General features: G+C 43.2%; 1 protein-coding gene across 1 annotated transcript; it reads left to right on the top strand.

The window, feature by feature from the left end:
- Positions 1–644: 644 nt before the first annotated feature.
- On the top strand, positions 645–44,564 carry pgpep1 (pyroglutamyl-peptidase I). Its single transcript, XM_060846547.1, has 5 exons — positions 645–752; positions 14,527–14,579; positions 28,296–28,412; positions 31,159–31,391; positions 32,708–44,564. The coding sequence occupies exons 1-5, from the start codon at positions 716–718 to the stop codon at positions 32,898–32,900; spliced, it is 633 nt and encodes a 210-aa protein (XP_060702530.1). The 5' UTR covers positions 645–715; the 3' UTR covers positions 32,901–44,564.
- The last annotated feature ends 27,525 nt before the right edge of the window (positions 44,565–72,089 follow it).

The raw sequence follows: 72,089 nt of genomic DNA on the forward strand, positions 1-72,089 counted from the left end.
TTCCCCCACAACATCTCTAAACACCACCACCTGCAGAAACTACATTTCTAAACTCCCACAATGTGGACTCTACTGTGGAGGGGAAGAAGGCTGAGAGTTAAATAGGGGAGTGGGGGTGGTTTGGGGGGAAGAGGCAGGTGGGATGGCGATGATTTAGAGGCAAGGCTGGATGCCCAGAGATATGGAAGCTGTAATAGTCAGAGATTGGCCCAGAGCTCTTGTGATAATAGCTCTACCTCTGGACCAGTGGGCCAGGATTCAAATCCCACCTGTAGCAGAAATTTTAAAGGGACCGTGGTAATGCCCCTAACTCTGGAACAGGAGACCTGGCTCCAATTGGAACCCTGCTCCAAAGCTTGGGCAGCTCAATCAGAAAGTCCCTCTGGTCAGAACATCCTGAGATGACACGTGCTCCAGCCTTTCCCGCGCTCCCTGGAAAAGGATACAGAGGGGTGGGCGGGGCTTGATGACGCAAAACGCACCCAGTCTCTCTGCTTACGTGTTGACGTATGGTCCCAGCGTGCGTGCGTGACGGAGTGACGTAATGGTGGGTCCATTGAGTTGGCCAGAGTCAGAGAGAGTGTGAGAGGAGAGGTGGGAGAGAGAGAGAAGGAGGAGGGAGGTAGGGGGTGGGGAGGGAGGAGGGAAAGGGAGAAAAGAGAAAGCCAGGAGCAGGAGGAAAGAGTTGAGAAGAGGCTGCACTCAGCTGGAGGAGATGGAGAGGAACAGCAACAGGACGGTGGTGGTTACAGGTAAGTGGGATTGTAGCTAATTTGTATCCTTGCACTTTGTTACAGTCACTGCGCTCTGGCAACACCTCAGCCTGAGGCAGCTTCAGCGTCTGTTACTCACATTGACAGTGCTTCCTCCACCCCTAAACTCCACAACCTCCCTCTTCCCCCAAACTCCACAACCTCCCTCTCCCCCCAAACTCCACAACCTCCCTCTCCCCCCAAACTCCACAACCTCCCTCTTCCCCCAAACTCCACAACCTCCCTCTCCCCCCAAACTCCACAACCTCCCTCTCCCCCCAAACTCCACAACCTCCCTCTCCCCCCAAACTCCACAACCTCCCTCTCCCCCTAAACTCCACAACCTCCCTCTCCCCCTAAACTCCACAACCTCCCTCTCCCCCCAAACTCCACAACCTCCCTCTCCCCCCAAACTCCACAACCTCCCTCTCCCCCTAAACTCCACAACCTCCCTCTCCCCCTAAACTCCACAACCTCCCCCTCCCCCCAAACTCCACAACCTCCCTCTCCCCCCAAACTCCACAACCTCCCTCTCCCCCCAAACTCCACAACCTCCCTCTCCCCCCAAACTCCACAACCTCCCTCTCCCCCCAAACTCCACAACCTCCCTCTCCCCACACAATTCTTCCCTCTGCCCCCTTTCACTCTCGAGTTCTCGACAGGATCGCCTTTATGTTTACCTGTCTCTTTTTTTGTGTGTGATCTCCACAGCGTTTCCTTTAAAGTGCTGCTACTCGCCTCTGCAAAGTTTTTTTTTGTTCAGCACAACTTCTTGTAAGTGAGATTCTTGTACTTTTAAAGTATAAACACCTGTTGATAAGCGAGTTAGAGAAAATAGTGTCGTTACAAATTACAATTTTTGTCAACAACAGTGAAGTTTGAAAGTGATATATGCACTGTTGTAAATTGTCATTTTCTATTGTTGTAGCTTTCTGTTTGGACTAATCTGAAAGGGACCCAGACATTTAAAAAAATCACAGTGGGGCAAGACAGGGAAAAGGACTGTTTTAGTTTTTTTTTGCTGTGTTGGGCACAGTTGGGGAGCCATTATACTAACTCTGCTGTGCTGCGTGTGATACAGAGTTGTACTAGACAAAGAAAGGGACAAGGGAGTTGGTCAGACAGGGGCAGAGTCTGGGCCAGACAGTAAAATTCAGCAGAGGAGACCATGCATGAAAGGCTTGGGATTGTTGTGTGTCTGCAGAAGGAGTGACGTGACTTGGGAGTGTTGTGACGACTTGCCCGACTGCAAATAGCTGGGGTCTTTAACTGAGATTAATGCTTATGAAGTTTAAATTTAGAGAGATTGCAACTAGTTTCCAGAATTTTTTTCTTTTGAAACTGTTATGTCTAAATAGTGACAGTGATTGTCAAGTTCATTGTTTACACCAAAGTCTTTGATTAGTGTCATATTTGGAGTGTTTGATTTCACTTTCTATTTCTGTTTTTGCATGAATTGTGTGCAATTTTGAGAGAGACTAATGGGAGATTGGGAAAGAGGAATTCTGATGATAAGTGAAAGGCAGACAGTATTCATGTGGGGCGTGTTATTAGCACTGACAATATTTATTTTGTCTGACTCATTAGAATCATTATGGAAAAGATTGATATTTTTGGCATTGTCTTAGTACAGCCTCCTAATAGTAAGAAAACAATGGATTTGCATAGTGCCTATCATGACCTCGGAATGCCCTGAAATGCTTTAAAGCCATTGTTGCAACGTAGGTAATGTGGCAAACAATTTACTGCACAAGAAGCGCCTATAAGTAGCAACGTGATAATGACCAGATATTCTGCAAAGACTCTTTTTGTCAGTTGAGAGATAAATATTGGCCGTAACATCTTAGGAGAATTCTGATGCTTTCCTACTATAGGAACTCTTGTATCTATCTGAGAGGGTGCACGGGACCTCTGTTTAACAACTGATGAGAGGACCTCTGACACTGCAGCTTTCTGTGTGGGGAGTTATCAACTTTGTTTTGCTGAAGTCTGATGGAAAAAGACTAGGTGAGAGTGAGGACTGCAGATTAGAGTTGAGACAGTGGTGCTGGAAAAGCACAGCAGGTCAAGCAGCATCCAAGGAGCAGGAAAACCGGGAAGGGCTTTTGCCCGAAACACCGATTTTCCTGCTCCTCAGATGCTGCCTGACCTGCTGCAAAAAGACTGTTCACTAACTATTAAAAGCACTCAGATAAGAAAAGACCCGTCCTGCCCCCATACTATCCTTCGCCTCAATGAAGACATGCACTATCCTGTCACGTGCTGAGCCGTACAGACCAAAAGCTCTTTGCTATATCCACAATATAGCTGTGTAGCTGGAGGTTTGGTGTTTTAACTTAAGGATCCATAAACTGTGCAGAGGGGAATTAGTCAGATGTGCTGTTAGTGATAACAATCCATCTGCTGAGCTGAATGCTTTCAGGATGCCAGGGGTCTGCTAAACTCTTATGCTCCCCCTTAAGTAGCATTGGTACTCTGAATAGGAGGAATTCATTCATACCCTTGATCTTGTTCTGCTAATCAATTTGATTACAACTGTTTTCTATTTACATTTCATGTATTCACCTTTTGTGGTGCAGTGGTAATGCCCCTTGCCCTGGACCAGGAGGCCTGGATTCAAATCCCACCTGCTGCAGAGGTGTGTAATAACATATCTGAACAGATCGTTTGGGAAAAACAGATTAACTTTAAAAAAAAATCACCTTGACATGGGACTCTCGTGGTGCAGTGGTAGTGTCCCAACTTTTGAGCCAGTGCATCTGGGCTCAATTCTCATCAGCTCCAGAAGATATGGGCGGCACAGTGGTTAGCACTGCTGCCTCACAGCGCCAGAGACCTGGGTTCAATTCCCGCCTCAGGCGACTGACTGTGTGGAGTTTGCACGTTCTCCCTGTGTCTGCGTGGGTTTCCTCCGGGTGCTCCGGTTTCCTCCCACAATCCAAAGATGTGCGGGTCAGGTGAATTGGCCATGCTAAATTGCCCGTAGTGTTAGGTAAGGGATAAATGTAGGGGTATGGGTGGGTTGCGCTTCGGCGGGTCAGTGTGGACTTGTTGGGCCGAAGGGCCTGTTTCCATACTGTAAGTAATCTAATCTAATCTATGCAATAATGTCTCTGAACAGGTTGATCAGGTCACGGGTAATTTAATGTTGTAGTGGAGTTCTGATTTATCTAGGGGCTTGTGTGCAATGGTAATATCTCTACCTCCTGAGTTATAAGGTCTTATCATAGATATTTCTGAACAAAAATACCTTCACATTAGTCTATCGCTCACATTATGCTGGATTCTTGCCTGATGGATGTTTCTTGTCTCTAGAAGTGGACTCGGGAGGGAGAGCAGCAGCTGCTATCTGGAGATGACCCTAGTTGACAGTGAAACAATGAAGGAATGTCACATACGTTCCACTTCCCAATCTCCAATTTGACTTAATATATTCTTCAGTAGAGTTAAGTCAACAACAGAGTTTTATAGTGCAGTTAATACAGCAAATCTGCCACAGGACGTTTCACAGGATTGTCAGCAAGCAAAATTTGTTATTGGGCTACACAGATATTTGGATAAATGGTCAAACAGCTAAGTTTTAACGAAGGTCTGAAAGGAAGAGAGTGGGGTAGGAATTCCAGAGCTTAGAGCTTTGAAACTACTGTCCCACTGTCAATTATGGAGCAATTTTAAATAGAGAATGTGCAAACGACTAGAACTGAAGGAACATTGATCTCAGTTGGTAGGACGTAGCACTGGCGATAGGGGTCATCATTGCCAGATCATGGGGCTATTTGGAAACAAAACTGAGGATCATAAAATCCAATAATTGTTGCTCGAGAGCTGAGGGAGGTCAGTGGATATGGGTGATATGTAAGTAGAACCTGGCATGGTGAGGAGTTTGGACTTTACTAAACTGTACTGCATCTGACCTGGAGGAGATCGAGACCACTCGACACCCAAATTGACCAGTGTCCTGTTTCTTATCACCCGGAGCAAAAAAAAACATGTAATTCTTTACCGCACAACACTTACCCTATTGCAAGGCATCGTTGGTGAGCTGCTATTGTTGTAATTTGTGCCTAATCTGTACAGTATTGTTTAATAAAGTTTTGAAAAGAAAATATGCAATTGTTGATGTGAAGATAAGTGTGCATTAAATTAAAACTGTAACAGGTGAATGTAACCGTATATCTTTCACATGTTTCAAATAAATACTTAATGAGTAACTTAGTTACAAAGTTCCGTTTCAAATCAAGTTGACAGAACGGGTGTAGCCTGTGGGTGTAACAGAAGTCTCCTGTGTTACTGTATAAACTGGCTGTACTGTAAGATTTGAACTTTGCACACTTCATCGCCAGGGTGTCATGCCCAACAGACAAACAGCAGGAATGTCTCATTGTCACTGTATCCTTTATGCTTTATCATTCAATTAGGAACAAATACAAACTATTGGGAAACTTGGCAGATCTGGCAGTATCTTTGGCGAGAAAATAATTGATGTTTTGAGTCTGGTAACTTGTCAGCTTCAGGATTTGAGTTATTGCTGACTCAGTGTAAGGACAGAAACCTCGTCATCACTCGACATTGCACCTGTGCTTCTAACTTCAGGTTGGCAACGCAGAGCAAAGATGACAGCAGTAGTGGGTAACTGTGATCGGGGCTGCCCTTCTCTCTTCTCGCAATGACTTAATTATATATCGCAAAACCTGACGAAGGAGCAGCGCTCCAAAGGCTTGTATATTCAACTAAACCTGTTGGACTATAACATGGTGTTGTGTGATTTTCAACTTTGTCCACCTCACCCAACACTGGCACCTCCACATCAGTGACTTAAGAAATGGTCATGTGAAAGGAAGGGTGTAAGAGCATGTATTTTTATAGCATCTTTCACAATCTCTGGATGTCTGAAAGTGCTTTAAAGCCAGTGACACTGTAGTTGCTGATGTAATATAGGAAACTGAACAGCCAATATGTGCACAGCAAGGTCACACAATATCAAGGTGTGGTTTTTTTTGTTGGTCAGAGGTTAAATGTTGAGCCAGAATATAAGGGAAAACTCTTAGCTATTCTTCCAAATATGTCACTTTTGTTTTTTCTTTGTCATCCCCAGAGAACATACAAATTTTCCCTTTTTAATGTCTCATTGAAAGCTGTTCTCTCTGCCAGTGCAGCATTCACTCAGTACTGCAGTGAGAGCTGGGATTGTGAGAGGAGATCTCTGGATTGGGATTCATTGCAGGCTCAGGTTATGGTGAGCCACAGTGAAGGATGATCAAAACTGAAGCTGCTGGCTAAAGTTTGAGCTTAATGATCCCATTCATGTTCCTGTGACTGTAAGTTTTATTTTACTGTAAAATAGCTTCTATTTCTCCTCCCAGTTAATGTTCTGTTGTTTGAGTACAAGTCCTTTCAGCATCAATTGTGTGATCAGGGTTTTAATGAGTTTTTTTTAGCAGTCTGCTCTGTATCCCAGCTAAAGAGCAGGAATAGATGATTTAGATTAGATTAGATTAGATTAGATTAAATTAGATTACTTAGTGTGGAAACAGGCCCTTCGGCCCAACAAGTCCACACCGACCCACCGAAGCGCAACCGACCCACCGAAGCGCAACCCACCCAGACCCATTCCCCTACATTTATCCCTTTGCCTAACACTACGGGCAATTTAGCATGGCCAATTCACCTAACCTGCACATTTTTGGACTGTGGGAGGAAACCGGAGTACCCGGAGGAAACCCACGCAGACACGGGGAGAATGCGCAAACGCCACACAGACAGTTGCCTGATTTGTTATACCTTAATTTGCAGGATGAACCTATCTGGACAATTCTGCAATGTAAAACTGAATAAGGATGGAAGATGGCTCTTAAATCTGTATCAGTTAGGTCAAATGGTCATTTCTCTACTTATATGTAACTTTAACTATTCTGTTTCATCTCCGTAATGGGATGAAGTGCTACTGACTTGTGCTACTGTGGCTAATCCTTTCTGCTAAACTATTATGGACATCTTGTTTGCAAAAGGAATCATACCTTCCTGAAGTCGTGGTTAATACCTTCTGAACCTGGTTTCCACAATGAACAATAATACATGAAGCAACTTAATTCACCACAGCATCCTTTGTCGAGCATTGACAGAATTTTTTTCATGTCTATCTTACACGTGACACCAGTCACGTCATTTAAAAAGCATTGTCCTCCTCAACAGATTGGTCCAAAGATTCTAGCAGGGTGACGAATTGATTCTGGAGCCAATCATGGTAACAGCCAAGTGCTTTTTTTTCATTGCTTCAAACACCTTGTATGATAGTTATTTCTAATCAACCATGTTCAGACACCTTACAACACACCTCCTGTGCAGATGGGACTTGAGCGTGCATTTCCTGAAAATTAGAGCAGTAAATTAACACCACAAATGTAAGCATTTCAAATCAAAATGTTCAGACATATTTCTGGCACACCTGGGACTTGAACCCAGACTTGCTGGTCTCAGAAGCAGGGACAATAATGCTGCACCCCAATCCCTATGATCGGGCTCTACATTTAATGAACTAAGGATGACCATAGTCTCAGGCTTTTGTATCCTCCAGTTCAATGCAAATGATGCCATGATAGATTAGACATGTTTTCAGCAATTACCATGTAAACAATGAGATGTGTTGAAAATGTGTTGCTGGTTAAAGCACAGCAGGTTAGGCAGCATCCAAGGAATAGGAAATTCGACGTTTCGGGCATAAGCCTTTCATCAGGAATGAGATGTGTTGTCAAGGGTTTTTGACTTGCATCGTCAGGATAAGAATGCCAACTTTCAAAGGGGCGATACAAATTATGCTGCATGAATAAAGTAATTGGTTAGCTCTGATTGGAGGAAAAAGTGAGATCTGCAGTTGCTGGAGATCAGAGCTGAAAATGTGTTGCTGGTTAAAGTGCAGCAGGTCAGGCAGCATCCAAGGAACAGGAAATTCGATGTTTCGGGCATAAGCCCTTCAGGAATGGCATTCCTGATGAAGGGCTTATGCCCGAAACATTGAATTTCCTGTTCCTTGGATGCTGCCTGACCTGCTGCACTTTAACCAGCAACACATTTTCAGCGAGTTAGCTCTGATTGGTCAAGGTGTTCCCATTGAGAATGCAAGTTGAAAAGCTTCAACAGAATGTCTTTTTCTCTCACCAATACTAAACAAATGTTTTATACCACCAAGCAAATATTTGTTCAGGTGACTTTGTTTTCCCCTGCTTGTAATGACTATAACAGATTATCTCATCATTTATCTTGTACTTGGCTTCTTGTTTGCAAAATAACAACCAAATCTCTGACTCTACAACATTGCTATGATTTTTATAATGACTTATTTCGCTGTGAAGTGCTGTGGGACTTGGAGATTGTGGAAGCTGTTATACAAATACATCTTTTGATCTTTGAAACAGCAAAATCTTAGTCTTTCAAATGTTGAGGTTAGATTCTTGTTTAACCCTTTTTTTTGTATTTTCTATTGTTGTTTGGCATCTGCTATTCTTTGTGCAGAGTTTGATAATTTTGTTCTTCCTGCTCTATAATGTTCTCCGTGCCTACAGCCCCATGAGATCGCTGTGCTCCTCCTAATTCTGGCCTCATCTGCATTTATAATTTTCATCATTCCAGTCTTGATGGGCTTGCTTTCAGCTGTCAGGGCCCTATGTGCTGGAATTACCTCCCTATGTATCTCCTTCCATCTCCTTCTCCTTTCATTCACTTTACAATCGCAAGTTACGATTATCGATACAACCAAATGCAGTTCAATATATATCCACCTCTGAAATCAAGAACATCTGACAGTCCTTTCTGCATTTCGATTTGTACTAATCGTTTTACTTTACAGGTACCCACTGGAGCGACTTTAATGTGGGGTCACTTGCTTTGGTCAGAAAATGCTACTGTTTCACATCAATTGTTTTCAGAAAGTTACTTCCCAGTCAAGCAACTAGTGTTCCTCTGTCTCATAGTTGAAAATGTGTTGCTGGTTAAAGCACAGCAGGTTAGGCAGCATCCAAGGAATAGGAAATTCGACGTTTCGGGCATAAGCCCTTCATCATAAGCCATTCATTCCTGATGAAGGGCTTATGCCCGAAACGTTGAATTTCCTATTCCTTGGATGCTGCCTAACCTGCTGTGCTTTAACCAGCAACACATTTTCAACTGTGATCTCCAGCATCTGCAGACCTCACTTTTTTTATTCCTCTGTCTCATAACCATGCAACTTTTTTTTGGTTTCATAAAGCCAATTATTGAACTTGAGCCTGAAATGTTCATGCAGCTTTTGTTCAATGATGTTCCTTTAACAAAGGTTTGCATCATATTGTTCTCCAATTACTCACTGTCCAGAGGTTGTGCCTGTAAAGAGACTCAACTTGCAGGTAGAAAGAATGGTGAAGAAGGCGTTTCATATGTTAACTTTCATTGGTCAGATTACAGAGTACTGGAGTTGAGACATTATGTTGTGGCTAGAGAGGACATCAGTGAGGCTACTTTGACCCAGTGCCAGTGAAGGAAAAGCAATATATTTCCAAGTCAGGATGGTGAGACATATAAGGTTATGAAAGGATTGGACACTCTGGCAGCAGGAAACATGTTTCTGCTGATGGGTGAGTGCCGAACCAGAGGACACAGCTTAAAAATACGGGGTAGACCATTTAGGACAGAGTTGAGGAGAAACTTCTTCACCCAGAGAGTGGTGGCTGTGTGGAATGCTCTGCCCCAGAGGACAGTGGAGGCCCAGTCTCTGGATTCATTTAAGAAAGCATTGGATAGAGCTCTCAAAGATAGTGGAATCAAGAGTTATGGAGATAAGGCAGGAAGAGGATACTAATTAGGAATGATCAGCCATGATCATATTGAATGGCGGGGCAGGCTCGAAGGGGTGAATGGCCTACTCCTGCACCTGTTGTGAGTGGCTTGCAGGGGTGACGGTCTCATGTATCTGCTGTCCTTTTTCTTTCAGGTGTTCGTGTTTGTGGGTTTAGAAAGTGCTAACTAGAGATCTTTGGTGAATATTTGCAGTGTATCTTGTGGGTAGTACATAGTTACACACTGCCACTGAGCTTCGATGGTGAAGGGAGTGAATGTTTGTCGATGTGGTGCCCATCAAGTGGGGGTTGCTTTGTCCTGGAAGGTGTCAAGCTTCTTGAATGTTGTTGGAGCTGCACCCATCCAGATAAGTGGGGAGTAATCCATCGCACTCCTGACTTGTGCCTTGGCTTTGGGGTATCAGGAGGTGAGTTATTCACTGCAGGATTCCTAGTCGCTGATCTGTTCTGGTAGGCATTGTATTTAAATGGCTGGTCCATTTCCATTTCTGTTCAATGGTAACCAAAGTGCATTGGACTCTTCTTAACGTCTATCCCCATCTACTTTTTGCACACACTGTAATGGGTTGAATTGCAGCAATTCACCACCTGGACAGCAGTTCCTGTAACCTCCACCACTTAGGGTAAGGGCAGCAAAGGGATAAGAGTAACATCACTTCCAGGTCAAATGCATTGGACATATGTCAGTTGCTCCTTCTTTATCACTGAGTCCAAATCTTGGAGCTCTCTCCATTATAGCACTGTACAACTAAGACCACTGCAACTAAGAAGGTGACCACCTTGAGTTGTTAGGCATGGGTACCAACTACCAGCCTTGCCCACAGTGCTGACATCCCAAGAATGTGATTTGACAAAATTCTTAACAATTTTCAAGCCCCAGTAGGTCATGGCAAGGACAAATGTGGGAAGCTGTGGTCTAAAGGAGCTGACCAGCGAAGACTACTTTTTGTCAACATAGTCCGCACGCTGAGAAATAAATCTCATTTGAGCAAAGTTTCTTGAAACAGGAAGAGGACATTCGGTCCCTCAAGTTTAGTTCTGCAAATCAGTGAGATGATGGATCTATTCAGTCGCCTTCATTCCATAAGTCTCAATCTTCCTTACCTGAGAGCCATTCCTGAAGAAGGGCTTATGCACGAAACGTCGAATTCCCTATTCCTGAGATGTTGCCTAACCTGCTGTGCTTTAACCAGCAACACATTTTCAGCTGTGATCTCCAGCATCTGCAGACCTCATTTTTTACTTGAACAATTGCTTGGTATCAGTTTTGGAACCTTCACTTGATCCCAGCTATTATTTAGAGGAAAGTTTGCAGATTTCCTTTTATATGAGGAATTGTTAATAACTGATGTAACCTCAAAATCTGAGCAAGTTGTCTCAGAGTTGATGTCCCCCAGCTCTGGGTTTCCCCCACCATGCCTGGACCTTAATCAACTCCTTTAATTACCTTAAACCCCTCCATTAGATATCTCCTAAAAGGTGTGAAAGCCTTGTCTGTATAAACTGGCCTCATAATTTACCCCTTAGCTCTTGTATTGTTCTGCCTGTTAATCTGGGCTTTCTCTGATTCTGTTATTTTCTACTGAGATGTGATGTCCAGGACTAAACTTCTCACTGATGTCCAGCATAGAAGATGGGAGGAGGCCATTCAGCCCTTCGAGCCTGTTCCACTATTCACCACGATCATGACTGATTGTCCAACTCAATAGCCTCATTCTGCTTTCTCCCTGTAAGCTTTGACCCCATTCGCCCCCAAGTTCAATATCAAGCTGCCTCTTGAATATATTCAAAGTTTCAATGTGTTCATCTGAACTCCAGCAAAAACCATCCTAACCTAGTCCATCTCTCCTCATATGTAAGTCTTGCTGTCCCCGGAGTCAGCCTCGAGAAGATTCACTGCACTCTCTCATGAGCTAGAGCATCCTTTCTCAGAAAAGGAGACCAAACCCCACACAATATTCTAGGTGTGGCTTCACTAAGGTGTAACCAGAATGTTTCACACTTGCATTGTTTTTATTACTTTGTAATCTTCATCATAACCTTAGATCACAGTTCTGTGATGTTCGTGAAGGTTTTTACTTTGGTTTGATTTATTATTGTCTTGTGTACCTAGGTGTAATGATACATTTTGAGTACAGTGTACTCACCTTTGGCTACATGGTAATTGGCATAAGTTGGATATGTGATGCGGAATGTTGCCCAGCTTGGGAGACAGAGGGATGGGCCTGGGTAGATTTGGGGTAAAATAACTTTCACTGGCTGAAATCTGCTTTGATTCGACGTCAGAGTTTTACAGATGTAGATCTGACCCTAGCAACACCACCCACTCCAATCTCTCACATCTATACAGTAAAACTTTTGATGCTCGTGTTAATTTTCTGTAGTCTGCTCAAGGTGACCTTGCATTGTGAGGCTATGGCTGACTTCCTGCAGTGAGAAGCTTGTTTTCCTGAAGGAAAATAAATCCTGTGGCTGCAAGAGTGGCACTGATGCGAGTGATTCTGTGGCAAATAACTCACTTCCTGTCTCCCGAATCTATCCACTATCTACAAGGCATGTCAGGAGTGCAACATAAACTGCGCACATAAACCATGCACACACAGTGTAGTTCCAAAACGCTCAATAGCATTCAGGATGCGGGGGATACAGAGGCCTATCTGGTTGGCACACTCTCCAACATTGACTCCCTCCACCACCAAAATATATTGGCAGCAGCGTGCACCATTTCATAGGGTCATAGAGATGTCCAACCTGTCCATGCTGACCATATATCCTGACCTAATCTAGTCCCATTTGCCAGCACTTGACCCATTTCCCTCTAAACCCTTCCTATTCATGTACCCATTTTAAGATGCCTTTTAAATGTTGAAATTGGCAAACAGCAAAAGCAGTAACTGCAGTTTCACTGCGTGTCAGTTTTCTTTCTCTCGATCTCTCTACCTCACTGAACGTACGCTGCCTGTTGTCTGTCTTCTCCCTTTTAAAAGTGCCGTTGTACTGAATGTATTTAATGCAATTGAGATTGGTTGGAGTTCATTGCCTGTAAGTTCCTCTTGAAGTCTCACATCATTCTAACTTGGAAATGTATCACTTTTCCTTCAGTGTCACAAGGTTAAAATCCTGGAATTCCCTCCACAGAGGCATTGTGGGCATCCCCACATCTAAGGACTCCATTGGTTCAAGAAGTTAGCTCACCCACAACCTTCTGAAAGGCAATTAGGAACAGGCAATAAATGCTGACCAGGCCTCTAATGCCCAAATCCCATGATCAAATACATGCAAAGACCCAGTCTGTGTAATCTGTCCTTATAAGTAATCCTCTCGATCCTTTTATTATTCTTAGGTATGGGATATAAAAATTAAAACATTAGTTGACACTTATGTCATGTTAGAAAGACCATAATGGCTTTATTCATGCACCGTGATTTCTCCCATGAACAGCAGTGAGACATTAAATCCCATCATTTAGTGCATTATGAGAAATGGCAGATGGACTTCAATCTGGACAAATGCGAGGCGATACATTTTGGAAATTGTAATTCCAGAGTGAACAATACAGTAAATGGAAAAGTCCTGGAGAAAATTGATGTGCAGAGAGATCTGGGTGTTCAGGTCCATTGTTCCGTGAAGGTGGTAACGCAGGTCGATAGAGTGGTCAAGAAGGCATTCAGCATACCTTCCTTCATCAGATGGGGTATTGAGTACAAGAGTTGGCAGGTCATCTTACAGTTGTATAAGACTTTGGTTCGGTCACATTTGGAATACTGTGTACGGTTCTGGTTGCCACGTTACCAGAAGGATGTGGATGCTTTTGAGAGGATGCAGAGAAGGTTCCCTAGGATGTTGTCTGGTATGGAGGGTGTTAGCTATGAAGAGAGGTTGAGTAGATTAGGATTGTTTTCATTGGAAAGGAGGAGGTTAAGTGGAGGTCTACAAAATTGAGGAGAGGTGTAGACAGGGTGAATAGCAAGAAACTTTTTCCCAGGGGTCATAAGTTCAAAGTGATAGGGGGGATATGCGTGGAAAGATTAGATTAGGTTACTTACAGTGTGGAAACAGGCCCTTTGGCCCAACAAGTCCACACCGACCCGCTGAAGCGCAACCCACCCATACCCCTGCATTTACCCCTTACCTAACACTATGGGCAATTCAGCATGGCCAATTCACCTGACCCGCACATCTTTGGACTGTGGGAGGAAACCGGAGCACCCGGAGGAAACCCACGCAGACATGGGGAGAACGTGCAAACTCCACACAGTCAGTCACCTGAGTCGGGAATTGAACCCCGGTCTCAGGCGCTGTGAGGCAGCAGTGCTAACCACTGTGCCACCGTGCCGCCCACTTCATGCAGACGGTGATGGGACATGTTGCCAATGGGGGTGGTAGGGGCAGGAATGATGGCATCATTTAAGCTGTATCTAGACAGATACATGAATGGGCAGGGAGCAAAGGTATACAGATCCTTAGAAAATAGGCTGCAGATTGCGAGGAGCTGGATTGGTGCAAGCTTGGAGGGCTGAAGGGCCTGTTCCTGTGCTGTTCCTTCTTTGTTCTAGTGTGGGTGGTTGAAGAAGAAATAATGCTCCTGGATGCAAGGACCCTTGTTCTTTGAAGTAATATTGTGAGATGTCGTGCACACACCTGAGAGGTGGACAGGGCCTTAGGTTAAGACTGTCTGTGAGTCTGCATCTCTGACAGAGCAGCATCCCACTGCACTGTGAGTATTAACCTGGATAAAGTCAGTCAGCCTCTGGAGTGGGTCTTGAACTCCCACATTTGGCGCTGAAGCTAATACCTAAAGTGGGTTAACACTTGGCTCAAAAAACTGCACAAAAGATTGTCGTACATGTTTATTGCTAATATTTGAGTAGCTTGAATCTGAAGCATAAAGTTTTTGCTTTTTATTTCCTGGTGTTGTAATGTTGAAACACTTTGATTTTTTTTAGGATTTGGTCCCTTTGGAGAACACACGACCAATGCCAGCTGGGCTGCTGTGCAGGTAAGCTGACTGTTGATGTTTGGTAGTTATAAAAGTGAAATGTTAGTGTAGTGGTTAGCTTACTGATTTCACACCTCCCCTCCTCTTGTCTCCACCCACACCCTCCTCCCCAATCTCTAATCTCTGCCACCTCCAACCCTCGGATCGCTCTGCTTTAATTCTGACCTGAGCACCCCCAACTTTAATTACTCCATCAATTGCACCTTTATCTAACCCTGAGCTCAGAATCCTGTCTGTCTGAACCTTTCTTTTAAATTCATTTTCCGCCTTCATAATGCCTCTGTAAACCTAACTGTGTGACTAAGCTTGTGACCGTCCATCCTAGTGATTGTCTGTTGGGTCTCTGTCTAATTTTTTTACTATAGTACTCCTGCAAAGTGCCTTAAGACATTTAATTGCATTAAGGATGCTACATAAATGCAAGGAGTTGTTCACAAGTAATCCAGAGGCCAGAATGAACTTCTAACGATGTCAGTCCATATCTCATCAATGGCTGTTTGAGAGTTTGAACTCTAAAATCTCAAAATGAGTGTTGCAGACATTTCATCCCCTGTCTAGATGACATCCTCAGTGCTTGGAACCCTCCTGTGAAGCGCTTCTGTGATCTTTCCTCCGGCATTTGTAGTGGTTTGAATCTGCCGCTTCCGGTTGTCAGTTCCAGCTGTCCGTTGCAGTGGTCGGTATATTGAGTCCAGGTCGATGTGCGTATTGATTGAATCTGTGGATGAGTGCCATGCCTCCAGGAATTCCCTGGCTGTTCTCTGTTTGGCTTGTCCGATAGTAGTAGTGTTTTCCCAGTTGAATTCATGTTGCTTGTCATCTGCGTGTGTGGCTACTAAGGATAGCTGGTCGTGTCGTTTCGTGACTAGTTGGTGTTCATGGATGCGGATCGTTAGCTGTCTTCTTGTTTGTCCTATGTAGTATTTTGTGCAGTCCTTGCATGGGATTTTGTACACTACATTGGTTTTGCTCATGCTGGGTATCGGGTCCTTCGTCCCGGTGAGTTGTTGGCTGAGAGTGGCTGTTGGTTTGTGTGCTGTTATGAGTTCTAGTGGTCGCAGTAGTCTGGCTGTCAGTTTGGAAATGGTATTGATGTATGGGAGTGTGGCTAGTCCTTTGGGTTGTGGCATGTCCTCGTTCCGTTATCTTTCCCTTAGGCATCTGTTGATGAAATTGTGCGAGTATCCGTTTTTTGGCGAATGCATTGTATAGATGTTCTTCTCTTTTTTTTGCAGTTCTGGTGTACTGCAGTGTGTTGTGGCCCTTTTGAACAGTGTCTTGATGCAACTTCTTTTGTGTGTGTTGGGGTGGTTGCTTTCATAGTTCAGGACTTGGTCTGTGTGTGTGGGGCTTTCCTGTATACCTTCGTGGTGAATTCTCCGTTCGGTGTTCTCTGTACCATCACGTCTAGGAATGGGAGTTGGTTTTCCTTTACTTCCTCTCTCATGAATCAGATTCCTGTGAGTGTGGCGTTGATGATCCAGTGTGTCTTCTCTATTTCTGTGTTTTTAATGATTACAAAAGTGTCATCCACATATCTGACCCAGAGTTTGGGTTGAATTTGCAGTAAAACTGTTTGTTCTAATCTTTGCATTACCGCTTCTGCTATGAGTCCAGAGATGGGTGTGCCGTTGATATTGTTCAAATATATGAACCAATCAATGGCACACCCATGGGCTCACCCATCTCTGGACTCATAGCAGAAGCGGTAATGCAAAGATTAGAACAAATAGTCTTACCGCAAAAAAGAGGAAGAAGAACATCTATACAATGTATTCGCCAAAAAACGGATACCCGCGCAATTCCATCAACAGATGCCGAAGGGAAAGACAATGGAACGAGGACATGTCACAACCCAAAGGACTAGCCACACTACCATACATCAGGAGCATTTCCGAACTGACAGCCAGACTACTGCGACCACTAGGACTCATAACAGCACACAAACCAACAGCCACTCTCAGCCAACAACTCACCGGGACGAAGGACCCGATACCCAGCAGGAGCAAAACCAATGTAGTGTACAAAGTCCCATGCAAGGACTGCGCAAAACACTACATAGGACAAACAGGAAGACCGCTAATGATCCGCATCCATGAACACCAACTAGTCACGAAACGACACGACCAGCTATCCTTAGAAGCCACACACGCAGATGCCAAGCAACATGAATTCGACTGGGACAACACTACTATTTTAGGACAAGCCAAACAGAGAACAGCCGGGGAATTCCTGGAGGCATGGCACTCATCCACAGATTCAATCAATACGCACATCGACCTGGACCCAATATACCGACCACTGCAACGGACAACTGGAACTGACAACCGGAAGCGGCAGATTCAAACCACTATAAATGCCGGAGGAAAGATCACAGAAGCGCTTCACAGGAGGCTCCCAAGCACTGAGGATGTCACCTAGACAGGGGACGAAACGTCTGCAACACAAATTCCCAGCTCGGCGAACAGAACCACAACAACGAGCACCCGAGCTACTAATCTTCTCCCAAACTTTGAATCTCGAAATAAAGTCAGTAAACTTGACCATGAAACTGTTGGCTTGTCTAAGAGACAAAATACATATCAATTAGTTTGGTTTCTACAAAGGGTCAAAACTGCAGTGGTTCAAGAATGTGTCTTCTCATTGCCTTCTCTCCCAGAAGATGCCTATTATTGGTGAAAAGATGAAAATTGAAGTGTTTCTTTCTCCCCCGTCAGCTTTAAGTATTCAGCCGAAAGGTATTGTTTCTGATAATAGTGAAGTCCAGGATTTGGAGTTTGATGCACAACTTTTGACCCAGATCTGAGCAGAAGAACAAGTTAACAAATAGTGGACAGTCAAAGAGCCTTTTAGACAGGAGGAACAGGAGTAGACCATTCAGCCCCAAACATGTTTTGCCCTCTAATTAGAATTTGACTAGTCTTTGTCTGCTATAGGAAAGATGTTGTGAAACTTGAGAGGGTTCAAAAAAGATTTACATGGATATTCCCAGAGTTGGAGGGTTTGCCCTATAGGGAGAGGTGGAATAGGCTGGGGCTATTTTCCTGGAGTGTTGGAGGCTGAAGGGTGACCTTACAGAATTTGATAAAATCATGGATGGGGTGAATAGATGAGGTCTTTTCTCTGGAGTAGGGAAGTCCACAGCCAGAGAGCATAGGTTTAGGGTGGGAGGGGAAAGATATAACGGGGGCCGAATTGGCAACCTTTTCACACAGAGGGTGGCACGTGTATGGAATGAGCTGCCCAGGAGATTAGATTAGATTAATTACAGTGTGGAAGCAATGGTGGAGGATGGTACAATTACAGTATTTAAAAGGCATCTGATGGGTACACAAATAGGAGGGGTTTAGGGGAATATTGGCCAAATACTGGCAAATGGGACTAGATTAATTTAGGACATCTGGTCAGCGTGGGTGAGTTGGACCAAAGAGTCTGTTTATGTGCTGTACAACTCTATGATGTACCTTGATTCCATAACCCTTCAATACCATTACCTAACAGAAAAGATATCAAACTTGGCTTTGAAATTTTCACTTGAATTTGATCCTTAATAATTCTGATTATGGAGGGATAGTACCCTGTTTAGATCAGCCTGATTTGAAGAGACCGGGGTCCCATGTATTCTTGACCCCTCCATTAGCTTGGTGTACTGAGTATTTTCGATACACATTATAAGGTGCCTCAGCACAAGCTTCTCGCAGAGTTTAGACACTGGGCAACAAATTCTGCTCAAGCCAGCGATACCCACATTCCCTGAATGAATTAAAATAAAACATTAGCGTCGTGGCTGTAATCTTTAGAGTGAAGAAAGCCAGGCTTTTTAAGATTGAGGCAATTAAATGATAATCCTGATTTACAGACCAGGTGGGGAGATGCTTTTAAGAGTGCAGATCTTTTTACAGAGCCCTTTGGCCACTTCCTGGTTGTATTATGGTTTCATGCATGAGCTCAATATCGACTTCTAATTGTGTTCCTTTCCTTGCCCTCCACCCCACCCCCACCCCACGCACCCGACATCGACCCTAAACACACTCACGAGCTTTGTACTATTTATTAGCACTGATCCAGACAGCAGGCAGTGGGAATGAGCCAGCACAAAGGCAAATCGACCAGACGTCTGTTCCCTAGGCAACAGGATCTGCATTTTCATCAGAGAGGCATCAATCAGAAATGTTTAACGTTGGTCAGTCGTCTGTGTGATGGTGGCAGGTCTGCGTTTTCCATACCTTGAATGACTCCCAAGATTTGCACCAAAGAAGCTTTCACTTGTTGAAAATCACTTGTGGTCTGAGCTGTACACAGACATGTATTTAAAACAAAAAGTAGTAACCTACTCACAGAATATAAATTTCCTGAAAAGTTTCATGCCAATAGATATAAAAGAAATACAATCACTTTCTGTTAGAGTTGCCAATCTTCCAAATATGCCTGGATATTCCCGAAATTGGAAAATTTAATCTCCCAGACACCACTGTGTGCAAGAAAAATTCTGGAGGCAATACATATTTTAAATTTCTTCAACATTTTATTGGTTAAAAAAACAAAGTTGGAGACTGAGGTCTGTAAAAGGGCTGTTGGACTGGGACGTCATATAATGCGACTTCTAGGAATATTGTCCAACCAGATTTGGCAACCTCATCAACTCTGTCATCTTCAGTTTGTGTCTAATTGTGTCTCTTTTCCTTTTTCACGTGGTAGTTTTACTCTAGAGGATTGGAGCTGGCCATTGGCAGCCTGGATCTCTGACACACAGTGGAACAGCACCATTTCGGCCCTGGCTTTCTAGGTAGCAGTTTCCTTTCTGAGTCAAAAGGTCATGTGTTCGAGCCCTGCTCCAGGCACCTAATTGTGTAATCCAGGTTAGCATTCCCAGTACTGAGCGAGAACTGCACTGCCTTTTCAGTGGCTCCTAACTGAGTTTCTGTCTGCCTCCACAGCTGAATATGAAAAATCCCAGGGGTCCCTTTCTCTCCAGTGTCCTGTTTTGAGACATATCCCTCAACCACCAAAGAACATTATTTGGTTATTATCACATTGTTTGCGGGATTATACTGAGCACAAACGTGACTACGTTCTGACAGTATTTGTTAGTTGAGCACTTTGTGGTGTCCTGAGGCCATGAAAAGTGCGATACAAATGCAAGGCATTTTTTGAACCAGTCAAATGCATTTGAGACACCATATTAGGTTGGACACATCAGTGGCTGAGAACTCCTGGTTAACTGGGTCATTGATTGTTTATGTAATTTCTGTTTTGAGGTTGTTATAAAACAGCTATCAATTTGTATGCATTGCAAGGCATCATTGCTGCAAATAGCTCCCCTCAAAAGCCTGCTCTCCTAACTTGATGCAGTTTCAAAACTTTTGTTCCTGTACCTTTTGGATTTGTGAGAGGATTTCAAACCACGAGCATTGGTCTGATCAGTCACAGACTTTGAAACTTTGGATTCAGTCTCTTCTCCTAAATCCCTGCACGTTGATAATTAAAACCACTCGCATAAATACTTGTCAGTCATGTTTTCTCTTTCCTACCAGTCTCTCTGCAATTGATTCCATTAGAGAAGGTATTTACTCCATTCCAGTGATTAACTATAATAAACCTTCTCCTCTACATCAACTGTTATTGACCTGGATCCTAAAGGTCCATACAGTAGGCTTCTGTTCCTAACAGCTGAAAGGGTTAATGGGAACTTTGAACAATGATGTCTGTGGGAGGTGAGGGATATACAGATTCTAAGTATGCTAAAGAAAAATCCCCTAGTCTTTGACCTTTACAGTCAAAGGACAGAAGTGCTGACTCTACTGTTAAGTTTGGTTTGTTATCTCCCTAATCGATTCAAGGGTAGCCTGCTCCTTGTTAAAAGGTAATGAACATGTGTGAGAGAACTCTTTGAACTCTCCAAGCAGGAGGAATCAGCAGACTGTCGATTCAGACTTGGGTAAAAGTTTACGGATTTGGAACTTTGGTCAAATATAAACTGAAGTTACGAGCTCCACCAGTCTCTGAACTGAGAAGTAATTTTTTTGGTGGTGGATCTTTCTCATAAAAAGAAACGTAAAGACATTTTTCCAGCATAAAAGTGGGATTGTGGAATTTTCTTGCTGTGTCTGAACTAGACTACAGAAGTAACCAACCATTAATCTATAAATCCTGACCTTGCAAACCTGGGCTGTCAATAGAGAGAGCATACTAAGGTTAGCAAAACAGTACCAGCAGGACCAGGTCTGTCACTGTATACAGCTGGGGTACAGTACTGGGGTATATCTATCACTGATGTTTCGATATATCAGTTAGCAAATATTTAAGTTAGAAGAAATTGGGGCCAGTGTAGACTAGTTGACTCTTTAAGCCATCCTGCCATTCAGTGAAATTCTAGCTGATCTTCAAATGCAATTCTGTTTTTCCGTTGTAACCCTGTATCCTGTAATTCCCTTGGTAATGAAAAATCTATTAATCTCAATCATGAACATACTCAATGTCTGAGAGTTTGTGCTCTGTAAGGAAAGGATATTTACAAAGATTCATAATCTGTATGATTCAGATATTTCTTCTTAATCACTCCTGATATCATTCTGAGATAGTAACCTTCTGAAATAGACTTTCTTTACAGTTATTAATAGAATAATCCATTACGCAAGGATGATTATTTCAGTTTTGCATCAGGTGATATGAGTAAATAATGCAGGCTCTTGCATTTCTGAAGATAATATTCTGAGAGACAAAAGCATTAAACTGAGATCCTCCTAACAATTTCCAATTCCAATAGATGAAGTTCCCAGTGCCTTGACCAATATTCCTCCTTTGAACAAAGCCACTATTATTCTCTCATCTCTAGACACCGAAGCAATATGTGTCTGCAGCATTCACCGCATTTGAGAATTTGTTTTGAATCATTTTTAGGATTGCTTAGATTAGAACATAGAACATTACTGCGCAGTACAGGCCCTTCAGCCCTCGATGTTGCGCTGACCTGTGAAACTGATCTGAAGCTCACTAACCTATATGATTCTACTCTTGTCCATATGCCTATCCAATGACCTTTTAAATGCCCTTAAAGTTGTTGGGTCTACTACTGTTGCAGGCAGTGTGTTCCACGCCACTACTACTCTGAGTAAAGAAACTATCTCTGACGTCTGTCCTGTGTCTACACCCCCCAATTTAAAGCTATGTCCCCTCATGCTAGCCATCACCATCCAAGGGCAAAGGCTCTCACTGTCCAACCTATCTAACCCTCTGATTATCTTTTATGTCTCAATTATGTCACCTCTCAACTTTCTTATCTCTAACAAAAACAGCCTCAAGTCCCTCAACCTTTCCTCCTAAGACCTTCCCTCCATACCAGGCAACATTCTCGTAAATCTCCTCTGAACACTTTCCAAAGCTTCCACATCCTTCCTGTAATGCGGTGATCAGAACTGTACACAATACTCAAAATGTGGCCTCACCAGAGTTTTGTACAGCTGCAGCATGACCTCATGGTTCCAAAACTCAATCCCTCTACCAATAAAAGCTAACACACCATATGCCTTCTTTAACAATCCTGGCTGGCAACTTTGAAGGATCTGTGCACCTGGACACAGATCTCTCTGCTCATCCACCCCATCAAGATTCTTACCATTAGCCCAGTACTCTGTATTCCTGTTACTTCTTCCAAAATGAATCACCTCACACTTTTCCACATTAAACTCCATTTGCCACCTCTCAGCCCAGCTCTGCAGCTTATCTATTTCCCTCTGTAACCTACATCTTTCGTCACTGTCCATAACTCCACTGACCTTTAATGTCATCCGTAAATTTACTAATCCATCCTTCTATGTCCACATCCAAGTCATTTGTGAAAATGGCAAACAACAATGGACCCAAAACTGATCCTTGCGGTGCACCACCAGTAACTGCACCTCAGGACGAATATTTCCCATCAACCACCACCTTTCTTCTTTCAGCTAGCCAATTTCTGATCCATGGTGAAAGTGAGGACTGCAGATGCTGAGATCAGAGTCCAGATTTCTGATCCATGCCAATTTCTGATCCAAATTGCTAAATTCTAATGCCTCAGTATTTTGTGCAATAGCCTACCGTGGAGAACCTTATCAAATGCCTTACTGCAATCCATATCCACCGCATCAACCGCTTTACCCTCATCTACCTGTTTGGTCACCTTCTCCAAGAACTCAACAAGGTTTGTGAGGCGTGACAAGCCCTTCACAAAACCGTGTTGACTATCCCTAATCAACTTATAATCATCTAGAGAGGAATAGCTCCTATCTCTTATAACCCTTTCCAATACTTTGCCCACAACTGAAGTAAGGCTCACAGGTCTGTAATTTTCAGGGTTGTCTCTACTCCCCTTCTTGAACAAGGGAGCAACATTTGCTATCCTCCAGACTTCTGCCACTATTCCAGTAGACAATGATAGAATCATGAAAATTTACAGCTCAGGAATTTACAGCCCTTCGGCCCTCCAAGCTGAGCCTATCCAAATCCACTGTCTAAACCTGTTGCCCAATTCCTAAGCATCTGTATCCCTCTGCTCCCCACCGACTCATGCATCTGTCCAGACGCATCTTAAATGAATCTACTGTGCCTGCCTTTACCACCTCTGCTGGCAATGCGTTCCAAATGCCCACCACCCTCTGTGTGAAGTACTTGCTGCGCGTATCCCCCTTAAACTTTCCACCTCTCACCTTGAAAGTGTGACCTCTTGTTATTGAATCCTTCCCCCTGGGAAAAAGCTTGTTTCTATCCACCCTGTCTATACCCTTCATGATTTTGTAAACCTCAATCAGATCCCCCCTCAATCTCCTTTTTTCTAATGAAAATAAACCTAACCTACTCAACCTCTCTTCATAGCTAGCACCTTCCATACCAGGCAGCCATGATGGGCATAAAGTTCAAAGCCAAAGACTCACCAATCTCCTCCCTGGCTTCCCAGAGAATCCAGAGGATAAATCCCATCCAGCCCAGGGGGCTTATCTATTTTTACACTTTCCAAAATTGCTAACACCATCACTTTGTGAACCTCAATCCCATCTAGACTAGGAAGTTATCTAAATTAAAAATCTCGCAACACTAGGTTATAGTCCAACACGTTTATTTAGTGGCACTAACATTTGAAGCGCTGCATCTTCAGGTGGTTGTGAAGCACGACCATAAGATTACTGTCGTGCAGCTGAAATGATAAACTTAGACTAATTCTTTCATCTTTTAGATGCTATACATTGTGTCTTATGATCCTGCTTCACAATCACCTGATGAAGAAGCAGCACTTCAAATGTTAGTGGCTTCAAATAAACCTGTTGGACTGTAAGCTGGTGTTGTGTAATTTTTAACTTTGTCCACTCCAGTCCAATACTGGTTCCTCCAAATTTAGATATCTATGTTTTTTGTTTTGAATGTAACCTTTTTCATCTAACCACAATCTTATGGCTTGGAAAGTACCCAACATTGTCCATTCTACCTCTGTTGGAAAGAGTTCGCTGCTTAATTACCATTCTTGTTGTGTTTTGTCTTGCGGTCAGTGCACCATTCAAGAGGCATGCTTTTGATATTATCACTGCTTCATAGTATGTGATGTTTAGGGTTTTCAGGTTTTAGATTGCTTCTTAGCTTACATCACTTGAAGCATGACATGTTTGGGTCGCTGACAGTATAGAATGGAAGTGAATGGTGAGAAAATGAAGCTGACTGTCACTGGAATTAGTTGAGATGAATAAAATTAGTATATTTCATGGGGAGCTGCATAACACATGATTGGAATAGAAAAAGAGGTATGCTCTGGTTGAGATGAAATTAGTTGAGCATGCAAATAAATAGCTCACCTCTTTGCTGTACATTCAGTGCAAATCATGACACTTTTTTTGAAGTGAATTGTTAGGTAAAATGTGATGTTTCTTACATAATTCCCAGCAACCCAGAAAGATGAATGTCCAGTTAATGTGTTTTAAAAACCCTACATTAAATAAGGAGATAATGTGCTCAGATCATAGTTGAACACCCTGGTTCTTATGTAATAGCACAAGATATTTAGCATTCAACACAAGTGTGCACCATATTCCAAATGTCGTCGCACTCTATGTCCTGCATAAATATAGGAGCATCTCCCTAGTTTCATATTCCATTCCCATGTAATAATTTTCAACATTCTACTTGCCTTTCAAGCCACTTGCTGGACTTGTATTCGAGCATTTTGTGACTCCATTAACCAGGTCACCCAGATCCCTCTACATTGCAAAGTTCTGCAACCTCATTCTCTACTCTAGTAATGTGCTGCATTTCTATTCTTCATGCTGCAGTGACGAGTTTGCCTTTTTTTTTGTATGTTACCTATCACAGTTCACTTTACCTACATCTGACATTGTATTTTCATTTCCTTTTCACAGCTTACCGCTGTCTTATTTTATTTGTTCTTGGGTTGTGGGTGTCAATAGTTGTGTCATCCCTAGTTGCTGTTGAGAAGGTGGCAAATTTAGCAAGTAAAAATTTGGTCTGTTCATCCATCTGGGTGGCACGGTGGCTAAGTGGTTAGCACTGCTGCCTCTCAGTGCCAGGAACCCAGGTTCGATTCTTCCCTTGGGTGACTTAACTGTGTGTGGAATTTGCACATTCTCCCTGCATCAGCGTGGGTTTCCTCTGGGTGCTCCGGTTTCCTCCCACAATCCAAAGATGTGCCGGTCAGGTGAATTGACTATGCTAAATTGCCCATAGTGTTCATCCGTTAGTCGGGGTAAATGTAGGAGAATGGGTCTGGGTGGGCTACTCTCAGGAGGGTCTGTGTGGACTTGTTGGGCTGAAGGGCCTGTTTCCATACTGTAGTGAATCTAATCTCATGGATAAAGGTTGCAAATAATTGAAGTTCCCACACTGGTCCCTTTGCTATTCCGCCGTAGAACTTGCCAAACTGAAAATGACCCCTTTATACTTCTGTATTTCCCGATTGCTCACTAGTCCCCTCCATGCTATTGTTGTCCCTATCACCATAAGCTTTGTGCAATGTTTGAAACATCTAAACCAGTGCCTTTTGGATTATCATTTGCACTACATCAACCAATTCCCCTCCATCCATATTGGTCAGTACTTCTCTGGAGACACCTTTATGAATTAGTCAAGCATTAGTTTTATCAAACCAAAGGCTCTTAGTAATGGTTAGTCCAGTCATTGTGGGAGGAGCAAATTAAATTTTAGAATTGGCAACACCATTTTGTCAACCAATCTGCACAGGTCTATAATCCACATGGTTCTTGTCCATGGTCAGATCACAGTCAAATCTAACAGTGCTGCTTAAAAATAAACTTAATTCACTTTCATAGCATCATGTGTTAAATGCTATGAAATGCTAACAGTTCTGAAGAAGGCCATTCAGTCCACCATTTGTACTGGCTCTCTTGGTGGCATTTCACCAAGTCTGCTCCCCTGCCTTTACAGTGTAGCCTTTCAGATTCCTCATCTTTAAATAATTATCCAATTCTTGTTCAAAAGCCACAAGCTCTACCTCCCCTGTCCTGTCAGGCTCTTCACCCAAGAGAGTTTCTCTAGGGCAAATTCTTAAATTAGGGAATAAAGAATGGGATTAACACAATTCACAGATGTTAAGGTAATATTTGAACCAATAACCTGTTACTTTCATTTGGAACCAGTTTTGGGTAAATAGGAACGATGTCTTGGGATCAATATCTTCCCGTCTAATATCCTCTAACTTCACATGATCCTTTTTTAAAATCTCCTTGTACTGGTGAATTTGGGCTTCTGTTCCAGTTCTCTGGGGCTGTTCCCTTATGGCTCTGGTACAATCTGAAGTCTACCCCCCGGCTGGCTGAGCAGGTCTGAATGCCAAGTGTTATCTTCTTCGTCCTATACATAGAACCTGTACGACTCCTTGAGAATTAAACTAGCTTCTCCATGATTCCGAAGCAAGCATTAGTTCTTCATTTTATTTTATTGTTTTGCTTATGCTTGTTTCTTCAGTTGGCTCTAAAATATTACAAGGAAATGGCCTTTTTTGGACCACATTTCTTCCAAGTCAAGCCATCTCTATAGTAGCAGATTAGAATCTTTGTATTCAGAACCCCGTCTTAACATATTATTGTGCTCTGTTGTGGGGACAAAACAGATTAGTGTGCTTTATTTTATTTTTAAGTTGTATATGTTTCTGTCCCTGCTGACTCTAGCAATATGTTAGTTTATTTTAGTTTAGTTCAGAAGAAAGGTCATTGGATGCGAAACATTAACTCCACTTTCTCTCCACAGGTGCTGCTGGCCCTGCTGTGTTTTTCCAGCAATTTCTGTTTTTGTTTCCAATTCATTTTATTTGCTAATGGGGGGTGGGTATCATTGTCTAGACTAACCCTGGCCTTAATTGCCGAGAGGGCAGTTCAGATTCAACCACATGAGAATTTTTTGTTTGGTTTGTATTTTCCTGTGTTTGTTTTGTGCATGTACCTTTATGTTGTTTTTCTTAAAATAGCTTGACACTTTGAGGATTTTCCATCTAACTGGGAGGGAGAGATGTTTTCAAGTGCATCTTGAGCTTTATCAACATTGCTTGGGTAGAGGATTGGGAAAGACTGTTGTTCCTGGTATGACAGAAAATGGCACAATTCACATCTTGGCCAGATTGACTGAGAAGCAACAAAGACTTTCATTGTTCCGAACCATTTCATGATTCCACATTTTATTAGAGGCTGAGTTTAAGTTGGCCAGAGTACACAAGTTGTTCTTTGTAAATGCTGTCACGTAGACTGTCCTTTCTGTGTGAATTTAGGTGGCATGTTGGTGCACGCATGCGCATTTTTAAGTTGTCCCAATGATTGATGCAGTAGTTATGCTTCAAGGTTTGACTTGGCAACCCCCCCAGTCCATTATTACACTCTGGGCTTTTATCTGGCACAGCTTAACTGGATGGGCCTCTGATTTAAAAGTTTTACAAAGGCCCAAATCTACATAATCTGGCCGTTTTATTTCTTAATCTGCATGTTTTCTTAATGTACCTTTGGTTTAATTAATCTTTGCATAAATGCTGCCATATGATTTGACATTTTGTCATTCTTTAAAACTGTTGCCAAATCAGTGATGAAAATTGCGATTAGCAAGCATGCCTACCACAGAAGTCTCTGGAAACCACGTCACTGAATACGTTGATGAAAGAGACTTTATTTCAGATTTAAAAGGCACCAAGGGTTATGGGGAGAAAACTGGAAGATGGCATTGAGATACAGGGTTAGCCATGATCATTGAATGCTGCCACAAACTCAAAGGGCTGAATGGTCTACTGTTTGTTCCTAGCTGCTACCTTTCTATGTTTGAATATTACATTCTGTGCAATTAACTCTATTAAAAAAAACATGTAGAGTAGAGTGTGGCGTGGTGGGGGAATTGGTGATAATTGAGGGTAACCAAGAGGAGAGAGTTGGGGCACAAAGATCTGAGAGTGTAATAGGGCTGAAGGAGGTTACAGCGATAGAGGGGAGATGAGGCCCTGTAGGAAGAAGATCATTTGCCAATCCTCCAGGGCAGAATTCAAACAGAGCAAACCAATGCAGATGGGGCTGGTTTGGCCTTGCAGGATGCTTTTAGCAGAATTTTGTGTTGCATGTAACCCATAGATTATCATTTAGACATCAATTCTGAAGATGCTTTTATCTCTGTGAGATTCCAAGGTCAAATGATATCTATTAATCAGTGTTTCCTCTGCCACTATCATGTATCTTCTGACTATTTCAGGAATTACAGAAGCTTGGCTTAGGTGAAGAAGTGGATCTGTATGTGTATGAGATTCCAGTGGACTATCAGAAGGTCCAGGATTTGATTCCTTCTCTGTGGAAGCATCATAACCCTCAGGTTAGACCTTGTTCTCCTCTCAGAGAATATAATCCTGAGGAAACTCTTCCTTGAGCTGTGAACAGTAACCACAAGCCCTGTCCAACATCGTGATTGAATGATTTTCTTGTCAATTAGGTTTGGAAATTGCACTGTTGCACATGACTGGTTGATTATTGGTGCATAATTTGTTTCCTGCAACAATTCTCCAATGGACTGTTGACCTTTACTTCAAACGAACTGAAGCATAAAACTAGGGAGCTCTTGCTAAAACTATACAAGGCATTAGTTAGACCACCGTGGGACACTGAATAGGTTTATGGCCCCTCTTCTGTAAAAACCTACTGTCATTAGAGGTAGCCCACAATAGGTTCACTAGGTTGATTCTGGGTTTGGAGAGGCTGAGTAGGTTGGGCCTGTAACTCATTGGAGTTTAGAGGAATGAGAGGTAACCTGACTGAAACACCAGATTCTGAGGGTGGTTGACAGGGTAGATGTGGAAAGGTTGTTTCCCCTTGTGGGAGAGTCAAGGGCCAGAGGGTGGTATCTCTGAACAAGGGGTCACGTATTTAAGACAGACAAGGGTTTGTTTTCCTCTCAGGCATTAGGGAATCTGTGGGAAGCTTTACTGCAGAGAGCTGTTGAGGGTGGGTGATTAAATTATGTTCCATGCTGAGTTTGACAGATTTTTTTACTGAATAAAGGAATCAGGGGGGTTATGGGGAAAAGGAAGGACAGTGGTGTTGATGATTATCAGATCAACCATGATCTCATCGAATGGCAGAATAAACTCAAGGGGCTGAATGCCCAAAATCTGTTCCTACATCTTTCGGTCTCCACTTGGTTTAGCTCACTCGCAAAAAAAAAAGCCTACTTCTACTTAAAGACTGTGTGCAATTCTGTTTGCTGTGATTTGAGTCCCACTGTAGTCCTCCCCACCTTTAGCTATATTAGGTGGCAAACTGTATCAATGCTGCTTATATTGTTCTCCTGACTACCCATGTCAAATTTTGGGTTTGAAGTTTTAAGTAGGAACTTGTTATCTACTACAGTATTCTCCTTGGTCCAGGGAGTCGCACTATTAGTACAGACATTTTCATCTGCATTTGACTGGTTCCTATTACGATGTGATTGAAAATTTAGTCTAAACTTGAACATTAATTCAACTTTTCAACATAAAAGGGGAAATAAATTTTCAACAGCTGTTTGTCCTGTCATACTGATCTAATTGATCTGTAGTTCTTAACTCCTGGTGTGGGGCATTTCAAGACTGGGAAATTGTTTTTAAGGTGAGAGGAAAAAGATCTTTTAAAAAAGACATGAGAGGCAATATTTTTGCACAGAGGGTGGTTCGTGTGAGGAATGAACTTCCAGAGAAAGTGTTGGATGCACGTACAGCTACAATGTTTAAAAGACGTTTGAATAAGTACATGAGTATGAAAGGTTTGGAGGGAGATGGGCCAAGAGTAGGCAGATGGGACTGGTTTAGTTTGGCATGGACTGGTTAGACCAAAAGGTCTGTTTCCATGCTGTCTCTCTGATTCTATCCTTGGTTATCACATTTTTAATGGGGACCAGTTTTCCCCCGTCATCTTTATCATTTTGTAGCTATTTCCAAATCTGTATTCACATTTAAAGAACTGGTCTGAAGGAGTTACGTTAACTTTTTCATTAGTTTCACCTGTTGGTGCACATGGATAGAAGTGAAGAGTTGCCCCCAAGTTTTCAGAGGGATTAGATGGATCTGTCACTTTAGATTCCCAGTAGTTTCCAACCAAATTAGATTAGATTACTTACAGTGTGGAAACAGGCCCTTCGGCCCAACAAGTCCACACCGACCCGCCGAGGCGCAACCCACCCATACCCCTACATTTACCCCTTACCTAACACTACAGGCAATTTAGCATGGCCAATTCACCAGACCTGCACATCTTCAGACTGTGGGATGAAACCGGAGCACCCGGAGGAAACCCACGCAGACACGGGGAGAATGTGCAAACTCCACACAGTCTGTCGCCTGAGTCGGGAATTGAACCCAGGTCTCTGGCACTGTGAGGCATGCTAAAATGCAAAAACCCTTCTCAACAAACAGCGCCTCCTGTGTAGATACTGTACTGTGAATAGTGGGCTATTCTCTAACAGTAATCACTAGACAGACCCAAGATGATATAAGGGACATCAGTGGCAGAAAACTCAAATAACACTTACCCGGTACCATGTATGGTAGGGGTGGTAAGTACAAAAGTTACCAGGAGTGGTCATCTGGCAAAGGACCTCAAGAACTGGCTCACAATATAAATCTCCAGGGTCGAACCCATGGGATTCTGGGTGTAGTGTAGGTTTCTATTATCTATCATATACAGAACTTCTCCTTCCTATTGTCCTTTTAACACTTATCCTTGGGATGGGAAGCTAAGAGTATCTGATAGGCTTGTGCAGTATGCTTTGTTTTCAGATTGTCATCAGAAGCAAAGGCAAGTATGAGTTGAATAGTAAGGTTGGAGGTCATTTAAAAATCCCTCAAATTCTGGCAAATCCTAGCAAGTGTGCTGAGGGTGGGTCGATTAGAGGTTTTGGCAAAAGCTTCCTCTGCAGTTTCCTGGTAATAGTGGAAAGGCTCTGGGAGGTGGCTGGGAAGGAGGGAATGGGGTAGAAATTGGGTCAAAGATGGTGAGGGGTGTGGCAAAGACTTCAGCATATGTGATGGCCAAGATTAGCTGACCTTATCCTATATCAGTTTCTGACACGTGTTTGTGAATTTTCTTAGTTGTTTATCCATGTTGGAGTTTCGGGAATGGCCACCACAGTGACACTGGAAAAATGTGGACACAACCGGGGATACATGGGACTGGATAATCGATGTTACTGTCCAGACAATCACTGCTGTGTCCAGGGAGGACCGGACTGCCTCGAGTCTGTCATTGACATGGATGTCGTGTGTAATAAAATCACTGGCCCACAACCGGATGTGGTCATTTCTGTCTCACAGGATGCTGGAAGGTAAGGGGTGGGGTCACCATTTCTCAATGGGGTCCTCTGAAGAGCATCTTCCCTGGCTTTCCCTGACTGCTGTAGCTCATATCATTTGCAAACATCAGCTGCTTGCTAGAAGCAGAGTGAGAACCTGGTGAGCTGTGGAATCAATGGATTTTCTCCAAAGCCAATTAACATTAAGGGTAGGGATGGAAGCTGAACAACCACCTAGAGATGAGTGAATTATTAATTGTGTGCAGGAAGAGAGAGCATGAGGAAATCTTTTTTTTAAAAAAATCTATAAATGAGATTCCTTCAGTCTCTCTGGGTCAGAATCCTGGAGCTCCCTCCCTAAGAGCATTGTGGGTCTACCTACAGCACATGGACTGCAGTGATTCAAGAAGGCAGCTCACCCCCACCTTCTCAAGGGGCAACTAGGGACAGGCAATAAATGCCAGTAATGCCCATGTCCCACAAGTGAATTAAGGAGGAGATGGGGAACGGTTTGTGTCTCAATGGATTCGTTAAAAACTCGCAGGAGATGATTGAATGATTTTGAAGAGTTGGACTTTAAGGAGGTTTTTGAACATGTAAAGGGCTAATGTGTGGGGGGTTGGTTGGAGTTCAGAGTGGAAGGAGGTCAATTTTAATCATTCAAAACCCATTCACTTCAAGAGAACCTCAGCCTGAGCTACAAATCTTTTCAAAACACGCTAAGAGTTCTAGTGACTAATTGAAACAAACAGACAGAACTGGGCACGTCTGGCAGCATCTCTGAAGAGAGAAACCATTAATCTTTTGAGTCCAGTGACTTTACTTCAGAGTATTTTTTCTGATGCTGGCTCAGTGGACCTGAAACATTAACTCAATTTCTCTCCACAGATGCTGACAGACCTGCTGAGTTTCTCCACCATTTTCTGTTTTTGTTTAAGAAAACAGCTAAATTTGATTTGACTAAATATTTGAGTCCTGGGAGGAGTCTTGCTGAAAGTGTTCAAAATTATGATGGGTTTTGATAGTGTCAGCAAGGAAATAAATAAGCTGCTTTTCAGTAATCAAGAAGACTCATTTTTAGATAATTGATCAAAGAGCCAGTGGGGCAGTGGGATGAGGAGTTATATTAATGCAGCAGGTTGTGATCTCAAAGTCTGAAAGAGTGATGGCAGCAGATTAAGTCATTCTTTAATAAAAAGGCAATCCAATAAATGTTAAAAGTTGAAGGAATATGAGGCCATTTCAGGAGAATGGTGATCAGAAGTTTTGATAGAACAAGTGCAGGCACATGGGCTGAATGGTTCAATTCTTAATTCTAACGTTTTGTCTCCCTTTATCTCTCCATCCAGATACCTCTGTGATTTTACCTATTATACCTCTCTGTACCTGAGCCACGGCAAATCCGCTTTCATTCACGTGCCTCCTCTTGGGAAACCGTATACCGCTGAGCAGCTGGGGCGGGCTCTCCAGACCATTATCGGAGTGATGCTGGGTGTGCTGGAGCATCCCAATGCTAAGATGAACTGCCAGATGGCACACTGAGCTCTCAGGAGTGGGCATTAGGGCAAGCAGATCTGAGATCAAATTGTTTTCCACTTTCTAAACAGTTATGGGATGCAACCCTGGTTGTAGCTGCCATTATAAAATTCACATGTGGGAGGGGGCAAATGAGAGAGTCTGGAACCTCAATAACTGAAGTGTATTTTCTTTGGGGGTGGGTGGTACTCATGCATTGTATTTAAAGTTCAGCTCCCGAAGACGCTGAGATGATATGAAGTCAAGAACATCTCACCTTGAGCTGATGTATTGAGTGCACGTACACACTGTGATATATAACTCTGCATTCGTTTTTTAGTAATGTTTTAAAATGAGCCATTTCTTACTGAGCATTTTTAAATCTGAGCCTGTAACAATGGCTATATTTTTGATCTTTTTAGGTTTTTCAATAAGTCTGTCACAAATTTGCCCCTCTGTTCTCCTACCTTTTATCTCATTCACTTTGTCCTTGGTATAGACTTCTGCCTCTTGCCTTTGTTTTGTATATGCTTTCGCTTTCTTTCTCCCATTCACCCTCTTCAAGGTTTTCCTTTTTTTCTTTAGGGCTGTCACCTTCTTTTCTGCTTGCTCCCCTGCTATTCGTTTCTGTTTCCCTCTTGCCCGCTCTCCAGTTCCTCGCGCATTCTCTCTTTATCTTTCTGAAGCAGATCAATTTATGTTCAAGTCTGCGTGAATGGAAATGACAGACAGTCACAGAAGTTCGATTTTGAATGTTCTGTTAAACTTTACCCCGAAGGCTAAAAAGCCACAGCTCCAGAGGCTGGATGCACTTAGGCACTTAGATGTTGTCAGTACTCGAAGAGAACACATGCTCACAGCATGCATATGCAATGTTTGCTTTGTACTTAAGTCAGTTTTGACTAGATTTTGTATTTCTTTAAAGTTTGGGCTAAACTAACCATAGCTTAGATGGTTTTAATTAGTTTAAGATAATACAAGAAATTAGTTAATAAGTTAATGTCACTGTTTTTAAGACCTTAGTTACTTTGGCCGTCCAAGATTAAGTCCAATGTTCCTATCTCTCTTTGTGACCCTGTTGACATTCGATCATTGTTGGGTTTCAGTACTATTCTGCTGTCTCTCGGTTTCCTGTGGGATTTTGGCACAGGCCTGTTTTTCAAATGAATCCAGGGGAACTTGGCGACATACCATCTTAGCAGGACTTATACACTTAATGGTAAGGTCCTAGGGAGTGTTGCTGAACAAGGAGACCTTGGAGTGCAGGTTCATAGCTCCTTGAAAGTGGAGTCGCAGGTAGATAGGATAGTGAAGAAGGCATTTGGTATGCTTTCCTTTGTTGGTCAGAGTATTGAGTACAGGAGTCGGGAGGTCATGTTGCAGCTTTATAGGACATTGGTGAGGCCACTGTTGGAATATTGCATGCAATTCTGGTCTCCTTCCTATCGGAAAGATGTTGTGAAACTTGAAAGAGTTCAGAAAAGATTTACAAAGATGTTGCCAGGATTGGAGGATCTGAGCTACAGAGAGAAGCTGAACAGGCTGGGGCTGTTTTCCCTGAGCGTTGGAGGCTGAGGGGTGACCTTATAGAGGTTTACAAAATTATGAGGGGCATGGATAGGATAAATAGGCAAAGTCTTTTCCCTGGGGTCAAGCTTACCTGTGCCTTGGTTAGTGTGTCCCATCGCTCACTTGGCGAATATTTGTTCAAATTACACTACATGGCTCCATACTGGAGGTGTTTGTGCTCTGCATCTTCTCTCACTGGTTTGTGGATGAGGATGTCTTTTGCTTGGAAACATGAAAACAAAGAGTAGTATTAGATTTCTCACGGAGGGTGAGAGAATTGTGGAGTAAGTCGTGGAGAAGGAGCGAATGGGGATCAATTTGATTGAACTTTCAAACAGCTGACACAGACATAATGGACCAAAGGGCCTCCCCCTTTACCATAATATTCAACAATTCTCCAGCATCATCCTGGAAAGCCATGTGACTGGGCAGGAGGCAGTCCGATGAGTTTCTGCACCAGGCATTGAAAGACACGGCGAAAAGTTAGCTTTAGATATTTACAGAAGGAAGGTATCTCGTTAGATTAGTCTCCCAAACCCTGAAAGCCAAGTTAACAAATCAATTCTTCTAACATAAATTTTCCTGGATGAGTCTTGATAATTGGAGTTTAAATTATAAACTATGGATATTGAAAGCACAACCCACTGGTCAGTAAACCTAGTGTGCAGTGAAAATGCCTCTCAAGTCCATCGGGTTTAAAAGCAAGGTTGTGTGTAGATTTAATTGTAGCTGAGAGATTGTGAGGCAAGTTTCTAACATTAGACAATGTAAATACTGTACTGTAGGAGTGTATATATCATTAAAGGGCAGCATTTAACCTTCGTGCACAACTTGGACTTTTGTAGCTCCTTTAAATAGAGTAAGATTACAATGTGTTTCATGAGAGCACTTCAGACAAAATATAACATTTAAGCTGCATAAAGAGTTGTTAGTAAGTCCTAGGTTTTAAGGGGCGTCTTAAAGGAGGGAGAGTTGACGAGGTTTTGCAAGGGTTTGCTAAAGTTTGGAGGTTAGGCAACTTTAGAAATGGTTGTCAAATCGAGGCAAAAAACATTTGGGGCACGCGAGAGCTTGGAAGAATGCAGCCATTCCAATCCAGTGGAGGCTGGTTGTCTGGCTGAGGAGGTTAAGGAGAGGGTTTTTGTATCAAAAAAAACTTCAGGACTGCTGGAGAGATGGCATTTCTCAGTTGTGCACAGAACTCTGATCTTGGAAGCAGCGGGTGACTCCTACTGGCTTTCAGATTTAAGATGCAAGAGTCTTTTAAAAATGAGCTCCACCTGATTTCTAGGTTGATTTAATTATTGTGATTATGACGATATATGTCTTCCATTATCCACTCCCTGATCCCACAGTCACGCTTGTGCTGTGATTGGATGTGTTCATATTCATATGCAAGTGTCTTAAATCTCTCCTGTTAAGTCCGAAGGAGGAAGGTATGAGGCAATATATAAAGGGTGGTGATGGATGATCATTCTGTATGTGGAGAAGAAAAATATTGAATCTGTAATTTGCTGATTTTGGACATTTAAGGTACTGCACTGTTTGTGGATTTGTCAATTTAATAACTGGTATTTTAGTTGGAATGTGGGGGAGACACGTCACAGTGACAGAGACGCTGTCCTGAGGCACGTCACAGTGACAGAGACGCTGTCCTGGAGACACGTCACAGTGACAGAGACGCTGTCCTGGAGACACGTCACAGTGACAGAGACGCTGTCCTGGAGACACGTCACAGTGACAGAGACGCTGTCCTGGAGACACGTCACAGTGACAGAGACGCTGTCCTGGAGACACGTCACAGTGACAGAGACGCTGTCCTGGAGACACGTCACAGTGACAGAGACGCTGTCCTGGAGACACGTCACAGTGACAGAGACGCTGTCCTGGAGACACGTCACAGTGACAGAGACGCTGTCCTGGAGACACGTCACAGTGACAGAGACGCTGTCCTGACTGTAGCTTTCTGCATCCTGTAGCCTGCCCTTTTTTTTTTAAAAAGGATCATGGGAATTATTTGAGAAATAAAGACTAAGATGCATCTCGTTCAATATAATAAGAGTTGCATGATAAACAATAATGGAATCATGTACAAACCATAGCCTTTGATTTCTGTCGTTTAGCTCGATCCAGACTGCACTGTCTGAGAGATTGGTGGAAGTAGATTCAGTTGTCACTTACAACAGCATTTGATATGTTCTTATCAACCAAAAAGAAACTTCAATGCCACAGGGAGAGTGAGACTAAATTGGTAACTCTTTCATGAAGTAGCAAGGGTGCAATGGACCAACTGAGTATCCGTCCTTTTTGATTCAATGTTTCCACTGAGTCCAAAAAGATCCAGGCACGAGATGAGGCAAAAGCATCTGTTCCTCCCGAGCATGTCTCATTTCGTGAAAGAAATTCAACTTGTGCTTAAAATGATCAATACAAGTGGCTTGCATCATCTCCTCAGGGATTTATTCCACAGATTAATCCCTCTCTCCCACCCCTCCTTCCCCCTCTCACGCTCTCATTTACTCAGGGCCTTGGAAGGTTTTCTGTGGTGTCACTGATATGCAATTCTACAGGAGAGTTCTTGTAAGTTAGAGCTATTCCTTCAACAGAAACTCATCGTTTGGATGTTGTCAATAATATTTCAACATTAGGAAGGACCTATCACCTTACTCTACTCAACACTAATGAGGAGGTATTATTGAGGTGAAGACTCAGCGTTTGGCCAGTTTGAACACAGCAAGATCCCAAAGACAACATTTTGGATGTTGCTTAGGCAATAGGAATTGGGTAGGCCACTGTGAAATTCTCTCCTGCATTTCCTCTAATTATATTGAAGAGTCCTTCTACCTTCAGCTAGGAGAGCACTGCAGGGAAGTGTGAGCTGTGATTATGTCCTTGAAGCTCTGGATTGGGGCTTGAACCGTAGTCTAACTCGAGGCAAAAGCCAGTACTGAGTGGGTTGATTGTGCATCAGCTGGGCTCCGTGGTGATCCTCAGATGGTTTGAGTTCCAGAGCTCTTGAACACAGCCTCAGTTGACCTTGTACAGTACTCGGGAAGCATGGAGTTTGAGATATGGAGCTGTCACCCTTGCTGTCCATTCCAGTGACTCAAGGAGATGCTAAAGATCCTGTGGCCCTATTCAGAAAGACCGTATGCTCCCAGTACCCTGACCAATTTTTTTCAATCATTGCTACCAGCCAGTCTTGTTCCGTGTGCCTTATGGGGCCTATGCTTGAATGAAATAGCAGTAGCCACTGGTTATGGCTTAGCTTCAAGTAGTTTTTCCTACTCAATGTGTGTGCGAATCTAGTGTTGTATAAATCCAAGTTGTATTTCTTACCAGTTTCAGGCAGTTTTATGTCAGTTAATTGTTGCTAGCTGTTGGGTCAAGACTCTACATGAATTGCACTTTTCTTGCTGGTGGCACCAAGCAGCAGTAAGCCATCCATTTGGACCACATTCAATCCCCTGTTCCCAAGGTGAAAGGAACCCCATCTCTTCGTCACCCCTCAACTTGATATCAAGTCACCTTAAATAAGTGACACATGGGTGGATTATTCACGGTTTGAGCAGTGCATTGAACATTGTTCATCTCCTGCTGAACTGGCAGTCAAATCCAACTCATGAACAATGAGACAAAGTCATTCCGCTGCATATAAGCATCGTATCTCTTGGGAGTCTTAACCTGGTATCTCCGGCTCTGAGGGGAGTAACTGGTTGTAACGACTTTAATTGGCAGTCCTGGTCTCAAAGGAGCAGGAAGTGGAAGTGTCCCTGCTACAGGAACTGGTGGAAGCAAGAAATTGATCAGATGGTGGAACACTTATTCTGCCTCTAATGTCATGATGTACCCCTTCGGTGTGTTTGGGGGTAGTTTGGAGAGATTTGCTCTATCTAACCCCTGGCTGTACCAGCCTGGGAGTGTTTGATGGGAACAGTATCAAGGGAGCTTTACTGTATGTCTAATCCTGTTTTGGATATCAAAACAGCAGGTGTCCAAGATTCACCTCAACAATCACAGAAAGACAGAGCTTAACACAGGAGTAAATAAAGCTAATTTAACATAAACTGGATTGGAGATCAGTGGGATGTACTTAAACCATTTTCCAAAATGGTGACACTGCAGTCCTCTGAGAACCTACACCTGCAGAACGTCAGCAGGAATCGTTACATCCGCTACTATTATTCAATGATCCTTTTTAAATATTAAGTCAGGGATCCATAGTTTCCCTTCAGTATCCTTGATTCTAGGTTCGACGAAAGTTGTCCACCCGTTCTTCCTAACAAATTTAGTAAGTTCCTCTGCCACTCTATTATGCCTTTTAATACGCATGTTCTTTACAAAGGGGGCACCATCCCGAGATGTGTGCCAGAGTTTCCGAGGTTACATTACATCTTCTGCAGGCTTTGATGTTAAATGGTCTTCCATACGACAAGGACGCCCTTGTCGGAAACAGATTGGTCCTTAATAAAATTGAGTTAATTACTTTTGAGGTTTTCATAAATTGAATCTTTTTAAGCCAATTATTCAATATACTATCGTTTTTGAAGTAGTGAACACCTCCTTGGCAGGGGAGAGCTATCCATTTGTCAATTTCCGTGGATCTCCAATTCGCATAATTAGTGTTGCTGAATTCATCGATTTCCTCATCACTTTCTTCGTTGATAGTATTAATTTCTGCCAATTGCCTATTGATATTTGGATTCCATACCAATTCCAAAGACTTTAATTTACTTAATTTCTTCATTCTCTCCATAATACTTTCACCCTCGAACTGAAACGAGGCATGCAAAACTTCGTCTGGGGATTTATGGAGAGCCCCATATTTCCTCATGATCGATATTGGAATAAAGGTAGCCAACCTGGTTAATGCCAAGCCTCCATCACGATATTTGGCATATAAAATGCCATCCGTGATGGATTGCGGAAGATGTAGTATTTCCTTGATCGCATTTTTAATTATATTGTCCAATTTGTTTAGATAATTAACAGAGGATTCTGATAAAATTAGATAATATAATCTGGGAATAAAATATGTTTTTAAAATTTCTACTTTCTGTGTTGGTCTTAGGGGTGATATTTTTAAGTTGTTTATCCAGCCTTCTAGTTTAACCTCCCAGTCCGCTTGGGCTATACCAACCCACGGGTCTATTTTGTCCCTAAGTATTTATCTGTCTGACCCGGTTCTATGAATTGAATAGATCCCTCGTTAAATTTCCAATTGTCTTTATCATTAAAAATAATTGTTTTGTTCTTGACGGTAAAATAAAACTCTTTAGTCTTCCTAACGTTAATCTCCATTCCCGTATTCACGCAGAATTTCTCGACCAATTTTAAATTATACTTCATCCCCTCATATGTATCGCTGACTAACGCAATGTCGTCTGCGAAAGCTAACGTAGTGCAGTGACAATTCCTACCATCTACTCCTAAAAATATCCCTTTTTTTCCATCTTCGATAGTAGCGATGAGAGGATCCATCACTATATTAAACAAAATGGGTGATAGCGCATCACCTTGCTTAACACCTCTTAAAATACTCATTTTTTCCGTCTTGCATTTAAAACCCTCAATCTGCGTTACGTTGTTCTCATATAAACTAGTTATTAATTTAATAAATAAAAACAGTAAATGGAGTCTCCTAAGGGCTGTTAAAATTAGTTTATGACCAACGGTGTCGAAGGCCTTAGCCAGGTCTACAAAGACCACTGCTACGTCCTCCTCCTTCTTCTTAGCTCCTCTTATAATATTCTCTAAAATTTTAATATTTTCTTCACACCCAGCAACGCCGGTCATAAAACCTTTTTGTCTCTTATTAAAATTAATTGTTCTATTTAATCTAGCCGCCATAATTTTTGAAAACAATCTCAACATAATCGACCCTATTGTTATGGGTCTCCAATTGTTAATGTCTTTAAGTTCCTCTTTATCATTTACTTTAGGAATTAACACCGTTCTACTCCATTTCAACTGATCTGGGGTATTACCATTTTTGATCCACAAAGTATATATTCGGGGAAGCAAAGTGTTGTCTCTATTAAAAATCTTAATTATCTCTTTTAAGGTTATCCTGTCGGGTCCGGCAGTGGTGTTGACGTCCATCGCCTTAATGGCCTGATTGACATCGTCCACCGTCACCGGACCCAACAGGACTCCCTCTACAGAATCCTCACTCCCTTTTTGTGTATTTAACGAATCCCCTCAAATTACATTTATCATTCACCTTTGATAATCTTATTTTATAATATTCTTCCAGGTCTTCTTTGTTAAGGGGACATCCATTATTAGATGGATCCCCCATTAGGGTCCTCGCTAGACGCTGCCTATTCTTTTTATACATAGTTTGTACTACTTTAAATTTTCCTTTCTTTCTACTATATCTCCTTTTCGCGTTATTCTCTCTCTTTCCTTGCCTGCCACTCTTTAATTTCACTCCTACCTCCTTACTCTTTTTCTTAAAATTCTTATCTTCTTTTCCCTTTCCTATCTTCCTAATTACTTTATCCATAATCTCGTCATACTCCTCGGTAATACTTTTTGTCTTTCCTAGTCCCTCTTCCATAATTTTAATTAAATCTTCCAAAGACTCATCCCTATAATCCATTCTATCTCCACTAATCTCATCCTCTTGCCTCTCACCGTCAAGGGGTCTTCCTTCCTCAACTACCCTCTCTCCTCCTACCTCCTCGTTATCATTTTCCTCATTCATACTAGCATCATTTAGTATTACCTCCTGGTCTATACCCGTTTCCTCCTCGCGGTTGCCCTGTTTTTTATTCAATAACCTCCTTTTATCCGAGATCTGTTTGGCTGTTTTAGTATCTAACCTTTCCGCGATAAGTTTATTTATGTTTTTACATCCCTTAAATTCAGACTCTAGCGATTGCAATTTTACAATTTCTTCCTGGGACCAGACCCCTTTTTTACTTTTCTCCCCATTCATAACCTTTTCTTTACTTTTTTCCTTTTTTCATTCCTTAAATTAGGATGAGCATGCCTCATGCTGGTCCAGTCCCCTAGATGTCTTAAACTTTAACGGGCATAATTCACAGCTAATTAAGCCGTCATTCACTATCTCTCCACTAATATCTTTATTTTGAGTTACATTACATTTTGAATAGTGGCAGGCTACCGCTTGATAGCTTCCTTCCCATTCACATGCTACATTTTATTCTAACTGATTTAATCCCCTTACATATTTTTAAATGCTTCATAAATAATCCCGTAGTGTTATGCACATTTTTACAATACTCGCAGCTAAAATTATCAATTGGATAATTTATAACTACTTCTATTTTATCAGCCTCCCTAGTTATTGGGTGAATAATTTCTCCTTCATCTCTCTCCTCTCTGTGCTCTATCTCTCCAACCCGACTAACATCAAAGAGCCCATTAAAATTTGAATTAAAATATGTCCGGCTATTAAAAAGACTGGACTGTAGAGGGGCCTCCAATTCGAATTAAGTCCGAATTACTCTGAGCGTAATTATTGGCTGCCTTGTGCCTGCCCAAGGACAGCCGAGCCGGAATAATAATTATAGTCTCTTCCATCTGTGTTGAGACAGACTGTCTAGTCCATTTTTGGCTCATACATTTAGCGCACGGAGCCGCCAATAACAACCGTGCGGGGCGTTTATTCTCCCGGTTTCCCACCCAATCAGAATTTTCAGTTTCGGCCATAATTGCCTCAACCAAATTTGGATTTTAAATTTGACTGAAAGGTCACCAGCCGTCTCGTATCTTTTCTCTGGGTTGTATTAGCCGACCTGGTCTGAGTAACGCTTTATCAACGGTAGAAGACAATAAAACTGCCAGAAAGTCCAGCACAGGTTAAAACCTAGGTAAAACCAACCCGAAGGTCAAGGTAAGACCATCAGTTTAAAACACAGCTAAAACCCCAACAGCTAAAATTGCCCTCCGTTGAGCCTCCTCTTCCAGGCCGTTACCAGGGGGAACCACGTGGAGGTTCAACCCAACTTTGTGGTCGAGAAAATACGTAAAAACAGATCACAAAGATGACTACGCAGGCAGGTCGGAGACCAACAACCTTAAAATACTGTAGTCACATCCTCCCTAATTTAACATAAACTGGATTGGAGATCAGTGGGATGTACTTAAACCATTTTCCAAAATGATGACGCTGCAGTCCTCTGAGAACCTACACCTGCAGAACGTCAGCATTTGTCATTGAGTCTCCATGGTTACAGTCAGAAACCATGTATGTGCCATATAAATATTTTGGACAGTGAATACTCTGCCAGTTTTATCTTGTACCTCTGTCTGCTTTTATAATTATTATCCCTCTAGTCTAACACATTTCCAACTCGTGATTGTGATGTCCATAGTGATAATTTTAAGCATTTTATTGGCAAGCTACCAGGTGATGAAGTCTTTTCGCTGCATCAGAGATGGGCAGTCAGGAGAGACAGCACGTGCACAGGATCGAGATTTGACAGATGAAGGTTGTGTTGTAAATTGGGAGAAACTATTTCTTCTAATGGGGAATCAGTGACAAAGTGATACATCAAAATTGTCATTGAGAGTCGACAGGGTTGGGGAAATTTCTATGCAGAGGGATCAATGTTTTCCCACAGGGAAATGATTGAAGCAGAGAGAGGTTTGTTGAGAGAAAAGAATAATTGAACAGAGAGAGAGAGCGCAGACCTTGAGTAGTTTTGGACTGTCCTAGAGCCAGTGTCAATGTGATGGACTGAAATGTGATATGTGTATCAATGTCTAACATTTGTGAACATTTCTTTTGTCTATAATAGCAGAACTGTGAAAGCATTCCATTACTGTACTGGTCAGAGCATTGAGTGTAGGAATTGGGATGTCATGTTGCAACTGTACAGGCTGTTGGTTAGGCCACTTTTGGAATATTGTGTGCAATTCTGGTCTTCCTATCGGAAGGACTTTGTGAAACTTGAAAGGGTTCAGAAAAGATTTCTGAGGATGTTGCCAGGGTTGGAGGATTTGACCTATTGGTCCTATAGCTTCAGAGACTGAGGTGTCACCTTTATAGAGGTTTATAAAATCATGAAGGACATGGATAGGATAAATAGACCAGGTTTTTTCCCTTTTAGTGGGGGAGTCCAGAACCAGAGAGCATAGGTTTAGGGTGAGAGGGGGAAGATATAAGAGACCTAAGGGACAACTTTTTCACGCAGAGGGTGGTATGTGTATGGAATGAGCTGGTATAATTACAGCATTTAAGAGGCATCTGGAAGGGCTTGGAGGGATGTTGGCTGGGTGCTGGAAAGTGAGACTAGATTAGGTTGGGATACCTGGTCGGCATGGACGAGTTGGACCGTGCTGTACATCTCTATGGCTGTAAAACATGCAAAATTTTCCCAAATTAATTTGGCGCAACAGCACTTTTCTTTCTGATATCAGAAGATTTGTGGGTTTATGCCTTGCTCTAGGATTGGAGTTCCTGACCCAGGCTTTGCATGCTGTACCCAAGCTTTGCTACATTGGCAGAGGTCCCACCTTTCCAATTAGCTCCCCTGTTACAAATTGAAGCTCTTTTAGGGGCCTTGCTGTGCACAGAATACCTGCCACATCTGCTTCAAGAAGTGTCGGTTTGAGAAGAATTTTCCAGTATACATTTTGTACAACAGTACAGTTACGATCAAAAACAAATTGCTGGAAAAGCTCAGCAGGTTCGGCAGCATCGGTGCAGAGAAATCAGAGTTAACAGGTTTCTGAGGAAGGGTCAACAGAACCGAAACGTTAACTCTGATTTCAATTCACAGATGCTGCCAGACCTGCTGAACTTTACCAGTAACTTCTGTTTTTTGTTTGATTTCCAGCATCTGCAGTTCTTTTTGGTTTTTATACGGTTAGGATCTGCTCTGTTTAGTCTATGGGCCTCCAGAAACAAAAATCTGAATCTGTTTTATTAAATTCCAATTCTCCAACTGAAACATCCATGATTCTTAATAAAAGTTCATTTCTTCTGAAAATATAGGGAATTGTCATCTTTGACTCTGAGAAATTATTTAGGTCTTTGTCTCCTAAAATCAAATAACTTTGAGGAGGTGACAAGTAGTTGTTATGGGGAAAACAGCTTATTCAAATACTAATGTGTTGGAAATGTGAAGATTCTGTTCTGAAAATAAAAATCATCAGTTTTTGAATATAACAAATCAAGTATGTTTTCATTAGTTTGAGCACCTCCTGGTGGTCATCTTGCAAAGTACACTGTTTTCTCATGGTTATGTGTTATATAGTGCACAATGGTTTTTTGGTTGTTCGCTCATGGGATGTGGATGTTCCTGACAATGCCAGTGATTATTGCTCCTCTTTAATTAAGCAGAGGGAAGTTAAGAGTCAACCACATTGCTTTTTTTCCCCAATATTCATCCTTTAATCTAATTCCAGACTGGTTTTTATTGAATTCAGTTTCCACCTCTTGACTTAGTGGGATTTGAACTCAGGTCTTTGAATCATTAGCTGAGTTTCTGGATTAATAGTCTAGTGATAATAGCATTAGGCTATTCCCTTGCCACGTTAAGGTGCAGCCATGTTTAACTTTGTTTATTGAGGGATTCTAATCCAGGCAGCAGCTAACATTCTGCATTTATTTAGCTGCGTTAACTGAGTCAAAGTTGTTAGTACAAAATCCAGCAAGTGTGGATGCTGAAGGAATGCTGTACTGTCAGCTATGCCCTTTGGGATTAAAATCTCTTCCAATGTCTTGGCTGACATTTCAGATATAGGAGGCCCCACTGTTCCCCACCCACAGACCTCAACATGAGCTGCCCACTTGTCATAGCAACAGGACTAGGCCATTCAGCCCCTCACCTGTTCTGCCACTCAATGTCTGATCTGTGGCCTATCTCCATATACCTGCCTTTGGCCCATATTCCTCGAATAGATTTGCTTAACAAAAATTTATCAATCTCAGATTTAAAATTTCCAACTTATTCTACATTCACTACTGTTGGCAGAAGAGTTCCAAACTTCTCCCATCCTTTGTCTGTAGAAGTGCTTCCTAACATCTCTCCTGGATGGTCTGGCCATAATTCTCAGAGCATGCCCCCTTGTTCTAGAATCCCCAAACAGTGGAAATAGTTGATCTTTACCCTATCTTTTCCTGTTTATATTTTGAAGACTTCAATCAGATCACTCTTTAACCTTCTAAATTTTGGAGAAAACAAGCCGAATTTGTACAATCTGACCTCGTAACTTAACCCCTGAAGTCCAACTGTCACTCTTGTAAGCCTACGTTGTACTTCCTCCAAGGCCAAACTATTCTTCCTAAGGTGTAGTGCCCAGATCTGCTCACGGTATTCCACATGGGGTCTAACTAGGATGTTGTATAACTGCAGCACGACTTTTACATCCTTGTACTGCAGTCCTCGAGATATAAAGGTGGGGATTACATTAGCTTTCTTGGATTATTTTCGACGCCTGTTCATGACATTTTAAAGATCTATGCACCTGAATCCCCAAGTCTCTTTGGATACCCACTGTGTTGAACTTCATACCATCTACCAAGTACCTGATCTTTGGTCCAAAGTGGATAAGTTTCTACTTGCTGACATCGAGCTCTATCTGTTGCAATTTTGCCCATTTGCTAAGCATAAAATTGCTAAGAGTTATTGATGGTCTATAATGTAGGGGGTCATTTTAGAATGGAAATAAGGAGATGTTTCTTCAGCCAAAGAGTGATGGGCCTGTGGAATTCATTGCCACGGAGCACAGTGGAGGCTGGGACATTAAATGTCTTGAAGGCAGAGATTGATAAATTCTTAATCTTGCAAGGAATTATGGGCTACGGGCAGAATGCAGGTTAAGTGGAGTTGAAATGCCCATCAGCCATGATCTCGATGGGCCGAATGGCTTTACTTCCACTCCTATGTCTTATGGTCTTACTCTCTCCACAATGCTGCCTAGCTTTGTGTCATTGGAAAATTTGGATATATGACTTTCTGTCATTACAAATCATTATTGAGGCTTTAACACACACCCTTGTGAAACACTACTGGCCCACCTGCCAGTTTGAGTGCTTACCATTATCCCTACTTTCTGTTGCACGCCACTCAACCAGTTTCCCAGCCGTGTCAGTAATTTTCCCTCAATTCCATGGGATTCTACCTCCAGATAACTTTGTCTTTATTGGTGGATTCTGGACTGGACAGCAACTAACTTAGTAGCTTTCTCAATGGAGTCAACGTTGTGGGTACAAAGTCCAGAGAGTGTTGGTGCTGAAGGAGTGCTGTACAACATCTTTTAACACTTTATCAAATGCCTTCAGAAAGTCCACATAAACAACATCCATAGACATTCCCCTGTCTACTTCCTTAGTCACGTCTTCAAAAAAGTCAATGAAGTTTGTCAGACATGACCTACCTGTTGTAAATCTATGCTGGTTCTCCTTGATTAATTGAAAATGTCAAGGTGTTCCATTGCACCATCCTTGATTATAGACTGCAACAGTTTCCCCACCACAGATATTAAGCTAGCTAGCCCGCAATTCCCTGGTTTTCCTCTTTCGTTCTTAAAAAGTGGATTGATGTGCAATTTTCCTCGACAGAGGGGTGACTCCTCTATCTAGAAAACTCGAGGAATATATTTGGGGTGTCCACAATGTGCTCCTCTACTTGCATTAACAGGCTCTGATGGAAACCTTCAGGGCCTGTGGGCTTGTCATCCTAATTCTATGAATTTCCTCATTACTGATGTTTTACTTGCATCAATTTTATTAGGTCCATTTTCCTTATCCACTATTAATTTCCTCAGGACCTCCAGCAAACTAATTGCCTTTTCGACTGTAAATACGAAGGCAAAGTAATTATTTAACATGTCTGCCATTTCCCCACAGTCATTGATAATATCCTGTTTCATTATTTAGTGTGTCAACAATGCTCCTGACCACCTGCTCTCCCTTAATATAACTTTAAGATCACTTCTTATTGGTGCTGATGTCCATGACAAGTTTCCTTTCACAATCTGTTTTAGTAGCCTTATAAGCTGCTTTGTGGCCCTTTGCTGGTTTTCGTTATTTTTCCATGCAGCAGAATTTTTTTTTGTTTGTTTTTTGATGCTGTCCCATCCATAAAATGCAGTGCAGTAACTCAGACTCTCAGCAGGATCTTCCAAGCTACCAGCCTTTATGGTGGTCGAGCTTATGGTTTGGAAGAGGTTGGTGTTGGTGTGCATCTTGTAGATGGCACAAGATACAGCCGCTGGAGAATATGTTGCTCTAGTCTTGAAGTGATGTCGTGCAGAGGTTCTGGGAAACCAGGAAGCTGTTCCACAGCCTGACACTAGATGGTGCTAGGAATGTTCCAGACCAGAAACATTAACTTGCCTTGTCTCTCTGGACATTCTGGGGTGATTTTTTGTTAGATTACTTGGTGTGGAAACAGGCCCTTCGGCCCAACAAGTCCACACCGACCCACCGAAGCGCAACCCACCCATACCCCTACATTTATCCCTTACCTAACACTACGGGCAATTTAGCATGGCCAATTCACCTGACCTGCACATCTTTGGACTGTGGGAGGAAACCCACACAGACACGGGGAGAACGTGCAAACTCCACACAGTCAGTCGCCTGAGTCGGGAATTGAACCCGGGTCTTAGGTGCTGTGAGGCAGCAGTGCTAACCACTGTGCCACCGTGCCGCCTCTGGGGTGATGTGAAGGTGCTGGTGTTGAGCTGGGGTGGACAAAGTCAGAAGTCACTCAGCACCAGGTTATAGTCCAACAGGTTTATTTGGAAGCACTAGCTTTCGGAGTATAGCCCCTTTTTGTCAGGTGAAGTGAGAAAAGTGCACCGACTCAATTTATAGGCAGAGAGATCAAAAGATCATACGGCTGGGGAGAGTGGGCTTGAATAATAAGTCTCCGCAGGTGATCAAAAATGTTAGATGGTGTGAGTGGCAACATCTAAATAACGAGCAAAGGGATGATCTATAATCTGATTAATTGAGGCAGAGAGATAATTACACAAAATTAAAAATAAGGTGATGATGGAGACAAACCAAATTATTGGAATAATAGGTATTAGAGTCGCATGTTGAAGGTCCAACCAAAGTAATAAGTAATCCAAAACTGTACAAACTAATTACTGTGGAGAGATCAGAACAATTCATCAAGGTGAGGATAGTAAGGAAGATCTTACAGATACGGGACAGTGTGGTGGAGTTACATGTAGCGCAACATCACCCCAAGGTCACAGGTGAGGCTGTCTTCATGGGGATATGGAAGTTGGTATCAGTTCTGCTTGGCGATTCTGTGTTGTGTATCTCAAAGTCCGCCTTACAGGATGCATAGCCGAAGATCGGAAGCTTAATGTCCCTGACACTGAAGTGTTCCTGACTGGGAGGGAACATTCTTGCCTGGCAATTGTTTCGCAGTGTCCATTCGTTCATTGTCATAGTGTCTGCTTGGTTTCCCCAATATTCCGTGCCTAGGGACATCCTTGCTTGCAGCATATGAGATAGACAATGTTGGCTGAGTCACATGAGTACCTGCCACATACTCGGTGAGTGGTGCTCCCACCTGTGATGGTAGTATTCATGTCGATGATCTGGCATATCTTACAGAGGTTGCCATGGCAGTGTTATGGTCAATATTGTCCCAAAGGCTGGGCAGTTTGCTGCAAACGATGGTCTCTTTAAGGTTTGACAGTTGTTTGAAGGAAAAAAGTGGAGGTGCAGGGATGATCTTGGCGAGATGTTCCTCATCATTGATGACATATCAAAGGCTGTGAAGAACATGGCATAGTCTCTCCACTGAAAATGTGTTGCTGGTTAAAGCACAGCAGGTTAGGCAGCATCCAAGGAACAGGAAATTTGACGTTTCGGGCCAGAGCCCTTCATCAGGAAGGGTGCTTCAGTTTCCTCCCACAGTCCAAAGATGTGCGGGCCAGGTGAATTATCCTTGCTAAATTGCCCGTAGTGTTAGCCCTTCCTGATGAAGGGCTCTGGCCCGAAACATCGAATTTCCTGTTCCTTGGATGCTGCCTGACCTGCTGTGCTTTAACCAGCAACACATTTTCAGCTCTGATCTCCAGCATCTGCAGACCTCACTTTTTACTCATAGTCTCTCCACCCCAGGGAAATACTGAACAACGAAGTGTACTCTATCAGTCATATCCTATGTCTGTCTTCTGCGGAGGTCGTTACGGTTTCTCGCTGTGGCAGGTTGGAACTGGTGATCGATGAGCACTGTATCCTGTTCTTATGAAAGCATCCTTCAAAATCTTTAGGTGTCTGTCATGTTCCTCCTCATCTGAGCAAGTCCTGTGTAGGCTAGGGCCTGTCCATAGGTGATGGTTTCTTTAATATGTTTAGGGTGGAAGCTGGAGAAGTGCAGCATTGTCAGGTTAGCCGTGGGCTTGTAGTACAGTGAGGTACTGAGGGGTCTGTCCTTAATAGAGATGCCGGTGTCCAAGAATGCGACTGATTCTGAAGAGTAGTCCACGGTAAGTTTGGTGGGATGAAGATTGTTAATATCACGATTAGTCGTTTCAGTGACTCCTCTCCTTGACACCAACCGACTGTGAGAGTGTTTCCACTTTGCGAGAGGTTGGATCCCAGGAATGTCCGCTTTGAGATGGAGAAAAAGGGAAAGCCGTCTCTTGCAAGGTTGTTCGTGCAACTCCATTTTGCTGGAAGGAAATGGAAGCTCAGTTATTAAATTGATTCACGGCTGAGTTAGATTTTTGTTCAGCAAGGAAATCCAGAGTTATAGGTGAAAGTGGAGATAAGAAAATGGCCAGATCAGGAATAATTTCGTTGGATAGCCAGTACAACTCCTAAATCCGCTATTTCAATGGGGATAAGAAAACGCAACAAGTGATAGGTAAATAATCATGCTGACTGACAGAAAAACACTAGTGATCCTGCAAGTAAGTCACTCCCATTACAGGGACTTTTATTTACATTGCTTTCAATGAGCCTGACCTTTCCTATTTTACTTTGCAGCATATGAAACATGGCAGGAGTCCAGGCTGAAAACAGGAAGAATGAGAGGAAGTAGTCAGTTTGAAATCAGTAAAGAGCTGACAGTTACATTTTCCACTTAAATACAGCACTGACTGTGATCAGTGTGTTCCAATGTGCCCAGAGTCTGCAGCTGCAGCCCTACTCATCATGTCTGTTGAATGTTGTGAATTGTCCAGGGAGGTGGAAAAACTGTTGGCTTTAATATTTTAAAGGCATCTTTAGAACTAGCTTTACGCAAGAGAGGCATGGGTAATCTATGACATCTGCCCAGTTCTGAGGTCCCCACAGTCATCAGTGCAGCTATCTGACTGTCGCGTTAATGGGAATGAACAAGTAATCAGTTGCTCATTGGGGATTGATTAACTTGCTGTGGAAGTTTATTTAAAACAATAAAACACCTTTCAAGTTATGAAGCAGACGTTACAGCAGACTTTGGTGTGTGCAGCTTGCAAACTCGCTACAGACCAACAGAGGAGTCACAATATCGTAGGGTTATAGGTGAAAGTTCTTAAAGACAAGGTGCAAATACCAAATCCTTAGACAACGCCTTCCAAACGCACGACCATCTCCATTCATAAGGACAAGGGGCAGCAGATACATGGGAACATCACCCCCTACAAGTTCCCCTCCAAGCCACTCACCAGCCTGACCTTGGAAATATATCGCTGTTTCTTAACACTCACTGGGTCAAAATCCTGGAATTCCCACCCTAAGGGCATTGTGGGTCAAATCAATGTTTGCAAGTCCTGCCAACATACCAGTCTTGGCAAATAGGCTTCCAACTCTGATTGGATAGATTCCGGTGGTTTCAGTGTTTGACTTGCAACTTCTAAGTGAGGTATTGCCCCCTTTCATGGTCACTTTTATGTTCATTCTAACAATGTGTCACCCCTGCACTTGTGTCACATCTCCTAATGTCCATCTTCTTTGTGTTCTATCTTCCTACATTAAGCAGAAAAAAAGATTTTATCCTCCAAATCTTAAAATTATTTCATGCAACAAAGGTGTTGCTGGTTGGGCCCAGTATTTATTTCCCGTCCCTAGTCACCCTTGAGAAGGTGGGGGTGAGCTACCTTCTTGAACCGCTGCGGTCTCCCTGCTGTGGGTTGACCCACAATGCCCTTCAGGTGGGAATTCCAGGAATTTGACCCAGTGACAGTTGAAAAACAGCGATATATTTCCAAGGTCAGGCTGGTGAGTGGCTTGGAGGGGAACTTGTAGGGGGTGATGTTCCCATATATCTGCTGCCCCTTGTCCTTATGAATGGAGATGGTCGTGCGTTTGGAAGGCGTTGTCTAAGGATTTTTGATTTTCTGCAGTGCATCCTGTAAATAGTGCATCCTGCTGCGACTGCGTGAGTGTGTGTGTCTGTCTGTCTGAGTGTGTGTGTGTGTGTGGAGGAGTGGAGCGGTGGATGTTTATGAATGTCATGCTAATTAATTGAATGATTTGTGACTGTCAATCAAGTAACCCCATGTCTAACACTTTTAAAACTAATGCACAGCGGTAAATTAGAAAGTAACCTCTATCTCTCAAGAATCCTATTTGGAGCAAAGTTAAAACTCTCAACACCAGCTTATCGTCCAACGGGATTATTTAGAAGCACTAGCTTTTAAAACACTGCTCCTTCAGGTGGTTGTGGAGAATTAGATCATGAGACACAGAATTTATAGCTAAGGTTTACAGTGTGATGTAACTGAAATTATGTATTGAAAAAGACCTGGATTGTTTGTTAAGTATCTCATCTTTTAGAATGGGCGTGTTGGTTTCAGTTATAGTCATAGAGATGTACAGCATGGAAACAGACCCTTCAGTTCAACCTGTCCATGCCACCCAAATATCTCAACCCAATCTAGTCCCAACTGCCAGCACCCGGCCCATATCCCTCTAAACCCTTCCTATTCATATACCCATCCAAATGCCTCTTAAATGTTGCAAATATACCAGCCTCCATCACTTCCTCTGGCAGCTCATTCCATACACGTACCACCCTCTGCGTGAAAGAGTTGTCCCTTAGGTCCCTTTTATATCTTTCCCCTCTCACCCTAAACCTATGCCCTCGAGTTCTGGACTCCCCAACCCCAGGGAAAAGACTTTGTCTATTTATCCTATCCATGCCCCTCATAATTTTGTAAACCTCTATAAGGTCATCCCTCAGCCTCTGACGCTCCAGGGAAAACAGCCCCAGCCTGTCAGCCTCTCCCTGTAGCTCAAACCCTCCAACCCTGCCAACATCCTTGTAAATCTCTTCTGCACCCTTTCAAGTTTCACAACATTTTTCTGACAGAATTGCGTGCAGTATTCCAACAGTGGCCTAACCAATGTCCTGTACAGCCACAACATGACCTCCCAACTCCTGTACTCAATACTCTGACCAATAAAGGAAAGCATACCACACGCCGCCTTCACTATCCCATCTACCTGTGACTCCACTTTCAAGGAGCTATGATCCTGCACTCCAAGGTCTCTTTGTTCAGCAACATTCCCTAGGACCTTACCATTAAGTGTATAAGTCCTGCTAAAATTTGCTTTCCCAAAATGCAGCACCTCTCATTTATCTGAATTAAACTCCATCTGCCACCTCTCAGACCATTGGCCCATCTGGTCAAGATCCTGTTGTAATCTGAGGTAACCCTCTTCGCTGTCCACTACACCTCCAATTTTGGTGTCATCTGCAAACTTACTAACTGTACCTCTTATGCTCGCATCCAAATCATTTATGTAAATGACAAAATGATCCAGCACTGATCCTTGTGGCACTCCCTGGTCACAGGCCTCCAGTCTGAAAAACAACCCTCCACCACCACCCTCTGTCTTCTACCTTTGAGTCAGTTCTGTATCCAAATGCCTAGTTCTCCCTGTATTCCATGAGATCTGACTTTCTTATGAAGGGCTCTGGCCCGAAACGTCGAATTTCCTGTTCCTAGGATGCTGCCTGACCTGCTGTGCTTTAACCAGCAACACATTTTCAGCTCTGATCTCCAGCATCTGCAGACCTCACTTTTTAATCTAACTTTCTTAATCAATCTCCCATGGGGAACCTTGTCAAACACCTTACTGAAGTCCATATAGATCACATCTACCATTCTGCCCTCATCAAACCTCTTTGTTCCTTCCTCAAACAACTCAATCAAGTTTTTTTTTAAGATTACTTAGAGTGTGGAAATTTACAGTCCACACTGAAGTACAACCCACCCAGACCTATTCCCCTTCACCTAACACGACAGGCAATTTAGCACGGCCAATTCACCTAACTTACACATTTTTGGATTGTGGGAGGAAACCGGAGCAAACCCACACAGACACTGGGAGAATGTGCAAACTCCACACAGAGAGTCGCCTGAGGTGGGAACTGAACCCAGGTCTCTGGCGCTGCGAGGCAGCAGTGCTAACCACTGTGCCACCCAAGTTTGTGAGATATGATTTCCCACATACAAAGCCATGTTGACTATCCCTAATCAGTCCTTGCCTTTCCACATACATGTATATCCTGACCTTCAGGATTCCTTCCAACAACTTGCCCACCGCAGAGGTCAGGCTCACCGGTCTATATTCCCTGGCTTGTCCTTACCATCCTTCTTAAACAGTGGCACCACATTTGCCAACCTCCAGTCTTCTGGCACCTCACTTGTGACTATTGATGATACAAATATCTCAGCAAGAGGCCCAGAAATCACTTCCCTAGCTTCCCACAGAGTTCTCGGGTACACCTGATCAGGTCCTGGGGATTTATCCACTTTTATGTGTTTCAAGACCTCCAGCACTTCCTCCTCTGTAATCTGGATATTTTGCAAGATGTCACCATCTATTTCCCTACAGTCTATATCTTTCATATCCTTTTCCACAGTAAATACTGATGTAAAATATTCATTTAGTATCTCCCCCATTTCTGTGGCTCCACATGTTACCCTTTTGTCCTTAATGTGTTTGTAAAAACCCTTTGGATTCTCCTTAATTCTATTTGCCAAACCTATCTCATGTCCCCTTTTTGCCCTCCTGATTTCCCTCTTCAGTATACTCCTACTGCCTTTATACTCTTCTAAGGATTCACTCGATCTATCATGTCTATACCTTACATATGCTTCCTTCTTTTTCTTAACCAAACCCTCAATTTCTTTAGTCATCCAGCATTCCCTGTACCTACCAGCCTTTCCTTTCACCCTGACAGGAATATACTTTCTCTGGATTCTTGTTATCTCATTTCTGAAGGCTTCCCATTTTCCAGCCGTCCCTTTACCTGCGAACATCTGCCTCCAATCAGCTTTCGAAAGTTCTTGCCTAATACTGTCAAGATTGGCCTTTCTCCAATTTAGAACTTCAACTTTTAGCTCTGGTCTATCCTTTTCCATCACTATTTTAAATCTAATAGAATTATAGTCACTGGCCCCAAAGTGCTCCCCCACTGACCCCTCAGTCATCTGCCCTGTCTTATTTCCCAAGAGGAGGTCAAGTTTCGCACCTTCTCTAGTAGGTACATCCACATACTGAATCAGAAAATGGTCTTGTACACTCTTAACAAATTCCTCTCCATTTTAACTCTTAACACTTTGGCAGTCCCAGTCGATGTTTGGAAAGTTAAAATCCCATACCATAACTACCCTATTATTCTTGCAGACAGCTGAGATCTCCTTACAAGTTTGTTTCTCAATTTCCCTCTGACTATTAGGGGGTCTATAATACAATTCCAATAAGGTAATCGTCCCTTTCTTATTTCTCAGTTCCACCCAAATAACTTGCCTGGATGTATTTCCGAGAATATCCTCCCTCAGCACAGCTGTAATGCTATCCCTTATCAAAAATGCCAACCCACTTCCTCTCTTGCCTCCCTTTCTATCCTGGACCATTAAGCTGCCAGTCCTGCCCATCCCTGAGCCATTTTTCTGTAATTGCTATAATATCTCCGTCCCATGTTCTTAAACATGCCCTGAGTTCATCTGCCTTCCCTGTTAGGCCCCTTACATTGAAATAAATGCAGTTTAATTTATTAGTCCTACGTTATCCTTGACTGTCTGCACCACTTCTTATCAGTCTCAGATTTGAAAATCTCACAACACCAGGTTATAGTCCAACAGGTTTCATTGGAACCACCTGATGAAGGAGCAGCAGTGCTAACCACTGAGCACGGGACTCGGTGGCTCAGTGGTTAGCACTGCTGTCTCATAATGCCAGGGACCCGGGTTCGATCCCAGCCTTGGGCGATTGTTTGTGTGGGGTTTTGCACATTCTTCCCAGTGTCTGTGGGTTTCCTCCCCCAATCACAAAGACGTGCAGGTTAGGGTGGATTGGCCATGCTAAATTACCCATTGTGTTCAGGGATTTGTAGGTTAGGTGCATTAGTCAGGGGTAAATGTAGAGTAATAGTGGAATGGGTCTGGGTGGGTTACTCTTCAGAGGGTCGGTGTGAACTTGCTGGGCCGAAGGGTCTGTTTCCACACTGTAGAAATTCTATGATTCTAATTCATAGCAAGAATCAACAGGGTAAATGCAGGAAGAATGTTCCTGATGACCAGAGAGTCCAGAACGAAGGATTACAGTCTGAGGATTCAAAGTTTGGGAGAAGATTTGTAGTTCGGGTGCTCGTTGTTGTGGTTAGGGCGGCACGGTGGTACAGTGGTTAGCACTGCTGCCTCACAGCGCCAGGGACCTGGGTTCAATTCCCGCCTCAGGCGACTGTGTGGAGTTTGCACGTTCTCCCCGTGTCTGCGTGGGTTTCCTCCGGGTGCTCCGGTTTCCTCCCACAGTCCAAAGATGTGCAGGTCAGGTGAATTGGCCATGCTAAATTGCCTGTAGTGTTAGGTAAGGGGTAAATGTAGGGGTATGGGTGGGTTGTGCTTCGGCGGGTCGGTGTGGACTTGTTGGGCCGAAGGGCCTGTTTCCACACTGTAAGTAATCTAATCAGCACTCTGAAAACTAGATTAGATTCCCTACAGTGTGGAAACAGGCCCTTTGGCCCAACAAGTCCACACTGACCCTCTGAAGAGCAGCCCACCCAGACCCATTCCCCTACATTTACCCCTTCACTTCACACTACGGGCAATTTATCAATTCACCTAACCTGCACATCTTTGGACTGTGGGAGAAAATCCATGCAGACACAGGGAGAATGTGCAAACTTCACAAAGGTAGTTGCCTCAGGTGGGAATTGAACCTAGGTCTCTGGGGGTGTGAGGTAGCAATGCTATCCACTGTGCTACCATGCTTTCAATGAAGTCTGCTGGACTATTACCTGATGTTGTGTGATTTTTAACTTCGTCCATCCCAGTCCAACACTGGCATCTCCAAATCAGTCTCAGATTGATCTCTTTCCTCACTATCTCCCCGGGTTCCCCCCACCTTACTAGTTTAAATCCTCCTGAGCAGCTCTAACAAACCTCCCTGTCTGGTCTTTCATTTATAAATCTCAGAACTTTCTTAAAGTTACATTCTCAAGTGAACTTTAACAATAGGTGCCATGTCGACCCAGATAATGCATCGAAGGTGTGAGGTGCCCTGTGTGGGGCTGTCTGTGCCCCAATGGTCAGACTGATTCTCATCTAAAAAGGGGATTTACAGAATCTTAAATGGATTCATGCAGTTTCTGAGCAAGATAAAATGTAATTCTGCATGTACAATATCACCTCACAGACTTGTGTGGGGGAGGGGTGGGGGGAGCTGAGTGTAAAGGGATGGGAGTGTGGGAGTATACTTGTGAGCATGTGAGAGAGTGCTTGTCTCTGAGACAGGGTCTTCATGAATGCATGGGTCTGTAGGAGTGTCTGTCTGTCTGTCTAGTGTAGTGGGGTCACCTGTCGTGTGACATGAACCCAAGGTCATGAATGAGGTCATCCCCATGGGTACCGACCTTTCTATCAGCCTCTGCTTAGCCATTTTCATTTGTTGCTTGTCCCAAAGTCCGCCTTGGAGGACAGTCACCCAAAGGTCTAGGGTTGAATGTCCCAGACCGCTGAAATGTTCTCCAATTGGAGGGAACACTCCTGTCTATTGATTGTTGCGCAGTGTCCATTCATCTGTTGCCGTAGCCTCTGCTCAGTCTCACCAATGCACCATGCCTCAGGGCATCCTTACCTACAGCATATAAAATAGAGAATATTGACTGAGTCACATGAGTTTTTAGATCAGTGGTGCTGGAAGAGCACAGCAGTTCAGGCAGCATCCGAGGAGCAGCAAAATTGATCTTTCGGGCAAAAGCCCTTCATCAGGAATAAAGGCAGAGAGGCTGAAGCGTGGAGAGATAAGCTAGAGGAGGGTGGGGGTGGGGAGAGAGTAGCATGGAGTACAAAAGGTGGAGTAGAGTCACATGAGTACCTGCCACATACATGGTGGGAGGTGGGAAGGACATCCCTGGAGCTGAAAAACTACACCTTGTTCTTCGCAGCCTGCAACACATTATCACCAAGGCCTACCCCAGACCTCCACTTCTCACCTTTAGATGACCACGAAATCTCAAACAGATCATTGTTCGTAGCAAACTGCCCAGCTTTCAGGACAACTCCATACAACCCTGTCACGGGAGGTGCTACACGACATGTCAGAGTGTGGACACGGATACCAACATTACACGTGGGGACACCTCCCACCACGTACGTGGCAGGTACTCATGTGACTTGGCCAATATTCTCTATCTCATATGCTGTAGGTAAGGATGCCCTGAGGCATGGTGCATTGGTGAAACCGAGCAGAAGCTACGGCAACAGATGAATGGACAACACACAACAATCAACAGACAGGAGTGTTTCCTCCCAGTTGGAGAACACTTCAGCAGTCCGGGACATTTTACCTCGGACCTTCGGGTGACCATCCTCCACGGTGGTCTTCAGGACAGGCAACAGAGGAAAGTGGCCGAGCAGAGGCTGATAGCCAAGTTTGGTACCAATGAGGATGGCCTCAACTGGGACCTTGGGTTCATGTCACACTACAGGTGACCCCACTGCACTAGAGAGACCGTCAGAGAGACAGACTCTCTTACAGACCCATACACTCATGCAGACCCTCTCTTATACACCCACACTACCCATACTCTCACACGCATCCTCTGATAGACTTATACCCCTTTTCACTCACTCACACTCTCTCTTACACACACTCTCACACACTCACTCTCACACACACACACACACACACACACACACACACACGTTTGTGGGTTGAATTTGTACTTGCAGAACTACATTTTATCTTGCTCAGAAACTGCATGAATCCATTTAAGATTCTGTAAATCCCCTTTTTCAGATGAGAATCGGTCTGACCATTGGGGCACAGACAGCCTCACACAGGGCACCTCACACCTTCAATGCATTATCTGGGCCGACATGGCACCTATCGTTAAAGTTCACTTGAGAATGTAACTTTTAAATGTTCTGTGATTTACATGTGAAAGAACCGAAACCAACATGTTCATTCTAAAAGATGACAGACTTAACAAACAATCCGGGTCTTTGTCAACATGTAATTTCAGTTCTACCACACTGTAAACTTTTGTTATAAATTTTTGTCCTACAATCTGATAGTGCACAACGCCCTGGTGAAGGAGCGACACTCCAAAAGCTAGTGCTTCCAAATAAACCTATTGGACTATAATCTAGTGTGGGGTGTTTTTTAACTTTGTCCACCCCATTCCAACCCCGGCCCCTCCAAATCATGACTATTTAGTGCAAGGCTTAGAGACTTCAGGGCAATCCTGAGTTATTGACAGCCCCAACAGTGAAGATGCGTTTCTATCACCGCTGCTGACTGAGGTAAGCTTGTGCAGCTACTGAACCGCTGTGGAATCAATGGTTTCCGATCGGAGAACACTGACTGCACGGCAAAACTACTCCAGTGGCTGCGAAATGTTTTCATCCATCCATCATCCAGGGCAGAAACCGACCCTTTGTTCCAACCAGTCCACGCTGACCATAATCCCAAACTAAACTGATCCCATTTGCCTGCACTTGGCCCATATCCCTCCAAACGTTTTTTGTTCTATGTACTTATACAAACATATTTTAAATGTTATAACTGTACCCACCCACAGCGACCACTTCCACAGGAAGCTCCTTCTACACGCAAACCACACTCTGTGTAAATCATTTGCCTGTCATGTCTTTTTTAAATCTGTCTCCTGTCAGTTTAAAAAAATGCCTTCTTGTCTCGAAATCCCCTACCCGAGGGAAATGACACCTGCCATTCGCTCTATCTGTACCCCTCATGATGTTATAATCTCTGTAAGGTCACCTCTCAAACTCCCAGGCTCCAGTGAAAGAAGTCTCAGCCTTTCTTTATAACTCAAACCTGGTAACATCCTGGTAAATCTCTTCTGAACCCTCTCCAGTTTAATAACATCCTTCCAATAACAGGGTGACCAGAACTGGACACAGTATTCCAGAAGAGGCCTCACCAATGTCCTGTACAACCTCAACATGATTTCCCAGCTCCTGTACTGAAAGGCCTGAGCTATGAAGGCAAGTGTGCTTTTTTTCAAAAATCTATTTACAGGATGGGGACATGTCTGGTTGGCCCAGCATTTATTGCCCATTCTTATTTCCTTGAAGGGTAGTTAAGAGTCAACCACGTTGCTATGGGTCTGGAGTCACGTGTAGGCCAGCAGATTCCTTCCCTTAAAGGGCATTAGTGAACCAGATAGGTTTCACCCAAAATCAACAATGGTCACCACTAGACTTTTAATTCTGGATTCTTTGTTGAATTCACATTCTATCATCTTCCACAGTGGGATTTGAACCCAGATTCCCAGAACTTTAGCTGGGTTTCTGGATTAATAGTCTAGCGATAATACCACTAGGCTATTGCCTCCCACCAATGGGTTATTATTAGCCATGCCTTTTTAATCACCCAGTCTATATGTGACATAAACTTCAATGGATTACGTACCTGAACCTTAGGTCCCTCTGTTCTACAGCACTATTCAAGGCCCTATAAGTAACTGTACAGACCTTACCCCCTGTTTGTTTTACCAAAATGCAACACCTCGCATTTATCCAAATTGAACTCCGTCTGCCAATCCTCAGCCCATTGACCCATTTGATCAAGCTGCCTTTGTAACGTCAGAAAACCTTCACTGTCTACAATGCCACTGATTTTAGTCGTGATTTAGAGGTGCCAGTGTTGGACTGGAATGGACAAAGTTAAAAAAAAATCACCCAACACTAGGTTATAGTCCAACAGGTTTATTTGGAACCGCAAGCTTTCGGGACACTGCTCCTAGTGCTCTGAAAGCTAGTGCTTCCAAATAAACCTGTTGGACCTTAACCTGGTGTTGGGTGATTTTTAAGTGATCTTGGAGTCATCCACAAACTTACAAACCATGCTTTCTATCTTCTCATCCAAATCGTTTATATAAATGAGGAACAGAAACGATCCCTGTGACAGGCCTCCAGTCTGAAAAGGAACCCTCCACCATCACTCTGTATCCTGCCATCAAGCTAATTAAGTATCGAATTGGCAAGCTAATCATGAATCCCATGTGACCTAACTTTACTGATAAATTAATCGTGCAGAGCCTTGACAAAGGTTTTACTCTTATCTGGATTAATAATGTCTACTGCTCTGCCCTCTTCAATCTTTTTGATAACTTCTTCAAAAAAACTCAAATTTGTGAGACATGATTTCCTTGCACAAAACCATGCTGCCTGTCACTGATCAGTGTTTGCCTCTCCAGATGTTTATAAATCTTATCTTCTAGAATCACCTCCAACAATTTATCCACAACTGTAGTCTGGTTTGTAGTACTGTATATAAATGTAAGTTCTGTTCCTTAACCACATTGTGTTTACTGTGGCTTTAGTCAAAACCACTTGCCTCCAAATTTCAAAACACTGACGTCACAGCGCTCCCTCAGTATTGACCCCCTCACAGAGTGGCTCACCATCAGCACTGATCCTCCAACAGTGCAGCGCTCCCTGAGTACTGACCCTCCAACAGTACAGCACTCCCTTAGTACTGACCCTCTAACAATGCGACACTCCCTCAGCACTGACCCTCCGACAGTGCGGCACTTCCTCAGTACTGACCTCCAACAGTGCGGCACTCCCTAATGGTGGCACAGTAACTCTCAGTTTAGATTATGGAATCAAGAGTCTGGAAATAGGCCTGAAAACATCCCATTTCGAATCTGTCCTGGGTCCAGAGCTTGAACAGTTCTGAGAACAAATGTATGGAGTTAGAAAAGCGAGCTGTAAATAGTCAGTAAATACTCCCCTTGTCAAGTGATTTCCAATACCAAGGACAGGTGTATGACAGTTATGTGAGGAAAATACAAGGTAGGAAGAGCAGAGAAGTTGTTTTATTCCAAGATACAAAACATACAAATTATTTAAGTACATAGTTGTTTTCCAAGTTATATTGAATTCATGATTCTGGTTTTCCATCAATAATAAAGAACACAAGCAATTCAGTTTTCTTTTAAAAGTGAAATTTCCAATGATGTAAAAGTCCTGGACTCACTTTTCCAGGAGCCAGTTCTCAATCCCTGGAGAATTCCTGGCTTCAGTTGGATAAATTCACTGATACATTCACTACGTGACCTTCAAGTGATGAAGCAGCGTATTTTTATTTTAAAATTTTTATTTTATTTTAAAAATCATTTCTCTTTATTTTATAACTAACAAGCTAATGCTGAAGGAAAATAATAAAAGCGCACTTTTTGTAATGCTGTATGATTTATTTCCCAGTGTTTAACATGCTCCATTGTCCACAAGATGAATCTGTAATTCCTGATGATCCAGCAACAGATAGCCAGTTTCCGAGACCCTGCCAGCATTTTGTAGGGTTTTCGTTATCAATCCAAACACTGTTATTTTAATCCGTTGAATAGTTTCAGTGGCTGAGTGATCACTTCTGATGAGGAATAGTGATCCTAGCCCGGTCTTAAACATATCACAACCTGTCCCACCTCACAACAGGCCTAGTGTCCAAATTCCGTGTGTTGGAAAGGGGGAGCCTATGCAAGTTTGCCTTCCTGAATTGTTCATGTGAAAGCTGGTTCACACAAATGGAACATATGAAAAGCAAAGTGATCTGAGGAGCTAGGAACAGTGATTAAAATGCAAACACTCAAAGCCAGTGTTTTAATGCTGGTGTATATCACCGGAATGGAACACACTAAATTCACCCTTTCAGTGACCGTTAGTAATTGGGCTCTTCATAATCGCTTTTAATTTAAAGTTGGTCCTTGTACACTGTCAATGGGAATCCTAACAAAGCAGAAATTAGATGACGAGTTGTTAAGTGAGTAAGGGGTAAAGGTAAGTGGTGACCTTTGGTGGGGAGGGGAGATGTAAAAATGTCCATTCCTGACTGCGCTGGAGGGGTCAGTCCATCAGTAAATTGAGTTGAAGTGGAGGAATTGGCCAAGAAACATCAGTCTCCAAGAGAATGGGCAATTGGTTGGGGACAGTGTGTCTGTGACTTGCAGGCACTGGGATGGGAGAGACTGGCCGAAAGGCACCAGATTTGTGTTTAGCCCTGGGAGATTTGCCTTGACATAATTCACGCTCAATGGTGGAGACTGGTGTGATCACTAACACGCTTCACAAATTGTTTCATCATTGTCCCCCTACATCATCATCTCTGGGCTTTCTGGGTCCATCAGTTGGAATTTAATTGCTTGTAGAATCGCCTGTGTAAGATTGTTAAATTAATTAAAGTCTGCCAATGAATTCCTCTACCAGTTAACTCCCCCTTATGACAAGGTTCCTATGTATGGAGTGAGATATTGGGTTTCCAGTGAGACACTGGGTCGTATGTTTTTTGAGATGAAAATGCCAATGATTCACGTTCTGAAATTTGTTCCACCTTGTGTTGGATTGATATCGACCTCAGGAGAGACAATGTACAGAAAACACATCCTTTTTATTCTCTTTTCTTGTAGAAAGGGCAAATCCCATCCATGTACAGATCCTACAAAAGAAACAACGAGCTTTTAAATCATGGAATCTTATTGAAGGAGGCCAATCAGCCCATCATGTCTGTGTCTTTGAAATAGTTGATTAGTTCCATTTGTTCCTGCTTGTATTATATAGCAAATTCCCATTAAGGATTAAGAGATCTGTTGGAATCATTACAACAAATCACAATGCTATTCAGAGTCTATTTGAGGTAAATTATTTAGTCGTTCAGAGTCGAATTGCTTTAAGTCTTAAGGTCAGTCAGAGTTTAATTGCAGAGGAATTTGCAGATTAGCAGGAACTTCAAACTTTCAGGCTCCAATGTTAGAGAAAAGACAGAGAAAAAGAACTGTCTTTCCTCCAGCTTAGATACTAGTAGAGCACGTAAAGAATGATGGGCTTTAACATTCTCCCACAGTAAATTCTTTGAACCAGCAATTGGTGGGAGCACTTACCTCAGCACAGTAATATGAGAAACGCGATGGACAGAGCAATCAAGCCAGTGTGGATTCCGTGCACTCGACTCGCTTGGCCACGCAGTTTCTGGCAGCCATCTCTGTAAGAGGATAATATTTTAGAAAGATTTGGTCTGAACAGAAGCCATTATCAGACAGCACAAAATAAAAAGAATCTTGAATATATTCAAGGAAAAACCTTTTCCCTTTAGGACAATAGTCAGGAGAAGAGGCTTTGGTTCTGGAACTAATGAACTCAATGAAAGAAACATGATAGACAGGAATTGATGAGTGATATCCAATAAAGAGCAGGGTCATATATATCAGGACATGCAGGACCGGTGGGACATAACTGACCAGTGGCAGAACAGGCAAGTATCTCATGACTAGTGTGGTGCTGGAAAAGCACAGCAGGTCAGGCAGCATCTGAGGAGCAGGAGAATCGACATTTCGGGCAAAAGTCGTACATCAGGATTTTTGCCCGAAACATCAAATTCCCTCCTGACGAAGGGCTTTTGCCTGAAACATCGATTTTCCTGCTCCTCGGATGCTGCCTGACCTGCTGTGCTTTTCCAGCACCACTCTAATCTTGATTCTAATCTCCAGCATCTGCAGTACCCACTTCTGCCAAGTATCTCATGACATCTGCCTACCTGTTCTCTAAGATAAAATGTTCCACTACAGAAGGAGGCCATTCAGCTCATCACGTCTGCACTGGCTCTTTAGCAGGGCTCTCCAATTCATCCCATTCTCATGGGGTTCTTTCTCATGTTTATTTCTGCAGATAATTCCACTTCAAATATTTCTCCAATTCCCATTTCAAATTTCGCATTGAAACTGTTTCCAATTTCCATTCAGTAAATGTGTTTCTACTTGAACTTTCCTCTCAAACTTCCCATTACGTTCAGATCAACTATCTTTAGTAGTAATTTTTTTAAAAACTGGAAATCTGAAACTAAAAACAAAGTGCTGGAGAAACTCAGCACATCTGGCAGTATCTGTGGGGAGAAAAACAGAGTTAATGTTTTGAGTCCCTGAAGAAGGGCCATTGGACTCAAAATGTTAATAATATTTCTCTCTCCACAGTTGCTGTCATACCTGCTGAGCTTTTCCAGCAATTTCTATTTTCTGGGTAGTCCATTCCACACTTTCATAACCTCTTCTTTTGTAAAGAAGTAAGACCAAAATGATGAGGAAATGGAAGGTGGGTTAATATGTTTGCTGATGACGTGGTGGAGTGGTGGATAGTGTGGAGGGCTGTTGTAGGTTGCAAAGGGACATTGACAGGATACAGAACTGGGCTGAGAAGTGGTAGATGACGTTCAACCTGGAAAAGTGTGTGAAGTGATTCACTTTGGAAGGTCAAATTTGAATGCAGAATACAGGGTTAAAGGCAGGATTCTTGGCAGTGTGGAGGAACAAAGAGATCTTGGGGTCCATGTCCACAGCTCCCTCAAAGTTGCCACCCAAGTTGATAGGGTTATTAAAAATTCATATGATGTGTTGACTTTCATGAGTAGGGGGGATTGAGTTTAAAGGCCGTGAGGTTTTGCTGCAGCTCTACAGAACCCTGGTTAGACCACACTTGGAATGTTGTGTTCAGTTCTGGTCCCTCATCGTAGGAAGGTTGTGGAAGCTTTAGAGAGAGAGCAGAGGAGATTTACCAGGATGCTGCCTGGACTGGAGGGCATGTCTTATGAAAAAAGGTTGAGGGAGCTAAGGCTTTTTCATTGGAACGAAGAAGGATGAGAGGCAGCTTGATAGAGGTGTACAAGATGATGAGAGGCATAGAGTGAGTAGTGAGAGGCTTTTTCCCAGGACAGAAATGGCTACCACAAGGGGGCATAATTTAAAGGTAATTGGAGGAAGGTTTCGGGGAGATGTCAGAGGTGGGTTCTTTACACAGAGAGTGGTGGGTGCGTGGAATACACTGCCAACAGTGGTAGGTGAGTCAGAGACATTGGGGCATTTAAGCGACTCTTGGATTGGCACATGGATGATAGTAAAATGAAGGGTTTGTAGGTTAGTTTGATCTTAGAGTAGGATAAGAGATTGGCACCATATCAAAGCTGAAGGGTCTGTACTTTGCTATACTTTTCTATGTTCTAAAATTAATTTTTTCATAGAATACCTACAGTGCATACAGAGGTCATTTGCCCCATCAAGTCTGCATCGACCCTATGAAGATCATCCACTTTACTCCTGTAACCCCACATTTACCATACTTAATCCAGTTAACCTGCACATCCTTGAACACTAAAAGACAATTTCCCATGGCCAATCCACCTAACGTGCATATCTTTGTGACTGTGGGAGGAAACCGGAGCACCCGGAGGAAACCCACGCAGACAGAGGGAGAATGTGCAAACTCCACACACAGACAGTCACCCGAGGCTGGAATTGAACTCAGGTCCCTGGCGCTGTGAGGCAGCAATGTTTCCCCCTTTTAAAGTGATAAAGATTTAGATAATTCCAGTGTTCTCGCTAACGACTTGCCTCCCACCCACGTCCAAATTTCTGACGCCTGAATTCTTGAGTCTGGTTCACCCAGCACCCCCTCTGCTCACTGGTCTAGGTTGGCTGTTGTACAGTTTCATTTTTCTAATTCTTATCCAAGTTTACAAATACTTTTGTTATGACTCTGTAATCTGCAGTGACCCTTCACTCTCAGCGATCTCCGCACCCATCCCATTCAGTCCTGGAGCACTGAGGGCCGATTGTCCAATCTGTATCATTACTGTTTAAGTTTACAGCTGTTAGGGCTCTGTTAGGTTTATTTGGGTGATTATGATAATTACTTCATTCGAAATTGTTTTTTTTAAAGCACCGATACAATGCCGTCTCAGGAATATCTAAATACTTGCGTCTGTATTGTTTTATTCCTTACACTGGCTGAGATTTTAATGCTGTTTAAGTACAGTCGATGTTTAGAAAGAAGGAAGTAGATGAGAAAAGGAATCTTAAAAAGGAAGGCACTGGCTAATACTAGATGCCTAATTAAAGTAAACCAACTGAAAAGAACAGTACAGCAAGTTGAGGTGGCTTTGTTTCCATGGGAATGAGGAATTTTATCAGAATGTGATAAAGAATAAGGGAGGGTTGATGTCCTTGTTTCTGATTGGATGAGTGGGAGGCACTAATTAACCTGGATGTTGCATATCTGCAGTGTAGAACATATTCCTTTCCATTCCCACAGCTGCACTGATAATGATTTCAGGAAAACAACTGATCCTGAGGTTTTATTAAACCGAAGGCTGAGCAGAGCCGGGCTCCTTTGGAGGTGGACTGTGTCTGGAATTGTAAAGTGATAATAGCAAATACTTGACCATTAACGTGAAATATATTATTATCATGTTTGTAATAAAGAGGGTTCAAACTGACATTGGAAGGAGAAAACTTCAAGACAGTTAGAGAAGGTCTTTTACTTCTGGTATAAGTGGGATAAGCAACTTGCACTGAAACCTTACAAGCTTCTCAGATATTGAAGTTATTAAAATATAAGAAATAGGCCAGTCAGCCCCTCAGACTCTCCCTCCCTCCCCCTGCCCGCCTCTCCCATTCAACAAGAGCAGGATGAGCTCGCTTTGTAACACCAACAACACCCTGAATGTTCTGGAGTCTAATTCCTCTAAAGTTCTCTCAGTGATCGAACCCCCACAACTCTCCCGGTCTCCCGGGGATAGAATTACAGAAATTCAATTCCCTCTGGGAGAAATTCCTTTGTAACATATCACCTCACTTTACGCTGTACAAATGTTCAACTCTGAACTTATAAGCAGCAGCATAAATTCTTAGGTTTACTTTTTGCTAAACTTTAATAACCAAACAGTCCAAAGCTCTAGCATTGCCTGACTAACCCCCTTCCCCCTCTAACCCCCTTCCCCCTCTAACTCCCTTGCCCCTCTAACCCCCATCACCACTCTAACCCCCTTCACCACTCTAACCCCCTTCCCCCTCTAACCCCCTTCACCACTCTAACCCCCTTCCCCCTCTAACCCCCTTCACCACTCTAGCCCCCTTCACCACTCTAATCCCCTTCACCACTCTAACCCCCTTCACCACTCTAACCTCCTTCACCACTCTAACCCCCTTCACCACTCTAACCCCCTTCCCCCTCTAGCCCCCTTCACCTCTCTAACCCCCTTCACCACTCTAACCCCCTTCACCACTCTAATCCCCTTTCCCCTCTAACCCCCTTCCGTCTCTAACCCCCCTTCACCACTCTAACCCCCCTCGCCACTCTAACCCCTTCCCCAACCCCCTTCACCACTCTAACCCCCTTCACCACTCTAACCCCCTTCCCCCTCTAACCCCCTTTCCCCTCTAACCCCCTTCCCTCTCTAACCCCCCTTTCACCACTCTAATCCCCTTCACCATTCTAACCCCCTTCCCTCTCTAACCCCCTTCACCACTCTAACCCCCTTTCCCCTCTAACCCCTTCCCTCTCTAACCCTTCACCACTCTAACCCCCTTCCCCTCTCTAAAACCCTCTAACCCCCTTCCCTCTCTAACCCCCTTCCCCTCCCTAACCCCCTCCCTAACCTCCCTCTCTAACCCCCTTCCCCTCTCTAACCCCCTTCCCCTCCCTAACCCCCTCCCTAACCCCCCTCTCTAACCCCCTTCCCCTCTCTACCTTTCTTTGTTCAGCTCCTTCAAACCAAGCTTTTGTTTTAATATTTCCTTTAAGTCTTAGAGTCAAAACTTTATTAAATAATGTTCCTGTAACACCCCTGTTGAGATGATTTACTACAATGAAAGGTGCTATATAAATGCAAGTTGCTGTTGTTGTCACTCACCTGTCCAGCTGACATTGCCTTAACTCTTCTCCTGCCGCGTTCAGTTTTTTATTCATTAACTCCTCCTCCCTGTGACATCGGTCAGATTGCTCTTGGCATTTCTTGATTTCATCTAATCAACAAAACCAGCAACATGGAGAGAAATGAGAAGAAGGGGTACCATTTTTTTTAAAAAACAAATGTTTTTCACCCCGAGAGCAGAGGTTCAGACCTAAATCAAAAAAAACACAAGTGTTACCAAAAATTGGGTTTCCCATTGCTACCTCTGGTTGTTTTAGTTGTATTAGACACAGCATGTTATAAACAGATCCACTCCCATGGTGAGATCATCAGGATGGTTAGCTTTCTCCTGTGTCTAACCTCATGCTGTCCCTGCCCTGGAAGTGTTTGATGGGGGTCAGTGTAGAGGGAGATTTACTCTGTATCTAACCCCGTGCTGTCCCTGCCTGGGAGTGTTTGATGGGGGACAGTGTAGAGCATGTCTAACTCCATGCTGTCCCTACCCTGGGAGTGTTTGATGGGGGACAGTGTCGAGCGAGCTTTACTGTGTCTAACCCCGTGCTGTCCCTGTCCTGGGAGTGTTTGATGGGGGACAGTGTAGAGCGTGTCTAACTCCATGCTGGCCCTGTCCTGGGAGTGCTTGATGGGAACAATGTAGTGAGAGCTTTACTCTCTGATAAACCCCATGCTGTCCCTGCCTGGGAATATTTGATGGGGGACAGTGTAGAGGGAACGTTACTCTGAGTCTAACCCCATGCTGTCCCTGTCCTGGGAGTGTTTGATGGGGACAGTCTAGAGGGAGCTTTACTCTGTGAGTGTTTGATGGGGATATGGCATCCCACATTCATAAAATATTCTGTTTGCAACACTAACAACAAGTGACGTTGTTACATCTAGTGATGGAGAGGGATAAGTGTGCACTACAGGGCAAGAGTTATAACTGGGGGCAGGGAAATTATGATGGGGTGAGGCATGACTTAGGATGCGTGGCTTGGAAAAGTCAGATTCAAGGGAAGGGTGCAATCGATATGTGGAGCTTGTTCAAGGAGCAACTATTGAGTGTCCTTGATAAGTATGTACCTATCAGGCAGGGAGGAAAGGGTCGTGTGAGGGAGCCGTGGTTTAATAAGGAATTGGAATCCCTTGTTAAAGGGAAGAGGGCGGCCTATGTAAAGATGAGGCGTGAAGGTTCAATTGGAGCGATTGAGAGTTATAAGGTAGCCAGGAAGGATCTAAAGAGAGAGCTAAGAGCAGCAAGGAGGGGACATGAAAAGTCCTTGGTTGATAGGATTAGGGAAAACCCAAAGGCTGCCTATAGGTATGTCAGGAATAAAAGGATGACTAGGGTAGGAATAGGTCCAGTCAAGGATAGTAGTGGGAAGTTGCGTGTGGAGGCTGAAGAAATTGGGGAGACACTGAATGAATACTTTTCGTCAGTATTCACTCAGGAACAGGACATTGTTGCCGATGTGAATATTGAGTCACAATTAATTAGAATGGATGGCTTTGAGATATGTAGGGAAGAGGTTTTGGAAATTCTGGAAAGGGTGAATATTGATAAGTCCCCTGGGCCTGATGGCATTTATCCTAGGATTTTCTGGGAAGCAAGGGAGGAGATTGCAGAGCCATTGGCCTTGATTTTTATGTCCTCGTCGTCTACAGGAATAGTGCCAGAAGACTGGGGATAGCAAATGTGGTTCCCTTGTTCAAGAAGGGGAGTAGGGATAACCCTAGTAACTATAGGCCGGTGAGTCTTACCTCTGTTGTGGGCAAAGTCTTAGAGAGAATTGTAAGGGATAGGATTTATGAACATCTGGATAGGAATAATGTGATCAAGGATAGTCAGCATGGTTTTGTGAAGGGCAGGTCGTGCCTCACAAACCTTGTTGAATTCTTTGAGAAGGTGACTAAGGAGGTGGACGAGGGTAAAGTGGTAGATGTGGTGTATATGGATTTTAGTAAGGTGTTTGATAAGGTTCCCCATGGTAGGCTACTGCAAAAAATACAGAGGTATGGCATTGAGGGTGAGTTGGAGGTTTGGATTAGGAATTGGCTGGCTGGAAGAGGACAGAGGGTAGTAGTTGATGGTAAAGGTTCATCTTGGAGTGCAATTACTAGCGGTGTTCTGCAAGGATCTGTTTTGGGACCATCGCTGTTTGTCATTTTTGTAAATGACCTGGAGGAGGGTCTAGAAGGTTGGGTGAGCAAGTTTGTGGATGATACGAAAGTCGGTGGAGTTGTTGACAGTGAGGAAGGATGTGGCAGGTTACAGCGGGATATAGATAAGCTGCAGAGCTGGGCAGAAAGGTGGCAAATGGAGTTCAATGTAGCTAAGTGTGAATGATTCACTTTGGTAAGAGTAACAAGAAGATGGAGTACTGGGCTAATGGTCGGATACTTGGTAGTGTGGATGAGCAGAGGGATCTTGGTGTCCGTGTACACAGATCTCCGAAAGTTGCCACCCAGGTAAGTAGTACTGTGAAGAAGGCATATGGCGTACTGGCTTTTATTGGTAGAGGAATTGAGTTCCAGAGTCCTGAGGTCATGTTGCAGTTGTATAAGACTCTGGTGCGGCCGCATCTGGAGTATTGTGTGCAGTTTTGGTCGCTATACTATGGGAAGGATGTGGAGGCACTGGAACGGGTGCAGAGGAGGTTTACCAGGATGTTGTCTGGTATGGTAGGAAGATCGTATGAGGAAAGGCTGAGGCATTTGGGGCTGTTTTCATTGGAGAAAAGAAGGTTTAGGGGTGACTTGATAGAGGTGTACAAGATGATTAGGGGTTTAGATAGGGTTGACCATGAGAACCTTTTTCCACGTATGGAGTCAGATATTACGAGGGGGCATAGCTTTAAATTAAGGGGTGGTAGGTATAGGACTGATGTTAGGGGTAGATTCTTTACTCAGCGAGTCGTGAGTTCATGGAGTGCCCTGCCAGTAACAGTGGTGGACTCTCCCTCTTTATGGGCATTTAAGCGGGCATTGGATAGGCATATGGAGGAAAGTGGGCTAGTGTAGGTTAGGTGGGCTTGGATCGGCGCAACATCGAGGGCCAAAGGGCCTGTACTGCACTATATTTTTCTATGTTCTATGTTCTATAAAGACAAAGACCAAAAGTATTTGCTATTAACTGTAAAAATGAAACAAATCTCAATCTGTTTTAATTCCAATCCTTCTGTGAGGCAAAAGGTTGAAATAGGTTCTTGATATATAGGAGCTTGTTGCTAGGGGATAAATGGGAACTAAGAGCACAATGTGTTGTTAGAGTTAATGCTGTTCTTTACGGGATGTGACCAAAGGATCAGGTGTGTAGACCCATGCTGCCCTGTGAAGGTTTTCTGTACAGAACACAAACATATCAATGGGCTCAGTTTGACAGTGTTCCATGTGGAGTTACTCATACTCCAGAACTTTCCCAAGTTGGGAATTTGCCAAATTAAAGAAGGAAGATTCAAAATTTCCCCAAACTTCAAAAAAAGAGGAACTTATTTTTCAGTAGCAGCTTTTATGGTCTCAGCATTTCTGAAATCATCTTAGGGTCATAGTCATAGAGT

This window comes from Hemiscyllium ocellatum, chromosome 28 (assembly GCF_020745735.1).
Source record: "Hemiscyllium ocellatum isolate sHemOce1 chromosome 28, sHemOce1.pat.X.cur, whole genome shotgun sequence".
NCBI lineage: Eukaryota > Metazoa > Chordata > Chondrichthyes > Orectolobiformes > Hemiscylliidae > Hemiscyllium > Hemiscyllium ocellatum.

Excerpts from the sequence above, each read along its gene's own strand:
- pgpep1 (XM_060846547.1), top strand. The coding sequence starts at position 716 with ATGGAGAGGAACAGCAACAGGACGGTGGTGGTTACAG. Across the intron at positions 14,580-28,295 it reads CCAGCTGGGCTGCTGTGCAG|GAATTACAGAAGCTTGGCTT; the intron begins GTAAGCTGACTG and ends TGACTATTTCAG. Across the intron at positions 28,413-31,158 it reads GGAAGCATCATAACCCTCAG|TTGTTTATCCATGTTGGAGT; the intron begins GTTAGACCTTGT and ends GAATTTTCTTAG.